We start from the raw sequence: 72,089 nt of genomic DNA, 5'->3' as shown, positions 1-72,089 counted from the left end.
GGGTGCTAGGTTTTCTCACGCGGATCCAGACTTTTACAGTCTGGGTTATTAGAATCATGGAATCATAGAATGATAGAGTTGGAAGGGACCTCAAGGGCCATCGGGACCAACCCTCTGCGAGTGCAGGCTTTCCTAAATCATCCCAGCTATATGTTTATCCAGTTTCCGCTTTAAGATTTCCATTTATGGAGAGCTCACCACCTCCCATGGTCGCCTGTTCCACTCCCTGACTGCCCTCAGTACCTCCGGGGGCCGCCTGTTCCACTCCCCTACTGCCCTCACTACCTCCGGTGGCCGCCTGTTCCACTCTCTGACTGCCCTCACTACCTCTAGTGGTCGCTTGTTCCACTCTCTGACTTCCCTCGCTGTCAGAATGTTTTTCCTAATGTCTAATCTGAATCTCCTTCCTTTTAGTTTCATCCCATTGCTTCATGTTGTTCCTTGTGCTAATGAGAATAGGGTAGTTCCCTCTGCACTATGACTACCTTTCAGATATTTGTAGACCGCTATTAAGTCTCCTCTCAGCCTTCTCTTTTTCAAACTAAACATCCCTAGTTCTTTTAGTTCGGCCATCACTACTTGTTGTGCTTTTTTCATTTTAGAGATTGGCATATTTGTAAGTCCCACAGGTGCTACCCATGACATTTCCAGGAGGGATTTTCCGGTCGTTGATTCCTATATTATTCCCAATTACCCTTACCCGGTATCAATAATATCACGGACACTGCTTGCGACTTGGTAAAAAATGGCCACAGCAGCCCTTTATTGCCTATTGTTTACACACTAACACAAGGGGGCGCCGTCCAACGGGCGTCCCCAACATTTAACAATAGGTAATACCATAATAATAATAATACAGTACGTAATACAATACGTAACCCTGGGTAGGCCCGATCCAGAAACCACCTTCCACCACCAAAACATGATCCCTGGCCGCAACACACACCGGGCCGGAGATGAGGTATGAATCACCTACGGATCAATACCCCCCACCTTGCAGGACCCATGCCTGCAAGATCCTTGTAACCGGAGCCACTATATCCTACAAGTGACTTTCCAATCAAATAACATTATCCGTTAAACCGCCTCTGGACCAGACCTACCCCCGCCATAAGTCCGGTCCAGAAGCCATACTCCACCACCAGAACACAATCCCTGGCCGCAACACACCGACCCAGAGATACGAGGCATTAATCACCTACGGATCAATACCCCAACCTTGCAGGACCCCATGCCTGCAAGATCCCTGTAACCAAAGCCACTGTATTCCGCAAGTGACTCTTTAATCACACAAACCGTCAGAAAAACACGATCCCTGGCCGCAACACACCGACCCAGAGATACGAGGCATTAATCACCTACGGATCAATACCCCAACCTTGCAGGACCCCATGCCTGCAAGATCCCTGTAACCAAAGCCACTATATCCTACAAGTGACCCTTCAATCACACAACCGTCAGAAACACGATCCCTGGCCGCAACACACTGACCCAGAGATGGGGGCATTAATCACCTACGGATTAAAACCCCCCCAAGAAGCATCAAGTATCAACCGTGTCTCAAAACCTTACATTCCTCTTTACCTCCAACTCAATATTATCCCCGGCTGCAACCTCCAGCCCAGAGATATGAGGCATCAATCACCTACGGATCAATCCCCCATGTGCATAACAGTAACTGTGACCTCAAAAACCTTAAAGCCCGTTAGCGACTTTAATCCAACAACATCCCCGAGCTGCAACCAGCCCAGAGATAAGAGGTATTAATCACCTACGGATCAAAACCCCTATGCCTTGCAGAACCACGTGCTTGCACTGCACTTGGATCCAGAACCATGACCCCAACCAGTGACTCCTCCTGCGATTACCATTTCACCAAAATGGATCACTGACCATAACAATGGTCCCATATTTAAATGAGGTAAAAGTCACCAAAGGAGTAATACCCTTACCCAAACCAAAAACACCCGTACTTTCAATTACCTATCACCTGGGGCACTATAGCCACCTGTGACTCCCTGGCAACCATCAACTCCTTAATATATAATCCTTGGCAACAACCCTGACCCATATATAAGGCATTGATCACCAACGGAGCAATACCTCCTCCCTGCAGACAACCTTGTACCTGCAGGTCACCAGTAACCGGAGCCACTGTACCTTCCCCAGTGGCTCTCCATCCAAACACCAGTAACAATTAGAGCTCCTCTGGACCAGACCTACCCCCGCTGCTGTGACAAAGGACATAATCCCCATTATTTATGCTGACCATACACATATACATCATACACATCATATACATATACATATATTCCCACATTACCCCCATCTTATTCACCCACTTCCAAGAATCCCAAATGACAATATACATCACAATCCACAAAGAAATCTCTTTTCTTTCGTTTTTTGTTTTTTTTTTCGTTTTATTTTATACACGACACTTTCTCCAATCCTTTCTTTTCTCTTTTTTTTTTTTGGTTTTTTTTGTTGTAATGGCTCTTAAAATTGAATAATTATACATGCATATAAACACACCAATAATAACAATACACAATAGAAGGGAGGGTGGGTGGGAAGCTGTCATCCAGGAAATGCAAAAGGAGGTAATTGACTCCCACCTCCTATTATATACACCATGAAGCTCTCTCCTTTACTACCACCACACGCCACCCCCTAACCAATCACCTTCTTTTCCTCATTGCTAAACGAACCAACACTGTTTAACCCCATCAACTCCCTACCCTCCGGACTGTCATGTCGCCCCTACACCCTATGGGTTCCATGGCTTTCTTGACATTTCCAGGAGGGATTTTCCGGTCGTTGATTCCTATATTATTCCCAATTACCCTTACCCGGTATCAATAATATCACGGACACTGCTTGCGACTTGGTAAAAAATGGCCACAGCAGCCCTTTATTGCCTATTGTTTACACACTAACACAAGGGGGCGCCGTCCAACGGGCGTCCCCAACATTTAACAATAGGTAATACCATAATAATAATAATACAGTACGTAATACAATACGTAACCCTGGGTAGGCCCGATCCAGAAACCACCTTCCACCACCAAAACATGATCCCTTGCCGCAACACACACCGGGCCGGAGATGAGGTATGAATCACCTACGGATCAATACCCCCCACCTTGCAGGACCCATGCCTGCAAGATCCTTGTAACCGGAGCCACTATATCCTACAAGTGACTCTCCAATCAAATAACATTATCCGTTAAACCGCCTCTGGACCAGACCTACCCCCGCCACAGAACAGGCCACGTGACACCTTGCGTGACCTGGACCCCCACACACCCAACGTTTGCTCCCCCAACTTGCAAGCCAAACCAACCATTAAAACCTTTCCATCCATCACTTAAACTCTGAGCATCCAATATATGCACCAGCCAGCGTACCCAGTCCACCTTACTGCACCACACTCCCCTGATCCTTGGTGGCAGGAGCCACCGGGTCCCTGTGACGGCCACTCAGGCCCACCATGCCACAAGCTCCCAAACTATACCGGAATCCACACCATGCCCCGCTGGCCTTATTATAACCAATTAAATGCAGTACCGACTGTACCATCGTCCTCCCCAGTACCGACCAAAGAACCACTGTACAGTCACCCTGTACAGTCAGTCCTCCTCCTGTCTCCAGCTGAATTAAACCACCACTGGGGTTGAGATACAACAACAGGATGACACTCACACTGCTTATGCTACTGGGTCACTTCGCACCCCAAACCTAGTTCTCCCAGGAAACCGCTAAAGTGAAACCCCGCTGTAAAACGACTGCAATCCATAGCCTTGAAATTTCCCCTACAGCTGACCTTGCAGCTTCCCCAGAGCCAAATATCACTACCGGCCTCCCCTGACCGATTTATTCCGCCATCACACCCTCTGACAACAACAGAGGCTCGAGTTGTCTTCCCCAGAAAATCCCAAAATCTTCCCACATACTCAACTACGACACTAATGGACCTTCTTCATCCGAAATCAGGCCCACTTAATTTCAACGAGGCCCACACAGCCTAACGGAACCATGCTCCACCCCAAAATTAACACGGCCTCAAAAAACAAAACAACCGCAACCATCGCCCTGTACCCCTTACTGAGGCGAAGATATTGAAGCATTACCTTCAATCCCAAGGTCCCCAACAACACCTCCAACCATAATGCATATTCCGCTTGCCTCCGCAAACTGGACCACGACAAGCTCCCTGTACTACAATGCCCACCGGAAAATTGCAGCCACACCACTGGCCCGGTTGACTCCATATGGAACTATGGGCATCAGGAGACACAACTTTACCAAACACCATGTCCGGGCCTTTCGATCTCAAGGAAAACCTTGTGACACGCAACCCCCTTTGAGCTCTCATATTACACCCCAAGATAAATTAAAACCTTGGCCACACCATAGTATCCGCTCAAAGCCGACCACCGAGGGGCGTACCACTATTTTCCCGTAACGCACAACTGCACCTTCAAACCAAATACCTTCGTGCCGTGAGACCGGAGCACCACGACTCCCTAAGCAAACCCTTACCCAGATGCCCATACCTACCACCGGGCCAAGCATTCCTTTTTTTTTAAATTGTATATGAATATTAAATAGACTCCACCAGCCCACAGATGCCAGGAGTCCACCCATGCAAAACACCCAATAATACCAGATGGCCCTAAGCTATCCGACTTATACTCTATGCACCACAAGTACTTAATCCTCTAGTCCAAACCATAACTCGCATAGTCCCCACCCGTAATCACGGCTGTCCGAAAAACTCCATTATTCCGTCCGCAGCCCACCATTGCTGATTAACCGAGTTCACCCACAGCAGCCCAAAGCTGCCCAGCACCTACATTGACACCAATTCAGTCACGCTGGACTCAACATTCCTCCCAGCACCAACCTCCACAATGGGATAACATGCTGACTAGCCACAAATTAACCCCATGTTACCATTGATGCGGTTGCAAACCTACAAGCCCATTACAGCAACCAACACTTCACCTTCTCCTACATTTCCGCTCTCCTTTATTCACTTATCCACAGCAACCCTCGCACCATACCGGGGCCCCGCACCTACACATCACTCACAAAAACCCCCTGAAAACTCCTCGCACACACCGTACCGCGGGACCCCTCTCCCCTTTACCTTACCCACCATAATTCATCCAATAAGAACCACCATGCATCAGAAGATTAATAATGAAACACCCCAGCAAACCTTCAATAACTGCGCCGTCTCACCCGCTCACATGTGCCGCAATCATCAGCCCCCTTAACCAAGTCTCACAAGACCTAAACTGTGGTAAACGCTGAACCTCGCCATCCCCAACCTGCAACTGTAACCACCGGACCTGACGCCACCTGCACCCTCACGGCCCCGCTGCCATGAGACCACCCCGTCCGTAACTCTGCCCCTGGCCTCCAGAACATGAACCCACACCCCCCGGGGACCACGGCACCAACCGACCTATAAACTAACCACATGCTCCAAACCCCCCCAGCTGCTACCCATATCTCCAGACACTACTCCACTACAGCGACTGTCCCCCCACCACTACAAAAAGGCTGAAACTTAAATTGATTACCGCGCCAGGCTGCCTCCAGAGGACGCCCTCAGATCAGCCGTCACCGTCCTTTTCGCCAGTCGTCCGTCGCTGATCCCGGGACAGTCCCTCAAGCTGCAGGCACCGAATGCCCGCCGGGTTCGCCCCCTGACGCCAGGAGCACCGTGTCCACATGCCCTGTTTGGGCCAATTGTCGCCTCCACAATGCTGGGCGCTCCCCTCCTGGGGGAAGCCGCTACTGATGAGAGCTGCACCCTTGTCCCAATGCCTGCTCCAGGATAGACAGCAGGCCTCCTGTCTCCTCCTCGTCGCCACCTGCTGCGCCCAGTCCTCCGGTCCCGATGATCCAGCCACACAGGGGAGGTGACCCTGCAGGCGCCTCCTGTCTCCTCCTCGCCGCCGCCTACTGCGCCCAATCTTCCGGTCCCGATAATCCAGCCACACAGGTGAGGTGACCCTGCAGGCGCCTCCTGTCTCCTCCTCGCCACCGCCTGCTGCGCCCAGTCCTCCGGTCCCGATAATCCAGCCACACAGGTGAGGTGACCCTGTAGGCAGCCGTCCTCCGCCCCCCCCCCGCGGAGGGAGGGGAGGGGTGTTGTCCATCCACCGCCGCTGGGCGCGCTCCCTGCCAGGATCGGCCGCATCGCTCAAAAAATCCAGCCTGAGGCCTCACACCGGAAGTAGGCCCCCGGCATGGACACGCCCCCTTTTCGGCCGTCGCGGCCCTGCAGGAGATTCCTCCCGACAGCCAGAGCAGGCGCTGCAAGCTACCACTGCCCACCCAGCTGTGGAGGGTCCCCACGGGAGTGGGGGCTCTCACGTTGTCCTCCTCACCCCCACCTTCCCCAAAAGACCCCGGCGAGTCCTGAAACTGCCAGCACTGCAGCAAAGGGGGGGGGGGGGAAGGTGCCGAGGAGACACCCAGGCAGCCTGGGTGTGCGACTGCACTGCCTGGGCGCCCTGCACCGCCATGCTGACCAGATCTGAGGATTCCTCAGGACATCATGATGGAGGTTCCCCAGTCCGTCAAAGTTTAATTACTGTGACATTTAGTCAAGGGAATATATATTCAAATATTCAAGGAAGAGATTATTCCCAATTTTATAAATTTATTAATGAATGAAAGAAGTGCTGTATCCAGCAATAAACATAAGGTACACCTTTTGGATCTACTATTTCCAGGATATGCTTTCCATCTGTCCCTCTTACCGGAGACAGATTGGAGAGTCCTAAGTTAGATCCAATAACAATATCAATATAAAACACCTTATTACCAAACTGATACAATACCCATAAGGTTATATTCCACCTTATTATCAGCAATATTCATTTAAGTGCAACAGAGTCCTTAGCAGATATTATAATCCAATGATGAAGGTGGTCTGCTTAAGCTGACTAATATCAGTCCTCCATGCTGTATAAGATTAAATCGCTGATATAGATGGTAAATCCGGTGTTATTATTGCCTCGACGCGTTTCCCAAAACACATTTGGTTCTTCAGGAGGCTGAAGGTAGAAAGGTAATCAAACAGAGATTGCCCCATGTATTAGAAATCACATACAAACATAAAATGAAAGCCAAGTATAAGCAAGATACAATGTTATAAATACTTGCCCTGAATTAAAGATCGATAGAAACTCAGTCAGAGATGGACATCCATGGTGAATCCAAAAAGATAATCCCTGCGTCCGGCACAGATAATACTGTAAAGATACAGCCTTCAGCAGACAGGCACCATGGATGTACAACTCCAGACTGAGCTTAAATATCCTGGCCCTAGACACCTGCAATGATTCAACAATCAATATAATTACGTCACTTCATAGACACGGCGCACACGCCGATATAAGCGTCCGTAGTAACAAGTGCTTCATGAGTGCGCATGCGTGGACTAACAACGGAACCTCATAGCGATCAAAAAGGTACCGTTGCCGTATAATACCCAACGCATGCGCAAAGCTATGAGAATTACCTTCCGATCATGTGGTCTTCCTAGGCGGCACCAAATAGTGGCTTCATCACGCCCTCACTATGGTCACATGATCGGACTGATACAAGAGGCGATATCAATCGCTACTAGGCAAAATTTATATAGGATATGTTTTAATCATACGCAGGATACATTATGGGCATTGATAAACATATTACATATAAAATTGTACAAATCTAACCAATTCAATAAGAGAACTTCAATATGAATACCCTTAAGGTATTACATAATAAACGTCAGGACAAATATCTTAAATTCATAAAAAAATTTTGATCTGATAATACAGATAATCCCTAATTAGGGAAATACTGGCCTATTTACAGAATAAGGCAGAAAAACCTAATCATTATGAAAGTCAAACAGCTATATAGGGAGGAAGCACGCAAAAGATAGTTGTTCATTTAGACCCTTTGGGGTCATTGACCCCATCCTAAAAATCCAAGCAGCCTCTTTTTGTAAGAGGACCCTATCAAAATTTCCTTTCCTATATAGGTATATAGCTGTTTGACTTTCATAATGATTAGGTTTTTCTGCCTTATTCTGTAAATAGGCCAGTATTTCCCTAATTAGGGATTATCTGTATTATCAGATCAAAATTTTTTTATGAATTTAAGATATTTGTCCTGACGTTTATTATGTAATACCTTAAGGGTATTCATATTGAAGTTCTCTTATTGAATTGGTTAGATTTGTACAATTTTATATGTAATATGTTTATCAATGCCCATAATGTATCCTGCGTATGATTAAAACATATCCTATATAAATTTTGCCTAGTAGCGATTGATATCGCCTCTTGTATCAGTCCGATCATGTGACCATAGTGAGGGCGTGATGAAGCCACTATTTGGTGCCGCCTAGGAAGACCACATGATCGGAAGGTAATTCTCATAGCTTTGCGCATGCGTTGGGTATTATACGGCAACGGTACCTTTTTGATCGCTATGAGGTTCCGTTGTTAGTCCACGCATGCGCACTCATGAAGCACTTGTTACTACGGACGCTTATATCGGCGTGTGCGCCGTGTCTATGAAGTGACGTAATTATATTGATTGTTGAATCATTGCAGGTGTCTAGGGCCAGGATATTTAAGCTCAGTCTGGAGTTGTACATCCATGGTGCCTGTCTGCTGAAGGCTGTATCTTTACAGTATTATCTGTGCCGGACGCAGGGATTATCTTTTTGGATTCACCATGGATGTCCATCTCTGACTGAGTTTCTATCGATCTTTAATTCAGGGCAAGTATTTATAACATTGTATCTTGCTTATACTTGGCTTTCATTTTATGTTTGTATGTGATTTCTAATACATGGGGCAATCTCTGTTTGATTACCTTTCTACCTTCAGCCTCCTGAAGAACCAAATGTGTTTTGGGAAACGCGTCGAGGCAATAATAACACCGGATTTACCATCTATATCAGCGATTTAATCTTATACAGCATGGAGGACTGATATTAGTCAGCTTAAGCAGACCACCTTCATCATTGGATTATAATATCTGCTAAGGACTCTGTTGCACTTAAATGAATATTGTTGATAATAAGGTGGAATATAACCTTATGGGTATTGTATCAGTTTGGTAATAAGGTGTTTTATATTGATATTGTTATTGGATCTAACTTAGGACTCTCCAATCTGTCTCCGGTAAGAGGGACAGATGGAAAGCATATCCTGGAAATAGTAGATCCAAGAGGTGTACCTTATGTTTATTGCTGGATACAGCACTTCTTTCATTCATTAATAAATTTATAAAATTGGGAATAATCTCTTCCTTGAATATCCCCAGCCCGTCAAAGCTGCAGTTCTGCGATGTCCAGATCCATCAGGCTGGATGTCATGATGGAGATTCCCCAGCCCGTCCAAGCTGTCATCCAGGAAATGCAAGAGGAGGTAATTGACTCCCACCTCCTATTATATACACCATGAAGCTCTCTCCTTTACTACCACCACACGCCACCCCCTAACCAATCACCTTCTTTTCCTCATTGCTAAACGAACCAACACTGTTTAACCCCATCAACTCCCTACCCTCTGGGCTGTCATGTCGCCCCTACACCCTATGGGTTCCATGGCTTTCTCATCTGTCAGACATTTGTTTTCTATCTTGCAGATATGCCAAAAATGTCTAAGATGGAAATAACCCTTTAATATAATAATTTTGACAAGTTGTGTTGGCACACTCTTATTTAAAAATCTGTCTTATGTTTCAGGTAAGGAGAACTTTAGAGGAGTTTCCTAAATTCTACAAGGTATCAACAATCCACAGGGATAAATACTAGATTTGGGAGGGTCCTAGTGTTGAGATCAGGGATCTTTGAGGGGCTCAGTACTGAGACCTCTAGTAGTTATCCCATATCCTAGGCAGGCGATAACTTGCAGCAACTGGCCTGCCTATTTACATTTTTTATAAATATTGAATATTACGTAACTCATTTAATTAGATAAATGTGACCCGGTGTATGATTCGTAAAGGGTTTGTCCACAACTTTTATATTAATGACCTATTCCCAGAATCGTGGGGTGTGACACCGGGATTTCAGACAATCAATTGTATATTCTTTTGTGGTGGCCCAAAGTTAATGTCAATAGTGTACAGAACACAAAGCCACAGCTCCATTCACTGTTTAGTGACCGCTGCTGGGTACTGCAGGTCAGATCTTATTAAAAAGAATAGCAGCTACTGCAGCACCCGGCAGTGGCTGCTACACGGTGTATGGGCCCATCGCCCTCCTTATCCATGGTCAGATGCATCTTAAATCACCAGTCCACGGTAGACCCCTGGTGGCTTCTCCCTGCTCCACTCCACTGGACTGTCCATTAGTGATGAGTGAGCCCTACCATACTTGGGTGCTCGGTACTTGTAACCAATAGTTGGATGCTCTGATAACCTTGACTCGTGAACCCGAATATAATGGAAGTCAAGGGGGACTCAAGCATGTTTCCCTAAGATCTCCCAGAAAAGTGGTGGAGTTTCCCATTGACTTCCATCCAAGTGTCTGACTGCTCATTCTGAGTACCGAGCACCCGAGCATGGTACTGGGTGCTCATCACTATTGCCTATATAAAAACAAGCCGCCTGACCCCGGCTTGGCATCGTGTCTGGATGTTATTTCGTATAGGTTGTACAGGATTGCCGGTCTCTAATTCATGATGCATCAATCTACTGGCATATTCCCTTTAAAGTCATTAAAAGAGGAAATATTTCCCCTTTCCGATAATAAGAATTGAATTCTTCCGATAGATATCTGCATTTATGTAACACCTGCTCCAGAAAGATATATGTTAGTTATTGTCGGGCTCGTCTCTGCTGTGTAAGATAAATATTTCCTAACGTTTATCTGAAATTACAGCTTTCTTATTGTCTGTTCAGAAGAGATTTTTTATTTTTGCTCTTTGTATTTACTTTTTCAAACTTAGAGCATGATGCAGATATCTCCTTTTATTAATATATGGATTTTCTTCAGTTTTAGACATTCAAATTAAACATTCGAATGTCTTAAATAACATGGGAAAAAAAACTTTCTATAAAGTTATATAAAGACTATTATACTGTATATTATCCTACACCCACCAGAGAAAAAGGACCAGGCCATGATCCTACGTAGTGTAAACTCTGAATATCTCCCATTGGGGTTAATCTGCAGGTTAATAGTATTCTGAACCTGTCCGGCGCCTGAACATTAAACCCCGCTGCCGGGAGGAAATTAGCTTTAATCCTCCCAGCAGCATTCTTATATCAGTCACGGGGACAGCACCGGTGCGGGTTCAGTCACCGGACTGTGTATGGAAAGTGGCAACTGAAACCACACCAGCCGCATTGTCACTGTCAGTCAGTGCGGTGGGTCATATTACAGCCGCCTCTTTCCATATCAGAGCGGTGACTGACGTCAACGCCACCCCCATTACTGAAACCGGAATGCTGCCAGGATGTCATGGGGTATGTAGCAATGGAAGCGGGGCTCTTGAGCTGACCCTAAGACTGGGGCTCCTGCGCTGTCCTTTATCTCGAAGGTATTCTCACACAGGAACACACAGACAGACAAAGAGACATACAGAGACAGAGATACAGAGACAGAGACGTACACACAGAGAAAGAGACACACACAGAGACACACACAGGGACACACAGACAGACACAGAGACAGAGATACAGAGACAGAGAGACACACACAGAGACAGAGACCCACACACAAACAGAGACACACACAGACAGAGACACACACAGGGACACACAGACAGACACAGAGACAGACACAGAGACACACACAGAGACACACACACAGAGACAGAGAGACACATACAGAGACACACACAGAGACACACACACACAAACAGAGACACACAGTGACAGAGACACAGACAGAGACACACAGACAGAGACACACATACACATAGAAACAGAGGCACAGAGAGAGAGAGAGACACACAGGGACACACACACAAAGACACACACAGAGACACACACAGAGACAGACACACACAGAGTCATAGACAAACAGAGACAGAAACACACAGAGATAGAAACACACAGACACACAGATAGACAGACAGAGAGATAGAGTGAGAGAGACTGAGAGACACTTAGTTACTATCCCAGGCAATGCCAGGTACTACAGCTAGTATGTTATATTTTCCTGTGGGCTGCAGGATCCTGTGTTCAGGGATGTGAGGGTTAACACCTAGCTAGCTAGGGAGAGGAAGGAGCATTAGAGTCAGGAGAAGAGAAAGGAGCATTAAAGGCAGGAAGAGAGGAAGGAGCATTAGAGTTGTTGCGGGCGGAGGAGGGGACGCCGCGCCTTCCCTACTGCTCGGGTCCGGCTGCCGCGGCTGCTGCGGCCTGCCGCTGCTCGGTGGCTCGAGCGATGGGCCGGATCCCGGGGACTCGAGCGCCGGATCCCGGGGACTCGAGCGGCGCTCCTCGTCCTTGAGTGAAAAGGGGATTGGGTTGTTGGGATAGTGTATTGTCGTGCTTCCACCCACGGTTGTGGTGATTTGTTAACACCACCGCTGCTCTGTATGGGGAGCCCGGGAGTGATGGTGTGGAGCAGCCAGTTGTTGATGTGCCCCTCCGTGGGTAGGAGTTGTGGTGCTCCCGGGGCCCGATGATGGGATTGGAATGGTGGACAGGCGGGTATGGGGCCTGTGGAGGTACAGGGGCGCAGGGGCAGCGCTGTGCCGCACGGCACGGAGGTACTCACTCAGCCAGTAACCACGACACAGTTCTCGGTAAACAAACGGCTGGTTGGACGGGTCCCTCGGACGGTTCACGGTGCTGCGGTTCCCTGCAGTTAGCTGTGACGGTCTCTTCCCTGCACCTCTGAAATGTCTCTTTGGTAGCGATGGGTCCCCACCGGTTACCCGCTCCCCGGCTTCAATCTGGGCCGGAGGAGCCTCTCTCTTGCCCGCAGGCGCTGGCCCTGGGAAACTGGTGCCTTGGCGGTGGCGGTGTCTCCCCTCAATTGTCGGATTGTTGCCTTCAATCGGGACTTAGTTGTTAGGAGACAGACATCCCCTTCACTGACAGATTTGGCAAATTATGGCGACTCCTAGCCTTGCCGGGATCCAAAAGGCCCCTGCCCTGGTGCTGACTGTCCTTTGTATACTGCTCCAGACCGCCAGGCCACTACCCGTCCGCGGTCCTTCCAGCAACCTCCAGACAGTCCCACTGCAGACTATAACCGCCGTCTGCTGACCTTGCTGTCACTGTCCAGGCACCCAGCCACGGACCAACTTCAGGCTTTACTACTGTTTCTTTCCTTTTCACTTCAGCTTCTCCTACAAGCTCCTCTAACACTTCACTTCCTTCACTTGACTTTACTCCTTCCACTTTCTCCTCAAAACTCTATCTTGCTTCCTCTCACTTCCTCTCCCTTTTCTTATCTGCCTGGTTCTTCCAGCCTCCAGGGCTGTGTACTCCTCGGTGGGCGGAGCCAACCGCCTGGCCCACCCCCTGGTGTGGACATCAGCCCCTGGAGGAAGGCAACAAGGATTTTAGGTTAGCTGTTGTACCTGCAGGGAATGTGGGGTGCGTGTGTTGTTGTGACCTGTGACCCCTGGCTTGCCCAGGGCGTCACAGAGTCAGGAGGAGAGAAAGGAGCATTAGAGGCAGGAGGAGAGGAAGCTCCTGGTGTAGGGGTCAGTGTGTAGAGTACTGGTGAAGGAAGGAGTTGTTCTGGTGAAGCTGGTGTGGTGTGAGACACATTGCACAGAAACAGCAAGAAACCGTTAAAAGGAACCTGTTGCAGCAACACTGGTCACATTAGCAGACAAGCTGGAAGAGAGCAAAGAAATGTAAGAAACCAAGAATGTAGTGAGTCCATTGTATACCAGTGGGGGCGCACTGGTGAAGTGAGGGTGCTGCTGTGGCGCCCTGGACTTGCCAGGTCGTCACAGGTACTAAAACACACACCCCCACCCTGACACAGGCACATCAGCCAGACACAAAATCCTTGTTGCCTCTCTCGAGGGGCTGATGTCCACACCAGGTGGGGTGGAGCCAGGCGGTTGGCCCCACCCACTGAGGAGTTCACAGTCCTGGAGGCGGGAAAGGAAGAGAGTTCAGTTAGGGAAGTGGAAGTAAATAGTGAGAAGGAGCAAACTGACCATGTCCGGGTGTGTGGCACAGGCACAAAAAGCAAGGTTGGCAGACGGTGGTGGCCGTCTGCAGGAGAGGCGAATCAACGCGTAACCGCAGGACCGGGGACGGATGGTGGCCCGCCGGTACCGAACCGGGGAGCGAAGTGAAGCCAGCACACACAGGCAGGGCCTGCGGACCCCGACCAGGCTTGGAGTCGCCATTAGAGGTCAAATCCGTCAGTGACCGGAACCCCAGGGGTTTCCTAACAGCCAAGACCCGATTGAAGGCAACCGTCCGACTAACAAAAGGAAATACAGCTACCGCCACAGCTAGAGTTCCAAGGGCCAGAGCCTGCGGGCAAAAGGGCTCCTCCAGCACATATACACGCTGGGGAGTGGGTTACCGGTGGGAATCCATCGGGACCGAACATACACAAAGATGCAGGGAAAGGCAGCCACCACCAACCGTTCGTAAGAAGTCACAGCAGCCGGCTGCGGAACCCGTCCATCCAGCCGTTTGGTTTACCAGAGACTTTGTGTACATTTGTGGCTGAGTGAGTACAACCGTGCCGTCCGGCACTGCGCTGCGCAGTCCAGGCGACCCTGCACCTTGCCAACCCTGCCTCCCCGTCACCTCACCGGGCCCCGGGACCACCAACCCCTACCCATAGAGGGGGGAAACAACATCCCAGCTGCTCCCTACCATCGCTCCCGGGATCCCCGTCACCAACAGCGGTGGTGCCCAACCTCACCACAACCCGTGGATGGCGTCACGGACCAAATCCCCAAACCAAACTACCCCCTTTCACTCACGGGTGAGGAGCGCCGCTCGAGTCCCCGGATCCGGGCCCACCGCTCGAGCCACCGAGCAGCAGCAGCGCCGGACCCGAGTGTTAGCGAGTGCGCGGCAGCGGCGTCCTCCCCGCCCGCGACAACTTGGCGTCACGAACAGGATCTTACCGTTCTGCCGGCTGGTAGAAGTGTGCCTTGTGCCCCGCCGATGGTGTCCGGCCGAAAAATTTCAGAATCTGACATCTTGGGCGCGAAGATTTTCCCGCTCAAGCGTCTTCTCGAGCAGTGGAGGCGCGAAAGCCGAAGCCCCGCCTCTGAAGAGTAGGTGCCGAGAAAAGAACAAGGGGGGGGCGGTAACAAGATGTCTGCGCCCGACGGAGCCGCTGGAGGAACGGCGGTCGCAGCCGCAGCGGCACCCGTGGATGGAAATGGGCCAGCCCATGCTCCGGTCGCACGAGCAGGGGAGGCCGTGGCCCCCGCCATTGCTCAGGTGATGCCGTTCTCCTTGCCCTATGTGCCCGGAGCTACCTGGCTGCCGCAGTACGACGGAAAACCTGATGCTTTACAGGTCTTCCGGAAGAAGCTTAACCTGGTCCTTGAACTGTATCCTCTGACCGATAAGCAACATGCAGCGGTAGTGCTGGGGCAGCTAACCGGCGCGGCTGTGCAGGAGACGGAGACCTGGACCGAGGGGGACCGGTCCACCGTGGCCACTATCTTTGAAAAGCTTCAGATTGCCTTCAAGACCCGCACCGAAGCCAAGCTGCGGATGCAGTTTTATCAATGGCGACAGCGGCCTGCAAATAGTATTAGAGACTATTCCTTGCGCCTGCAAACTTCCCTCCGTACGCTGAAGCGGGTGGATACCATTAATGATGCGGACAGCAACAAAATGTTAGTCAAGCAGTTCATGCAGGGGCTGGGATCCCCAGGGGACCGCAAGCAGCTCCGGCTGTGGGCCCTAGAACATCCTAACGTGGACTTTGCCATGCTGAAAGAACGGGCCATCAAAGCTCTTCAGCCCCCAGCGTCCGACGTCCCTGAAGCGGCCCCATGGCCAGCTGAGACGGCTCCCATCTTGGTAGCCCCTCCTCTCCCAGCTCCCTCGGCCCCTGCAGCCCCTGGCGGAATGATGGAGGAGCTGGCTGCCCAGGTCCGTCGCATGGATGGAGACCTCACCAAGATCCTCGCCGCACTCCAGCCTCCGACGAGATCCAAGCCCCCGGGGAGGATGCAGCTCACTGACAGCCCGGAGGACGTCCCCTGGATGCAGCGAAGAAGGGCCAATGACTCATGGTATGGACCTCCAATTTGTTACAGGTGCAGCAAGCCCGGCCACTACTCCCGACGGTGTCCGTTAAACGAGCAACCCCTGGGGCCAAGGGCCAATCCTCAGGAGTAGAACCCAGTGGCCCCCCAGACTGGCGGGACCGGTACATATGAGCCCGTCCCATCATCCCTCTGGCAGTAGATGGCATCCCGCTGATGGTACTCCTGGACACTGGATCCCAGGTAACCACGATACCATACACACAGTATCAGCGGTATTGGGGGGATGATGAACTTGCCCCTCCAGACGGTAGCATGACACTGATCGCAGCTAATGGACTCCCCTTGGCACAAGGGGGATACAAGCAAGTGGCCATGACCGTGGGATGGGCTGAACTGCAGCACCAGGGAATGATTGTGATAATGAATGAACCCAGCGACCATAACCCGAAGGTAGTGCTAGGGACTAATGTGATGGAGCACTGCATGAGTGAGGTGCTGACCCTCCTGCAGCAGCTGGCCGCCACCGCAGCAGGAGGCCGACAGAGGGCTGTGCAGCGTGATATCCGGGCCTTGATGTATCAGCAGAAAGTGAACTCAACAGGAGGGGAGATTGAAAGAGTGAGAGTGATGGATGCGGCCCCTTTGATTGTGCCTCCCAGGAGCGAAATGATGATTTGGTGCTGGGCAGCGGTAGGTCCCCAGGGGCGTGATTACTCAGCCATGGTAAAGCCCATGCCCTCCGAACACTGGCCCACAGTAATGGCCGCCCGAGGGGTAGTAGACGTTAAGAAGGGGAGAGTGCCCGTAAGGGTGTTAAACTGTGGGGAGGAGGAGGTCAGGCTTCCCCGGTACGCTACCCTTGCCAAGCTACTTACCCTAGATCCCCACACTATCCAGGAGGCCGTTCTCCCGACCTTTCCGCCTTCTGCCAGTTACTACACACCCCCTGAGCGGTTAGATGAGTGGTGTCAAGAGTTACATGTAGACACCGATGCTATCCCCACACATCACAAAGAAGGGGTATACCGGGTGGTACAGGAGTACGAGCAGGTTTTCAGCAAACATTCACTAGATTTTGGGCGGATTAAAGGGGTCCAACACCACATCCCCACCGGCGAGCATCCCCCCATTAAAGAGAGATACAGACCTATCCCACCCGCACACTACCAATGCGCCAAAGACATGTTGAGGAACATGAAGGAGGCGGGGGTTATTTGGGATAGCTGCAGTCCCTGGGCCGCCCCGCTGGTGCTGGTAAAGAAGAAGGATGGCACCATGAGGATGTGTGTGGATTACCGGAAGATTAACCAGATAACGCATAAGGATGCCTATCCTCTGCCCCGTATTGAAGAGTCACTGGCCGCACTGAGAACCGCTAACTACTTCTCAACCCTGGACCTCACCAGTGGGTACTAGCAGGTGGCCGTGACGACCGAGGACCGCGAGAAGACTGCCTTCGCTACACCCATGGGACTCTGTGAATTCAACAGCATGCCGTTCTGGCTGTGCAACGCCCCTGGAACCTTCCAACGGCTGATGGAATGCTGTCTGGAACATCTGAATTTTGAGACCGTCTTGCTGTACCTGGACGATGTAATTGTATACTCACAGACGTATGAAGCCCACCTGGAGCACCTAGCTGAGGTGTTCGCGTCCCTTGCTAAGTACGGAATGAAATTGAAGCACTCCAAGTGCCATCTATTGAAGCCCAGGGTGCAGTACCTCGGACATGTGGTGGGCGCCGAAGGCGTCGCCCCAGATCCCGAAAAGATCACTGCCATTCAGGACTGGCCGAGGCCGACCACGGTGAGAGAGGTGAGACAGTTCCTGGGTCTGGTGGGCTACTATCGCCGCTTCATTAAGGGGTACACGAAGATGGCCGCCCCCATGCAAGACCTCCTCGTGGGACAGACCAAGGGTGGCAGGTCCCCTGGAACCCCGTTGGCGTGGGAAGAAAAGCATGAAGAGTCCTTCCGCCAGCTGAAGACGGCCTTGACCGGGGAAGAAATCCTGGCGTACCCCGACTACAGTCTCCCGTTCATCTTCTACACCGATGCCAGTAATGTAGGCTTGGGAGCAGTCTTATCCCAGCTACAGGACGGAAGGGAGAAGGTGATCGCTTATGCTAGCCGGAAACGCCGAACTATGGAAAGGAACCCTGAGAACTACAGCTCTTTCAAGCTTGAGCTCTTAGCACTGGTGTGGGCCATCACCGAGCGATTCCGCCATTACCTAGCGGCAGCCAAGTTCACTGCTTATACGGACAATAACCCGCTAACCCATCTGGATACAGCTAAGCTGGGTGCATTGGAGCAGCGGTGGGTGGCCAGGTTGGCAAACTATGACTTCACCATCAAGTACCGAGCCGGCCGTAAAAATGCTAACGCAGACGCACTCTCCTGGATGCCCCACCTGTTAGGAGAGGGACCGGACGATGATGACCTCGAAGAGATCGAGTTGCCTGCGTTCCACCGGCCGCCAGCCGAGAAGTTGCATGTCCAGCAACAACAAGTGAACTTAGATCCGCTGCCCAGCCAAGGGTGGCAAGAAGCCCAGGACCAGGCACCCTCTGTCCGCTTGGTCAAGACTAGAGTTGATCGTGGTTCGCGGTTCGTGGTTCTCCAGTTCGCGGTTCGAGTGATTTTGGGGGCTGTTCTAGGTCGAACTAGAACTCGAGCTTTTTACTAAAGCTCGATAGTTCTAGTCACATTCGAGAACGGTTCTAGCAGCAAAAAGCCAAGCTAATTACTAGCTGGCTTTCCTCTGTAATAGTGTAAGTCACTCTGTGACTCACACTATTATGAAATTTCAGCGTATAGTGTGCGGGAACAGCGCATTCAGATCACTGCTGCTGTGATAATGGCGATCGCCATTTTTTTTTTTTTTCCTTGTCTTCCTTCCCTAAGCGCGCGCGTGTAGTGGGGCGGGCGAGCATGTCAGCCAATCCCAGACACACACACAGCTAAGTGGACTTTTAGCCAGAGAAGCAACGGCATGTGTGATAGGATGTCCATCTCACATGTCCCTGCATTATAAAAACGAGTATCTGCCCGTCCGGACGCCATTATCTCTTCTGCGTCCTTGGTGTCAGTCATGGGTACGGGATTGAAATAGACCAGGTGAGTGCTGCTGAGAGCAGTTCTACTATTCATATGTGAGGCCGTATGGCACATTTTATAAAAATATTTTAGTGTAGGACTGCCTCAAATGAGATTTGCCGTGACGTGGCGAGGCAGCTGAAGAAATTGCAATTTTTTGGCAAAAATCTCAAAAATTTTTATAATACAGTTTGGAATGTTTAGTGCTGAAGTGCACATTTGGTGCTGGCTTTTTGTTTTTTCTTCATTGAATTGGTCGGTGGTTGACCTCCACCTTGCTATGCACCCCAATTTGGGATGTATTCCATCTGTCTAGATTTTGGCGGTTGGTGACTGTTCACATTAAGTCATCAGGCTTTGTCCACAGGCTATATACTTCATGCAGCATTTGCATGGACCTGTCCCGCCCACAACCATGACTCAGTCATGGGTACGGGATTGAAATAGACCAGGTGAGTGCTGCTGAGAGCAGTTCTACTATTCATATGTGAGGCCGTATGGCACATTTTATAAAAATATTTTAGTGTAGGACTGCCTCAAATGAGATTTGCCGTGACGTGGCGAGGCAGCTCAAGAAATTGCAATTTTTTGCCAAAAATCTCAAAAATTTTTATAATACAGTTTGGAATGTTTAGTGCTGAAGTGCACATTTGGTGCTGGCTTTTTGTTTTTTCTTCATTGAATTGGTCGGTGGTTGACCTCCACCTTGCTATGCACCCCAATTTGGGATGTATTCCATCTGTCTAGATTTTGGCGGTTGGTGACTGTTCACATTAAGTCATCAGGCTTTGTCCACAGGCTATATACTTCATGCAGCATTTGCTTGGACCTGTCCCGCCCACAACCATGACTCAGTCATGGGTACGGGATTGAAATAGACCAGGTGAGTGCTGCTGAGAGCAGTTCTACTATTCATATGTGAGGCCGTATGGCACATTTTATAAAAATATTTTAGTGTAGGACTGCCTCAAATGAGATTTGCCGTGACGTGGCGAGGCAGCTCAAGAAATTGCAATTTTTTGCCAAAAATCTCAAAAATTTTTATAATACAGTGTGGAATGTTTAGTGCTGAAGTGCACATTTGGTGCTGGCTTTTTTTTTTTTTTTTTTTACACACACAGATAAGTAGACTTTTAGCCAGAGAAGTGTGAAGCCCCACAGGTGTTGGATCGGTACATACCTTCAGGGACTCCACGTAGCTGGTGCTGGTCACAGGTAGGAATCTTCGGTTTTGATCGTGACGCCACTCTCAGATTTGCGGTCAGAGGGGACCGCCACTGCAGGTTAGAGGACGCCTGGGGCTGATGGTGGGTGCAGTCGGGTGTAGTAGCCTCCTGAGAGTGAGGCAAGCCCCAGGGCCCTTTGCAAAGCTGTAGTACCACAAGTCGCAGAATGACCACACAGGCAGAGTGTCTTTCAGGGTTTTTACTCACTTCAGGTGGCAGGGTGAGTAACCCGGGCGTAACTGGGATGAACCAGGTGGGAACCAGGTATCCTTCCGGCTGACTGTATGAGGGTGACTACAAACTCGCCTTCCTTAGCCCTTGGTGGTTTGGGGTGACCCCGACTTTTAGTCCCTATGGGGGTCACCCAGGGAAGATGCTCCAAGCCTCTCTCCCCTTCTTGTTTTGCCGTGTGCTTGTTCCCCGGGCCAGGCCACTCCAGCCTCTTGCCTCCTGTGACCTATGGGCCCTACTTGCGGTTACGTGGCTGCGGCTTTTGTGGTGTTGGGGTGTGGGCTTTGAGAGCCCCACACCGGCAGGTTTAGCTGGGAAAGGTAAATCTATCCTCGCTTCGGGATCTGCCGCCCGGTTGGGCCTGGTGCTCTCTAGAAGTCTCCTTACTTCCCACTCCGTGCACTCTCTAGCTGAAGCTGGCTTTCAGGCAGCACTCCTAGTTGACCGTTCTCCCCCGTCTGTAGTCACTGCGCGGGCGCTGTTAGATTGCACAGCTCCCAGGTTCTGCTCCTCACTCGAGCTCCCTGGACTCTACACTGAACTGGCTCACTGCCCCTCCTCTCCTGTTCTTGCCTACGCCACCTAGCAACCAGACTCTCTTACCACACCCCTTGAGAGGAGATGGAGGCTCTCGCCCCCTCCACTATTCCAGTGAAGGTGTAGGCTCTACCCCCCCCTGGGTTCCCCAGGGGTCCTCTCAAAGGTACATGTGTGAGGCCTGATCACTATGCGCCTGTGTTCCACACCCCTGTCAGCCATCTGGATTACCTGTATTGTACTGTCCCCAGCATGGGTGCAGTACTCAGTGGTGCCTGACCAGGTCAGGGGCGCCACATTCCCCCTTAGTTATCACCAGCACGTCCTCGGGCTGCAAGACAACATTTTTAAAATGCATAAAACATTAAAACATGGTAAAACATTTTAAAAGCACCAGGTGTTAGACATCACCACCCTCCACCCACAAGTCCGTTAACCCACCCAAAACCCTTTCACGTTGGCCGCGGCTTCAGCCACTTCTGGCAGGATGTAGAGGCGGCTTTCCTGGGCTGGTGGTTTCAGGGTATACCTGGCCTGGTGGATCCGTGCCTTCAGCCTCTTCTGGCAGGATGTCGAGACGGCCTCCACAGTTGGTGCTGACCAGGTACCCTCTTTGTGGTGGTGAGCAAAGGCCCCATAAACAGGCGTGCTCTCTGGTTGCAGGTGAGCCAAGGCCCTTTTCTACGGACGGGCCCACCTGGTTGCAGACGAGCCAAGCCCCTAAACAGGCTAGCTCTGGTGGCGGTGCCACTGGTGTAACTATTTACACTGCGAGAGTTTGTGGCTATAGCAAGTTCATAGCCTTAAAGTTTATGGTTTTCTCACAATAGTTTTTGTGGGCACATGCTTAAACTTGAGAACGTTGCAAACAAACTGGTCAAAACTTCAAACTGGTAACTTCTTTCTTTACTTTACTCCTCTATTTCACCAGGGCGTGGGCATGTAGGGCACCGGCACCTGTGACTTTCTTGGTCTCTTTCTTCATCCGTTTCTTTATCTGTGGTTGTTTCATCTGTAGGATCTTTATCTTTCCTTTCTTGGTCTTCGTCTGTTTCTACGTCTGGTTCTTTATCTCTGTCTTTTCTTTCTTGTCTTTCTTGTCTTTCCTGTAGCATGGGATGGCTGTAAGGTTTGCTGGGACATAGCGCTACGTCCAGGGCATACAATCCTCTTTCGCCTTGATGCAGGGTGAACTGAACGGAGTCTCCCATCTTTAGATTTCTGCAAGGGTGTCCTCTTGGCAGATGAGCGTTCACATCTCTGCGGTTTACAAATATCCCTTCTTTTATTCCTGGTGCTACAATGAAGCCATAACCACTTTTCAAGTTGAAATCTTCCACTACGCCATAACATAGGGGTCCTCTGGCCTGGGCTTTGGACTCTCTCAACAAACGCTTCTCCTTTAGGTCTCTGGCGGTGACTGCTCTCTGTTCAGGAGACTGTGGTACTGGAGCAAACTGTGTTCTTCTGCGCCGTGTCTTGCGGGCTGGATCCATGCCTGTGGGCTCCCAGGTGAGGCTCTTAGGCAGCTCTTCTTCTGCAGAGGGGGTCAGGTCCTCCTCGTCCCAGCGGGAATAGGGTAACATCTCCGGCTCTGGGTAGGGGTCTGCTGCGGTTGGCGTCGGAGTCAGCCCTTCTGCTTCCTGGCCTCCTCTCCCCCTTAGTTCTTCCTGGCACTCCTCTGGTGGCAGGACTGGGGATGGACTTTCTTCTGCTGGCCCAGGCGGGGGACTCTCCGGCGCGGCTGCAGGGGTTGCCTGAATCTCCTCAGGGGTGCATGGGGGGCGCAGGTACAGATCCACCAACCACTGGGGAAACTTGGCCTCCATGTCAGCCCTCATCTGCCAGTATTCTTCCTCCAGCGTGGGCTTCCTGTCAGGGACCTCTGTGGACTGGGGAGCAGTGTCAGCTCTGGCCTCGCAGGCCGGGGTAAATGATGAGGTAATCTTTTCTTGGCGGGCCGCGCCTGGCATGGCGGCGGCCTGGTCTTGGCGGGCCGCGCCTGGCATGGCGGCGGCCTGGTCTTGGCGGGCCGCGCCTGGCATGGCGGCGGCCTGGTCTTGGCGGGCCGCGCCTGGCATGGCGGCGGCCTGGTCTTGGCGGGCCGCGCCTGGCATGGCGGCGGCCTGGATCAGTGTCGCTGTGGCAGGGGGCTCTGTGCAGGTTGAGCTGGGCGTCGCTGCAGTGATCGGGGCTTGGCGGGCCGCACCTGGCGTGGCTGCGGCCTGGTTCAGCATCTCACTTGCGGCGCGGACGAGCGTTGCTGCTGCGGTGGGGTCTCGGCTGGCCGGGCCTAGCACGGCGGCGGCCTGTGTTAGCGTCACGCCTGCAGCGCGGATGAGGGTCGCGGTAGCAGCCGGTTCTTTGCGGGCCGGGCAGGGCATCGCTGCAGGGACCGGGTCTTGGTGGGCCGAGCAGAGCATCGCTGCGGCCGCTGGGGCTTGGAGGGCCGCACCTGGCGTGGCTGCGGCCTGCTTCAGCGTCGCCGCACCGGACGCCTCTTCAGGGACCGCGGACGTGGCAGCAGGGGTCGGGGCACTTGCGCTGGCCGGGGCATCATTCGACTCACCCATTGTTGGTAGCACTGGGGTCTGCGTCGTCGCCGTCCTGCCTGACACTCGGCGCGCGGCTCTCCCTTCATAGGCCCGAACCGCCGCGGTCATCTCCTGCAGTTCCATCCGTTCCTCCCAAATCTGCTCCACGACCCGGGTCTCCAGCCGGTTGCAAAACTGGGCCAGCTCCCGATACCACCAGGCAGCGGAGCCTGGTTCTGGGTTCCTGCGGTCAGACGCCATTTCTTCTGCGCCGTCTTCTGCACGATCTCCCAGCAGTGGACTCGTCGCTGCCTCCAGTAGCAAGCTGTTCAGTTTCTGCTCTGCCTCTTGCAGCAGCTCCTCTCCCAGCAGCAGGCTTGTGGCTCCCTTTCTGCTCCGCCGTTTCTGGACGCTTCCACTCTCATCGCTGGCAAGGTCAGAACTCTGCAGGGGATCTCTGGGTAGCCACACCTCTTCGTGGGCGGTAACTTCTTCCAGCGCGGGCTGCTGTTGTTTTTCAGCGCGCTTTTCATGGTGGCAATATGGCGGCGCTTCCAATTTTTCAAGCGGACCGCCCAGGCACATGGTCACCTGTCTGAACAGGTCTAGTCCTTATCCTGTTCGTGACGCCAGATGTGAAGCCCCACAGGTGTTGGATCGGTACATACCTTCAGGGACTCCACGTAGCTGGTGCTGGTCACAGGTAGGAATCTTCGGTTTTGATCGTGACGCCACTCTCAGATTTGCGGTCAGAGGGGACCGCCACTGCAGGTTAGAGGACGCCTGGGGCTGATGGTGGGTGCAGTCGGGTGTAGTAGCCTCCTGAGAGTGAGGCAAGCCCCAGGGCCCTTTGCAAAGCTGTAGTACCACAAGTCGCAGAATGACCACACAGGCAGAGTGTCTTTCAGGGTTTTTACTCACTTCAGGTGGCAGGGTGAGTAACCCGGGCGTAACTGGGATGAACCAGGTGGGAACCAGGTATCCTTCCGGCTGACTGTATGAGGGTGACTACAAACTCGCCTTCCTTAGCCCTTGGTGGTTTGGGGTGACCCCGACTTTTAGTCCCTATGGGGGTCACCCAGGGAAGATGCTCCAAGCCTCTCTCCCCTTCTTGTTTTGCCGTGTGCTTGTTCCCCGGGCCAGGCCACTCCAGCCTCTTGCCTCCTGTGACCTATGGGCCCTACTTGCGGTTACGTGGCTGCGGCTTTTGTGGTGTTGGGGTGTGGGCTTTGAGAGCCCCACACCGGCAGGTTTAGCTGGGAAAGGTAAATCTATCCTCGCTTCGGGATCTGCCGCCCGGTTGGGCCTGGTGCTCTCTAGAAGTCTCCTTACTTCCCACTCCGTGCACTCTCTAGCTGAAGCTGGCTTTCAGGCAGCACTCCTAGTTGACCGTTCTCCCCCGTCTGTAGTCACTGCGCGGGCGCTGTTAGATTGCACAGCTCCCAGGTTCTGCTCCTCACTCGAGCTCCCTGGACTCTACACTGAACTGGCTCACTGCCCCTCCTCTCCTGTTCTTGCCTACGCCACCTAGCAACCAGACTCTCTTACCACACCCCTTGAGAGGAGATGGAGGCTCTCGCCCCCTCCACTATTCCAGTGAAGGTGTAGGCTCTACCCCCCCCTGGGTTCCCCAGGGGTCCTCTCAAAGGTACATGTGTGAGGCCTGATCACTATGCGCCTGTGTTCCACACCCCTGTCAGCCATCTGGATTACCTGTATTGTACTGTCCCCAGCATGGGTGCAGTACTCAGTGGTGCCTGACCAGGTCAGGGGCGCCACAGAAGCAACGGCATGTGTGATAGGATGTCCTTGTCACATGTCCCTGCATTATAAATACGGGCATCTGCCCGTCTGGACGCCATTATCTGCCTTCTGCATCTGGGTGTCAGTCACCGCTGGCGTAGCTCCTGTCTCCGATACTGCTGTGTACGCTCTACACACAGTGCTATACAGAATAGGGATAGAAGTTTCTATTAGCCCTTGTAAGGGCTAATACCAGCAGGCACAGAGCCATAGGTGACAGTCAGGTCCATGAAAACAGATTTTAACAGCTACACAAGATAACAGCGTCTGTGTAGCTAAGGTCAGGGATTTCCTCGCTGCATTTCCCCATTAGGAGGGATAGAAAGTGAGGCTTCCTTTCCTCTACCCAGACCCACAACCCTGCCACTGTACCCTCCTGCCCTTTGCACACTCAAACTCATTGTTACTAAGCCATTATACTAGCAAGCACTGAGTAAACTTAGTGGCATCCTAAGAGTGGCTGTTGGACTTCCATTAGTGTCCCACTAGTGCAAATCTATTTGCAGAACCTCTGCATTGCACACTCAAACTCATTGTTACTAAGCCATTATACTAGCAAACACTGAGTAAACTTAGTGGCATCCTAAGAGTGGCTGTTGGACTTCCATTAGTGTCCCACTAGTGCAAATCTATTTGCAGAACCTCTGCATTGCACACTCAAACTCATTGTTACTAAGCCATTATACTAGCAAACACTGAGTAAACTTAGTGGCATCCTAAAAGTGGCTGTTGGACTTCCATTAGTGTCCCACTAGTGCAAATCTATTTGCAGAACCTCTGCATTGCACACTCAAACTCATTGTTACTAAGCCATTATACTAGCAAACACTGAGTAAACTTAGTGGCATCCTAAAAGTAGCTGTTGGACTTCCATTAGTGTCCCACTAGTGCAAATCTATTTGCAGAACCTCTGCATTGCACACTCAAACTCATTGTTACTAAGCCATTATACTAGCAAACACTGAGTAAACTTAGTGGCATCCTAAAAGTAGCTGTTGGACTTCCATTAGTGTCCCACTGGTGCAAAGCTATTTGCAGCACCACTGCATTGCACACTCCTGCTCTGTTTTTAATAAGCTATAATAATAGCAAAAAATGCTGCCAGTTAGTGGCATCCAAAAAGTGGCTGTTGTACTCCATTTGTGCCCCAATGGTGCCAAACTATTTCTAACCCCTCTGCATGACACCCTCCTGCTCTGTTTTTAATAAGCTATAATAATAGCAAAAAATGCTGATAGTTAGTGGCATCCAAAAAGTGGCTGTTGTACTCCATTTGTGCCCCACTGGTGCCAAGCTATTTCTAGTACCTCTGCATGACACCCTCCTGCTCTGTTTTTAATAAGCTATAATAATAGCAAAAAATGCTGATAGTTAGTGGCATCCAAAAAGTGGCTGTTGTACTCCATTTGTGCCCCAATGGTGCCAAGCTATTTCTAACACCTCTGCATGACACCCTCCTGCACATTTTGCAACGCTATTTTTATAGCAAACTCATGGAATTCCTTGCTGCATTTCACCATTATGAGGGATAGAAAGTGAGGCTTCCTTTACTGTCCTGGTACACACAGAACACGGCCACTGTACCCACCTGCCCACTTTTGCCACGATATTTAATTTGCCCAAAGAGCTGACACTTTTTCTGCCATCCTAAAATTGTCTGGAATACTAAGTTAGTGTTCCTTTGCTGCCAAGCAAGGTACAACACATGTGCGTTCTACACTCCTTTCCATGTGTGGAACACAATAATTAACTGCAGGTAGTCCAGCCAATGTTTCACGAAGGTGCAGGCGTGGATATAATGTTGCCTTCATCCAATGGTGGTTCTCTCGATGTCTGACAGTTCAACAATACCATCTGTTTCCACTTCCAAAACAAGTGACGACCTGGCAATCACACTCCCGCTTACGGGTAAAGGGGTGGAAGTTCATCGTGAAAAAGCATGTGTGACTGCTGTCCCCACAGTCACAGAAGATGAAGAGCACGCAGATGCACTTGATGGGGCAGGCGGTGGTTGCACAGCCCCGCTAGGCCGCATTGTAGCACAGTGAAATTCCCTTTGCGACTTATGCTTCATTTTAAGTCTTGTATTTGGTGGGATCGACAGTATGCAGCAAAACCACGTAACATGAAAAGCACTGTTTGCAGTTGGGTTCACAAATGATTCTTTCACTTTCCCAAAACAAACAATAAGAACCATGCATTAAATTGAAATAATAGAACAATCTAATCAGTGGCCTACTGCTTGCTAAGCCCTCTGGGTAGCAGCAGTAATTGTGTGTTTGTGCGTGTGTGTGTGTGCGAAGACAACTAACTAGTGGCGCATCACAAGAGCTTCCCAGTTATCTACCTATACATAGACAAAACACATCACCCACCCTGAATACCCTTGTTAGCTGAAGCCTCACAGATAAGGCAGATGATAACAGTGTGAATGCAAACCACACAGCTCTGCAACACAGTCATGTAAATTTTGAAAAGCAACATTCAATGCAAACATGTGTCGCTGTCCCTCTATGATTTAAACTGTACGTGACAATTTGACAGTGCAGAGGCAGCAAGTATGATTGTCTATATAGTCGTCCTACCCAGAACAGATATGTGTTTTCATAATAAAACAAAGTGTTGCGTGAACGCATTACTGTCTGGGCACAGCCTACCGTACCCGGGTAATGTGATGTCCAGTTGCCATAAATACAGACTTTACGCTCCTATAATGGTTAACAGTATAGACAGCACCGGAAGAATGTTGGTCTGTGGCACAGGATGCTGCTCACTGGCGTTACGGTACTCCTCACAAAACTCCAAAATGACTCCCCTCACAATTGAACGAAGTATTTCCGCGGTTGCTCCTTCCTGTGTGCCGATTTACCCCAGCCGCAGCCTAACTCCAGTGTTTCGCCAACTGAGTATGCTCTGCCTGACTGTGTCATTCCTGAGGCAAGGTCTTAATTTTGGGCTACAGCGCATGCTCGTTTGGACTGTGCCTGAGTCATTCTGCGACCTGCGGCTCAACACACTTACACAGGGCCCTGGTGCTTGACTCACTCTCGGGAGGCCACTAAAACTAACTGCACCCAACATCAGGCCCAGGTGTCCCCTTACACTGCAGTGGCGGTCCCCACTGACCGCAATACCGAGAGTGGCGTCACAAAAATACATATAAAGAAGCAACCTAAGTGTGACCAGACTCTTCCTCCACGTGGAGTCCCTGAAGGTAATGCACCAACACAACACCCGTGGGACTTCACACTGACTGAGAAAAGCCTCTTTGCACAGGTACTTGCACTACGTGCCGGGTCTAAGTCCTGTGTTGTGCCTAGACAGCATGCTGAAGCGGAAAGTCTTTTTTTCAGAAACTGTATTTCATGCTACTGAGCATGCTCAGGCACTTACTGCATCAGAGGCTAGGTCGGGTAATGAACTCTTTGGCCCTGCCCCTGATGTGGGGAGCCCATATAGACCACAGGGCATCAGGTGTCCTGACAATTTGGCCAGGCCACTCCCAACAGGCTTGCAGGGGGCCGCCCCTATGACTTGTCACCTCATTGTTGTTGGTCAGACGATGACTGTTGAGGTGTTTTGGTTGTGGCAGCCATGAGGTCATCATTCAAGTGGCCATTCAAAATAGGACGCTAGTTATGCCACTCATGACGTGTCACTCTGCTTTTGTGTCCAGGAGGTGCATTGTGGTCCACCCTGGCTTCGGGCGGACCCAGGTTATAAAAGTGGCTGGAGCCAAGAATAAGGTGCCAAGTCTTCTATTATGCTCCGAAAGAGCACACCTCCATGTGTTGAACCCACTGCGGCTTTAGGCCAGAGGTAGGCAGGGATAGGTCATCGATGCAGGCCGCCACCACAGTTGGTAACGCAGAACGTTTAAGAACAGCTCCTGTCCTACCAGTCCTGCTAGTGCAGCCCAGTGGCATAAACAGGCCTGCTGCTGCTGATGCACCTGCTGTCCACAGGTGTGTCCCCTACGCACACGGACTGCGTAACCAATGGCCCCTGTGTTGTTAACAGGGAATTCCTGGGCTGGGTGGTCGTGTGGACCCTGTCACGCTAACAGGGCTCCAAGTCTCCAGATCCGAGTTGCGTCTAACTCGGTTCAGGCTACTATTTGTTTGAGAGTCAACCTGCTCTGTATCCTCCACCTAACCTTCCAGTTGCCAACCTCTCCTTTTCCATCTGTGAGCACGGTGGACACCGAATGGCGATTGGGATATCTACCTTTCTCTTTCTTTTCTTCTTAATATTTTTGATATAGCGGTAACATAGTATATACCACCTTATCCAAATCTGCCAGTCCCACCATACCAGATGTTGTTTCTTCAGCAAATGTTAATGTTGCTTAACCACCAAACCCACGGACACAAACTTTTTTACCCTTTCCAACACACCTGTTCCCCTTTCCACCAGCATCTGTCCTTTTTCAACTCAGTTTGTATATGAAAAAAATGCAACTCTGCAGAGACACCGTACTCAACGCTGTCTCAGCACAGCAGCCAGCCCTCGGTCCCTCAGATGTGGACAACTAAGACCATTTCCTCCTATCGATGAAAAAGCGTTGAGATTCCCTCTGTGCACCACTGGTGTTTAGTGGAAAAGCAGATGTAAGATTGTGTACCAACTTCTGCTGATACTCCTGCATACGTGCATCCCTTTCTATGTCAGGAGTTATTTCGCAAAATTTTGTGTTGTATCGGGGATCTAACAGTGTGGCAACCCAGTAGTCAGCATGACTTGGAATTCGTACAATCCGAGGGTCATGTTGTAGGTAGTGCAGCAAGAAGGCGCTCATGTGTCTTGAGCATCCAGGAGGACCAAGTCCTTGGTGTGTTGGTGGCGGAGAGGTGAGAATCGTGCCTCCTTCCTCTGCCCTCTCCCCACAACCTCGCACAACCAAAATGTGAGCAAGCTCTCACTAATCTGCTGAGTCTTCCATGCCCATCGCCAGTTCGTCCTCCATTTCTTCCTGGGCTCCTGCACCTTCCTCAACTGTTTGCTGATACTATGCTCCCTTGATAATCCCTCTCCCCCACCGTACCATGACTGCCGCCAAGATGCCGCTGACCATCTGGACCTTGTAGATCTTGTTATCCCTTCCGCATATGACTCCTCCAGTACTTCCTCCCTTCCTCTTGGACCAACACCTGACTCCGAATAATACTTACAGTGTGTTCCATCATGTAGATGACCAAAATTGTACGCTGAGAATGTCATCGCCAGTGTTAAACATCTGCGTCGACATTTGTAAACTGTGTAGAACGGTGCATATGTCATTGATCTGACACCACTCCAGCAGCGTGATCTGCACCACCTCTGGATCAAGTTAGCCATGGGTATACGTCATTTCAGCTGGGCTCTGCGGTGCTGACACAGACGCTGCAACATGTGCAGATTAAAATTCCTGCGTGTCGGAACATCGCATTTCTGACGTTTCACCGCCAGACCTTAAGACTTCAGGAGCGATGAAAGTTGTTGAGCTACTGGGTGCGAACGATGGAAGTGAGCACATAGTGAGCGTGCCTGCTGTACAAGGCCATGTAGGCCGGGATGTTGTTTTAAAAATTGCTGGAGAATCAGATTAAACACGTGAGCCATACAAGTCACGTGTGTCACATGGGCCTGAGGAAGGCACGCTGCCATGTTTGCATCATTGTGCACATGGCTGTTAAGTCACCACCGTAGTCCGCTACGTCAATTTGTACTCCGGTCGCAAGGTGACAACGTGTTCCTTTCATGCATAGTGCTGATGATGGGAGAGGAGTCGACGCCAGCGGCGCAGGTGGACGCAGGTTATGCTCACCCACTGGGATGCGTTACCTTGACAGATGCAGAACCACAGGCTGAATGCAGGTGGTGGGTATCTCACAGATGAAGTAGCATCATTCAGCTACAACCAATGGGAAGACACAACACCCTTTTTTAGGCCCCTCCTGTCTGAAGACCACTGCCAGACATAGCTATGAACCTCTGGTTACTGTTACCCCCAGTTTAGCTTTATGAGTTTGTGTGCTTCTTACCTGACTACTTTTCCTGCTTGCTGTTTAGGTACCTCGTTGGCCGATTTGCATTTCACCTCTGCTTGTTTTCTGATTAAGTCCTGTCCCTCCCATTCTGTTCCTCTTCCTCAATTAATGTTTTGACCCTGCATGACTACTATTCTCTGGAACTGCTGCTTTCCACAGGTATTGATCAACTTGGGCCCTGTGTCATTCAACATCACTGTATAGGGATTAAAGGGTTTCAGGGTTCTGGGGGTCCAGCTTGGTGAGTGGGTTCCCTCTAGCCTATCCTTTACAGCTTGTCTGAGTGTGTTGATCTAGGCAGGCGTTACACCGTGCCCTCGACAGAAGGACATGTAGGCCGGGATAGTATTTAAAAATTGCTGGAGATTCAGATTCAACACGTGAGCCATACAAGGTACGTGTGTCACATTGCCCTGAAGAAGGTCCGCAGACTGTTTAGCATCATTGTCGCACCCGGCATTCCCTGGCTGCTGGTTGAGTGGAGACAACCATTGATGAAACTCGGTCTCACTCTACAGAGCTAACCGTCCACAACTCCTCAGCGGTGTCTCACATTTCCCCTACATTTCAAAGTAAACATTTGACCGCCTGATGGCCTTGAGCTCTGCTGCCAGCATAGTAAGGAGGTGTGTGGGATTCCTTGGGCGCAGTTACAAGGAAGGCAAGCCTGACCACACAAGGTTTGGGCTGAGGTGCAGGAATAACACGAGGTTGATGAGGCAGAAGCAGTGGAGGAACTTGTACATACAGAGGAAGGATTGAAACACACAACTCGTGGGGACGGAAAGACTTGTACAGCAGACACTTCTCCATCTATCACCATAGTTACCCAGTGCCCAGTCAGTGACATGTAACTCCCCTGTCCATGCTTACTGTTCCAAGTATCTGTGGTGAAATGCACCCTGTCACACACTAATAATAATATTAATAATAATCTTTATTTCTATAGCGGCAACATATTCCGCAGCGCTTTACAATTCACACACAGAGTTTCTCAAGGAAGCGGTGATGTTGTGTGCGACCTGCTGTGTTAGCGCGGGCACCCCTTTCTTGGAAAAGGAGTGAAAATGGCCATCGGCTCTTGGGGCACTGCAATGGGCATAAGGTCTTGAAAATCCTCAGTGACAAAAGGGTGTAAAGGCAGCCTATCTGTAGCCAACAAGTTGGAGATGCCGAAACTAAACCTCTTAGGCATGTCATGCACTTCGAAAATCATGTAAAAAACAGCGAGGGGACTCCAACCACAGTCTCCCTCGTTGCCACTAATTGGGCCACACACACCCCACTTGACTGTCATCAGTTGATCCCCCTTTTCAAAATGAAAAAGATGCTTTACATGAAGCACTCTCAAAAATACGTGTGCCTTTCGCGTCCCCTGGCTGACCCAGGGGAAGAAAAGTCCTCTGAGAGCCATGACTTGTTCATCTTGGTTCTTTTAGAAACACAGCGAGGGGACTCCAACCACAGTCTCCATCGTTGCCACTAATTGGGCCACACACACCCCACTTGACTGGCATCAGTTGATCACCCATTTCAAAATGAAAAAGATGCTTTGCATGAAGCACTCTCAAAAATACGCGTGCCTTTCGCCTCCACTGGCTGACCCAGGGGAAGAAAAGTCCTCTGAGAGCCATGACTTGTTCATCTTGGTTCTTTTAGAAACACAGCGAGGGGACTCCAACCACAGTCTCCCTCGTTTCCACTAATTGGGCCACACACACCCCACTTGACTGTCATCAGTTGATCCCCCTTTTCAAAATGAAAAAGATGCTTTGCATGAAGCACTCTCAAAAATACGTGTGCCTTTCGTGTCCCCTGGCTGACCCAGGGGAAGAAAAGTCCTCTGAGAGCCATGACTTGTTCATCTTGGTTCTTTTAGAAACACAGCGAGGGGACTCCAACCACAGTCTCCCTCGTTTCCACTAATTGGGCCACACACACCCCACTTGACTGGCATCAGTTGATCCCCCTTTTCAAAATGAAAAAGATGCTTTGCATGAAGCACTCTCAAAAATACGTGTGCCTTTCGCCTCCCCTGGATGACCCAGGGGAAGAAAAGTCCTCTGAGAGCCATGTCCACAATGTCAGTGGACAGACGCGTGTGCTTATCTGCCAGCAGACCCCCAGCAGCACTGAAGACAGGTTATGAGAGAACGCTGGCTGCAGGACACGACAAGATCCCCAAGGCGTATGTGGCAAGCTCAGGCAATTTATCCAGATTGGAAGCCTAAAATGAGCAGGGCTCATGTTGCACAGTAATGGCATCGATGTTTCCTTGCATATACTCATATATCTGTGTCTCCTCCTCTTTTTCCTTGTCCAGCTCTTTTGTTTTCACATGAGTATATGTCCTTGTCACTTTCCCATGTGTTTGTGTTGTGTTGTGAGTTGTTTGTCACCTTTTGGACACCTTTGAGGGTGTTTTCTAGGTGTTTTTATGTGTTTGTGATTGCCTGCCATTGTTTTCTATGGGGTTCGAGTGGTTCGCCGAACTGGTTCGCCGAACCGAACTGGAACGAGACCTCCGTTCGGCGAACCGAACTCGAGCCGAACCGCGACCGGTTCGCTCATCTCTAGTCAAGTCCCTGGTGAAACAAGGCTCTGCTGGAATAGACCCTGCTGCCCCCGCCGAGGCCCAACGACTGTGGAGGGAACGAGCCCGGCTGTACCTGCACCAGGGGAAGCTGTATCGGGAATTTATCAACCCGAAGACCCATGAGAAGGTTCGCCAGCTGGTGATTCCCCAGACTAACGTGCCCACTGTTCTGCAGGCATACCATGACGGTGCCGGGCACTTTGGGTGGAAGAAGCTGGAGATGCTGTTGAGGGAGCGATTCTATTGGAGTGGGATGCGGGAGTCTGTGGAGGCCTGGTGCCGAGAATGTGGTCCCTGTGCACTGAGAAGAAGGGATGAGGCCAGCCAAAAGGCCCCTTTGCGCCCAATCATTACGCATCAGCCGCTGGAGCTGGTCGCCCTCGACCACGTGAAGCTCACCCCTAGCTGAAGTGGGTACACCTATGCTCTGACCATTGTAGACCACTATTCGAGATTCATGGTGGTTGTCCCAGTTAAAGATCTGACCGGGCGTACTGCAGCCAGAGCCTTCCAGGCCTACTTTTGTCGACAACATGGGTACCCGGAGAGGGTGCTGACCGACCAGGGTCCAGCTTTTGAAGCAGAAGTGTTTCAGGAATTCTGCCAGTTATACGGCTGTAAAAAGATCCGGACCACCCAGTACCATGCACAGACTAACGGCATGTGTGAAAAGATGAACCATCTGGTCTTGGACCTCCTTAAGACCCTGCCGTTGGAAGAGCGGAACTTATGGCCGGAAAAGCTGTCCGATCTGGTAGACATGGACAATAACATTCCTAGCAGCTCCACCAAGTGCACGCCCACGTACCTAATGAGAGCCCGACCAGGCCGGTTGCCGGTGGACCTAGAAATGGATTTGGAGGCTCCAGAGGCCCTTCCTTCCACTGCTGACTGGGACGCCCGGCGGAGGGCGCAGTACCGACAGGTCCAAGAATACGTAGAAAAGAACTTGTGTCGGAGTCGGGGACAGCAAGAACAGTGCCTCAACAGGAAGGCTCCTGCAGGTCCGTTTCAGCCTGGGGATGTAGTACTGAAGCGAAAGAGAAGAACCCATAAGCTGGATGACCAATAGGAGAAGACCCCGTATGTTATACAACCCACTGAGTGGGAGAATGTGAAGGCCTACCAGATCAGTCGTGACCAGGGGAAGACTTCGGCCATGGTTTCCAGAGACCACCTGAAGAGGTGCCCACCACCGTTGAGGGTGGCAACTGAAGTTCCGGCCCCCAGACCGGCTGGAGAGAAAGAAAAAGAGGTAATCCACACCATGATGGGCGATTTTCCGGCAGATTGGCCTTTGCAGAATGGCGCAGTGATTCTTCCTGTGATACTGTTCCCACAACCTGTGGAGGAAAAAGAGATGGAAGTCGCCGCCAATGAACCAGTGCCCAGGGATGCACCTATACCCAGACCCCCTGCGTCTCCGCCTGACCCACATAATAGACGGGAAGGGGAACCAGTTTTTTCCTCCGCCCCACTGCCTGTCACCACTAACATTGGGCCCCGAAGGTCCACACGCCCCAACCTAGGCCGACCCCCGCTTAGGTACAGGGAAACTACCATTTAGGGGTGTTACACGTTGAGTGTGTAAATAAGTAAATGAATGAATCAACCGAGCAAATAACCTGATTGACACCGTGATTGACCCGGCCGTTGCCGGCAAGTTGTCCCCGCAGGGACCCTTTGTACCGTTGGCATGAGGAACTCTTCATGGACATGCCTGAGAACTTGCAGGGCACCCACGAACTGGTGGGATTGTAAATAAGTTGGGGCATGTTTTCCGTTGCCGCCTCCGGAGAGGCAGATTTGGAGGATGGGCCTGGAGGAAAGTGATGGCCCAGGCCCGCCACTACCACAACCGGTGGCGATCCTCCGGGGGTCAGGGGTCCCCCATGGACGTGGGGTCCCCTGAAGTGACAGCCGGGTGCGAGTCACCGTACCCGTTCCCGCTCGGGCAGCCTGGATCTGGACTGGGGTCAAGGGGTGCTGCCCACTTCTTAGGGGCAGCATCAGGGCTAGGTTGCTTGGGTGGGAGAGCGGAAGCTGTCCGTCCATTATTATTAAAAGTGTGTGTATATGTGGTTTGTAACATTTAAGTGACCTGCCTCCCGTAAGGGAAGATTTAAAATGCTTAAACTGTTGATGGTTTTTATATTTTTTACAGTTAAAAAAAAAAAAGAAAAATAAAACCGGTGATGGACGGGCAGCCCGCAGACGGTCTGCATTTAAATAAGGGGGAATGTGGCGCCCTGGACTAGCCAGGTCGTCACAGGTACTACAACACACACCCCCACCCTGAGACAGGCACATCAGCCAGACGCAAAATCCTTGTTGCCTCCCTCCAGGGGCTGATGTCCACACCAGGTGGGGTGGAGCCAGGCGGTTGCCCCCACCCACTGAGGAGTTCACAGTCCTAGAGGCGGGAAAGGAAGAGAGTTCAGTTAGGGAAGTGGAAGTGAGGAGTGAGAAGGAGCAAACTGACCGTGTCCGGGTGTGTGGCCCGGGCACTAAGCGCAAGGTTGGCAGACGGTGGTGGCCGTCTGCAGGAGAGGCGAATCAACGCGGAACCGTAAGACCGGGGACGGATGGTGGCCCGCTGGTACCGAACCGGGGAGCGAAGTGAAGCCAGCACACACAGGTAGGGCCTGCGGACCCCGACCAGGCTTGGAGTCGCCGTTAGAAGTCAAATCCGTCAGTGACCAGAACCCCAGGGGTTTCCTAACAGGCAAGACCCGATTGAAGGCAACCGTCCGACCAGCAAAAGGAAATACAGCTACCACCACAGCTAGAGTTCCAAGGTCCCGAGCCTGCGGGCAAAAGGGCTCCTCCGGCACATATACACGCTGGGGAGCGGGTTACCAGTGGGAATCCATCAGGACCGAACATACACAAAGATGCAGGGAAAGGCAGCCACCACCAACCGTCCGGGAAAAGTCACAGCAGCCAGCTGCGGGACCCGTCCATCCAGCCGTTTGGTTTTCCAGAGACTTTGTGTACATTTGTGGCTGAGTAAGTACAACCGTGCCGTCCGGCACCACGCTGCGCAGTCCAGACGACCCTGCACTTTGCCAACCCTGCCTCCCCGTCACCTCACCGGGCCCCGGGACCACCCCTACCCATGGAGGGAGGGAACAACATCCCAGCTGCTCCCTACCATCGCTCCCGGGATCCCCGCCACCAGCAGCGGTGGTGCCCAACCTCACCACAACCCGTGGGTGGCATCATGGACCAAATCCCCAAACCAAACTACCCCCTTTCACTCACGGGCGAGGAGCGCCGCTCGAGTCCCCGGATCCGGGCCCACTGCTCAAGCCACCGAGCAACAGCAGCGCCGGACCCGAGCGTTAGCGAGCGCGCGGCGGCGTCCTCCCCGCCCACGACACTGCCCCACTAAGAAGACAAGGAACAGGAAGCGGCTCTAAGAACAGTTCTCGTAAGGGATCACTGCCTATGGCTGTGGGTGCAGGATACTCAGCGAAACATATTGACCCTTGGACTCCAGGGCCATAGAGATGAAGGGCTTATTTAACTTTCCTGGCTAAAAGAATGTTCACAAGTAATATGCCGTCATTGGAAACTGCAATGATTGTGTGTCTGAGTTATACAGAAGATACCATGAAGTTTGCTGCCTGCTGTATTATGTGACCAAGTGTTGTGCCAAGTAAAGACTACTTTGTTGTTATGAATTTGTTTGTCGTCCTTATCTGGAAGTCCTATTGACCTGATGAAGAGTGTAACAGCATTGCTCCAAGTAACACTATCAGCACACACAGACCCAGAACTCTCATTTAAAACCCGTGTCTCGGGGTGCTGAACTTTACACTCTTGCCCACACAGACCCAGAACTCTCATTTAAAACCCGTGTGTCGGGAGGCTGAACTTTACACTCTCCCCCATGGCTACTGCCCCGGGCACCATTGCTTCAGCCATGCGCTGCAATCTCCTGACATTTGAAAAAGAGATCACTCTCCGTCATGGTACTCCCATGACATCTCTGCATTACAACTATATTTTCTAATTCCACTAAGTAATGTTCATGAACATGGATATTTATATATAGATTGCGTTTGTTGCCCTGGAACAAGCACTCTGCCCTCAATTGGATGCATTTTATACCACAGTCACGGTATTGGCATGGGCTATCTACTAGTAAGAATTAAATGTGTAAGCAATGGAAGTTCCCATATTTAGGATCCACACCAAACCCATCAGGTAGATAATAAGTGGCCAATTTACTATCTATTTGCTGCTAACCTACATGACCATCTATGATCAGACATAATTACTACCCTTGTATTTCAGTTTGATTTATTGCAGAAGCCATAAGTCCTAAAATTAATAACTAATTTATACAAATAATTAAGTATTACATATTATAAAAAAATGAGAAGACAAATCATTCAGTTTTGAACTCTTTATTAAATACAGTCTCTACCTATACCTAAAGCCATTGATCCAGAAGAAGGCAAAAAACCTGGACACATTCAGCCAATTTGTGCCACAGGGAAAAAATTCCTTCTCGACCCCAAGAAAAGGCGATCAGTTCAAGAACCCTGGACCAAGGCTATACTACAACTAACTGAGCTATAGGACGGTTATATCATATAAGAACCCTTATGTGGAATTCATAAACTGGCCAACAGAAGAACTGGAATTAGGCCGGTGGTAGTATGGTACTTGTTTAGGCCTGTTGTTTGAAGACCAGAAATAGCCTTCGCTATTGCCCCAGACTAGGACAGATTTTGTATTTTATTACCTTTCAGAGCATCGCATCCCTGAAGAATGAAATCATTAGGGATGATCGAATACCACAAATATCCGACTTCGCGAATATCCGACCAATAGGTCACTGCTATGTGAATATTCGATGCGCAATGTAAGTCTATGGGAAGCCCAAACAATTGTTATTCGGGTTATCCATGGACTTACATTGCATATCAAATATTCGCAAATAGTCAAATAGCGGCGACCTGTTTGCGAATTTTCGCAAAGTCAGATATTTGTGGTATTTGATCATCCCTAGAAATCATCCTTAGTGACTAAGTGAGTAAATTAAACGAAAAAAGTGCACGTTTGTTATGATGCTCAAGATGGGGACCAGAATGTGGACTAATAATAAAATAGGGAACATGATAGGAGACATATCTACAATACATACATTATTCTTATCTATCTAATATGATGACAACAGCTCTCCAGACCCGCAACCCACCACAAGGACCACTCCTGTCTAATCCCTGAAGAATGAAATCATCCTCAGTAACAATGTGAGGGGGCTAAGCGCCTCCTTTGATCTCAGAGTATAGACTCCCGGGAAAGAGTGCTGCTCAAACTGTTGGGGTGCAGATGTGGGACCCTATACCAGAGATGATGTCCTCCACCCAACTTTCAGAAAGCTGTAAGGGTCTTCAGTAGAGATGGGTAGTCGAGCTGGGCTATCAGACGGTCACCTCTGTAGCTGTAGTGTCATTATTCATATGGTCCCAATGTGTAAATTAAAAAAAAGTGCACATTTGTTATAATGTACAAGATGGCGACCATAATGTGGATAAAATAACAAAATAAGGAACATGATAGGGGACATTTCTAAAATACATACATTATTCTTATCTATATAATAGGATGACAACAGCTCTCCAGACCTGCATCCCACCACAAAGACCACTCCAGCCCTGAAGAATGAAATCATCCTTAGTGACGAAGTGAGGGACTTCGTGCCAACCTGTGGTCTCAAGGCATTGACTCTTATAAGAGTCCTGCTCAAGGTGATGGCGTGCAACTGTGGGACCCTATACCAGAGATGATGTCCTCCACCCAACTTTCAAAAAGCTGTAAGGGTCTTCAGTAGAGATGGGTAGTCGAGCTAGGCTATCGGACGGTCACCTCTGTAGCTGTAGTGTCATTATTCGTATGGTCCCAATGTGTATATTAAAAAAAAGTGCACCTTTGTTATAATGTACAAGATGGGGACCATAATGTGGACAAAAAAAACAAAATAGGGAACATGATAGGGGACATTTCTACAATACATACATTATTCTTATCTATATAATAGGATGACAACAGCTCTCCAGACCTGCATCCCACCACAGAGACCACTCCAGCCCTGAAGAATGAAATCATCCTTAGTGACGAAGTGAGGGACTTCGTGCCAACCTGTGGTCTCAAGGCATTGTCTCTTATAAGAGTCCTGCTCAAGGTGATGGGGTGCAACTGTGGGACCCTATACCAGAGATGATGTCCTCCACCCAACTTTCAAAAAGCTGTAAGGGTCTTCAGTAGAGATGGGTAGTCGAGCTGGGCTATCAGACGGTCACCTCTGTAGCTGTAGTGTCATTATTCGTATGGTCCCAATGTGTATATTAAAAAAAAGTGCACCTTTGTTATAATGTACAAGATGGGTACCATAATGTGGACAAAAAAAACAAAATAAGGAACATGATAGGGGACATTTCTACAATACATACATTATTCTTATCTATATAATAGGATGACAACAGCTCTCCAGACCTGCATCCCACCACAAAGACCACTCCAGCCCTGAAGAATGAAATCATCCTTAGTGACGAAGTGAGGGACTTAGTGCCAACCTGTGGTCTCAAGGCATTGTCTCTTATAAGAGTTCTGCTCAAGGTGATGGGGTGCAACTGTGGGACCCTATACCAGAGCTGATGTCCTCCACCCAACTTTCAAAAGCTGTAAGGGTCTTCAGTAGAGATGAGTAGTCGAGCTGGGCTATCAGACGGTCACCTCTGTAGCTGTAGTGTCATTATTCGTATGGTCCCAATGTGTAAATTAAAAATAAGTGCACATTTGTTATAATGTACAAGATGGGGACCATAATGTGGACAAAATAACAAAATAGGGAACATGATAGGGGACATTTCTACAATACATACATTATTCTTATCTATATAATAGGATGACAACAGCTCTCCAGACCTCCATCCCACCACAAAGACCATCCCAGCCCTGAAGAATGAAATTATCCTTAGTAACGAAGTGAGGGACTTCGTGCCAACCTGTGGTCTCAAGGCATTGACTCTTATAAGAGTCCTGCTCAAGGTGATGGGGTGCAACTGTGGGACCCTATACCAGAGATGATGTCCTCCACCCAACTTTCAAAAAGCTGTAAGGGTCTTCAGTAGAGATGGGTAGTCGAGCTGGGCTATCAGACAGTCACCTCTGTAGCTGTAGTGTCATTATTCGTATGGTCCCAATGTGTATATTAAAAAAAAGTGCACCTTTGTTATAATGTACAAGATGGGGACCATAATGTGGACAAAAAAAACAAAATAGGGAACATGATAGGGGACATTTCTACAATACATACATTATTCTTATCTATATAATAGGATGACAACAGCTCTCCAGACCTGCATCCCACCACAAGGACCACTCCAGCCCTGAAGAATGAAATCATCCTTAGTGACGAAGTGAGGGACTTCGTGCCAACCTGTGGTCTCAAGGCATTGTCTCTTATAAGAGTCCTGCTCAAGGTGATGGGGTGCAACTGTGGGACCCTATACCAGAGATGATGTCCTCCACCCAACTTTCAAAAGCTGTAAGGGTCTTCAGTAGAGATGAGTAGTTGAGCTGGGCTATCAGACGGTCACCTCTGTAGCTGTAGTGTCATTATTCGTATGGTCCCAATGTGTAAATTAAAAAAAAGTGCACATTTGTTATAATGTACAAGATGGGGACCATAATGTGGACAAAATAACAAAATAGGGAACATGATAGGGGACATTTCTAAAATACATACATTATTCTTATCTATATAATAGGATGACAACAGCTCTCCAGACCTGCATCCCACCACAAAGACCATCCCAGCCCTGAAGAATGAAATTATCCTTAGTAACGAAGTGAGGGACTTCGTGCCAACCTTTGGTCTCAAGGCATTGACTCTTATAAGAGTCCTGCTCAAGGTGATGGGGTGCAACTGTGGGACCCTATACCAGAGATGATGTCCTCCACCCAACTTTCAAAAAGCTGTAAGGGTCTTCAGTAGAGATGGGTAGTCGAGCTGGGCTATCAGACGGTCACCTCTGTAGCTGTAGTGTCATTATTCGTATGGTCCCAATGTGTATATTAAAAAAAAGTGCACCTTTGTTATAATGTACAAGATGGGGACCATAATGTGGACAAAAAAAACAAAATAGGGAACATGATAGGGGACATTTCTACAATACATACATTATTCTTATCTATATAATAGGATGACAACAGCTCTCCAGACCTGCATCCCACCACAAAGACCACTCCAGCCCTGAAGAATGAAATCATCCTTAGTGACGAAGTGAGGGACTTCGTGCCAACCTGTGGTCTCAAGGCATTGTCTCTTATAAGAGTCCTGCTCAAGGTGATGGAGTGCAACTGTGGGACCCTATACCAGAGATGATGTCCTCCACCCAACTTTCAAAAAGCTGTAAGGGTCTTCAGTAGAGATGGGTAGTCGAGCTGGGCTATCAGACGGTCACCTCTGTAGCTGTAGTGTCATTATTCGTATGGTCCCAATGTGTATATTAAAAAAAAGTGCACCTTTGTTATAATGTACAAGATGGGGACCATAATGTGGACAAAATAACAAAATAGGGAACATGATAGGGGACATTTCTACAATACATACATTATTTTTATCTATATAATAGGATGACAACAGCTCTCCAGACCTGCATCCCACGACAAAGACCACTCCATCCCTGAAGAATGAAATCATCCTAAGTGACGAAGTGAGGGACTTCGTGCCAACCTGTGGTCTCAAGGCATTGACTCTTATAAGAGTCCTGCTCAAGGTGATGGGGTGCAACTGTGGGACCCCATACCAGAGATGATGTCCTCCACCCAACTTTCAAAAGCTGTAAGGGTCTTCAGTAGAGATGGGTAGTCGAGCTGGGCTATCAGACGGTCACCTCTGTAGCTGTAGTGTCATTATTCGTATGGTCCCAATGTGTATATTAAAAAAAAGTGCACCTTTGTTATAATGTACAAGATGGGGACCATAATGTGGACAAAAAATACAAAATAGGGAACATGATAGGGGACATTTCTACAATACATACATTATTCTTATTTATATAATAGGATGACAACAGCTCTCCAGACCTGCATCCCACCACAAAGACCACTCCAGCCCTGAAGAATGAAATCATCCTTAGTGACGAAGTGAGGGACTTCGTGCCAACCTGTGGTCTCAAGGCATTGTCTCTTATAAGAGTCCTGCTTAAGGTGATGGGGTGCAACTGTGGGACCCTATACCAGAGATGATGTCCTCCACCTAACTTTCAAAAAGCTGTAAGGGTCTTCAGTAGAGATGGGTAGTCGAGCTGGGCTATCAGACGGTCACCTCTGTAGCTGTAGTGTCATTATTCGTATGGTCCCAATGTGTATATTAAAAAAAAGTGCACCTTTGTTATAATGTACAAGATGGGGACCATAATGTGGACAAAATAACAAAATAGGGAACATGATAGGGGACATTTCTACAATACATACATTATTTTTATCTATATAATAGGATGACAACAGCTCTCCAGACCTGCATCCCACGACAAAGACCACTCCATCCCTGAAGAATGAAATCATCCTAAGTGACGAAGTGAGGGACTTCGTGCCAACCTGTGGTCTCAAGGCATTGACTCTTATAAGAGTCCTGCTCAAGGTGATGGGGTGCAACTGTGGGACCCCATACCAGAGATGATGTCCTCCACCCAACTTTCAAAAGCTGTAAGGGTCTTCAGTAGAGATGGGTAGTCGAGCTGGGCTATCAGACGGTCACCTCTGTAGCTGTAGTGTCATTATTCGTATGGTCCCAATGTGTATATTAAAAAAAAGTGCACCTTTGTTATAATGTACAAGATGGGGACCATAATGTGGACAAAAAATACAAAATAGGGAACATGATAGGGGACATTTCTACAATACATACATTATTCTTATTTATATAATAGGATGACAACAGCTCTCCAGACCTGCATCCCACCACAAAGACCACTCCAGCCCTGAAGAATGAAATCATCCTTAGTGACGAAGTGAGGGACTTCGTGCCAACCTGTGGTCTCAAGGCATTGTCTCTTATAAGAGTCCTGCTTAAGGTGATGGGGTGCAACTGTGGGACCCTATACCAGAGATGATGTCCTCCACCTAACTTTCAAAAAGCTGTAAGGGTCTTCAGTAGAGATGGGTAGTCGAGCTGGGCTATCAGACGGTCACCTCTGTAGCTGTAGTGTCATTATTCGTATGGTCCCAATGTGTATATTAAAAAAAAGTGCACCTTTGTTATAATGTACAAGATGGGGACCATAATGTGGACAAAATAACAAAATAGGGAACATGATAGGGGACATTTCTACAATACATACATTATTCTTATCTATATAATAGGATGACAACAGCTCTCCAGACCTGCATCCCACCACAAAGACCATCCCAGCCCTGAAGAATAAAATTATCCTTAGTAACGAAGTGAGGGACTTCGTGCCATCCTGTGGTCTCAAGGCATTGACTCTTATAAGAGTCCTGCTCAAGGTGATGGGGTGCAACTGTGGGACCCTATACCAGAGATGATGTCCTCCACCCAACTTTCAAAAAGCTGTAAGGGTCTTCAGTAGAGATGGGTAGTCGAGCTGTGCTATCAGTCGGTCACCTCTGTAGCTGTAGTGTCATTATTCGTATGGTCCCAATGTGTATATTAAAAAAAGTGCACCTTTGTTATAATGTACAAGATGGGGACCATAATGTGGACAAAAAAAACAAAATATGGAACATGATAGGGGACATTTCTACAATACATACATTATTCTTATCTATATAATAGGATGACAACAGCTCTCCAGACCTGCATCCCACCACAAAGACCACTCCATCCCTGAAGAATGAAATCATCCTAAGTGACGAAGTGAGGGACTTCGTGCCAACCTGTGGTCTCAAGGCATTGACTCTTATAAGAGTCCTGCTCAAGGTGATGGGGTGCAACTGTGGGACCCCATACCAGAGATGATGTCCTCCACCCAACTTTCAAAAGCTGTAAGGGTCTTCAGTAGAGATGGGTAGTCGAGCTGGGCTATCAGACGGTCACCTCTGTAGCTGTAGTGTCATTATTCGTATGGTTCCAATGTGTAAGTTATTTTGTTCTGTATAGTCAGTGTGTGATGACACATAAGGCACCAAATATAATAAACCGATAGTCCTATAATCTCACACTAATCTATATCCTGGCCCTTTCTACATTCCTCAGCCTTCCTTTCTGGATCCAGATATACTTTCTAGAAAGAAAAAAAAAAAAAGGGTCAGGCAAAGGCCTAGAAATCTGAAGACTAATGTAAAAATTGAAGATGGACTTCAGTTGGTTGTGTTTATATCTTATCTGACGTCCTTAAATGAGATTGTGACTAGATGCCCCATATGTGCACATATGTGAGAACAAATAATCTATTACAATCCACCATCTACCAATTTTTCAGATTATAATCACATATTTCAATGCATACGTTACAACATTCCAAATGTAATGGTCCCAGTGATCCAAAATGGTGGAATTTGCTCCACATTTTTCAGTATCACTCACTACAAAATCTGTCAATCCGTATTATTTCAATTTTGCACCTTAATGATAAATGTGGGGCAGATTATGCCAGTGCAAGCATGGTAATACACTGCCCAATGTTAAATGAGATCAATGTTTCACATTTTTCAAGTCAAGTAAAAAATTTTTTTTGGAGAAAACTGGTATTTGTTAATCATGTTAAGAATGGTTGCAACCAACAGAAACTTAATTGATGTATTTTTAACACAGGTATTACCTGTCTACATTATGTGTTACCTTTATGTAGAAGTGCAGTATTAACCTCTTCACGACACATGACATATTGGATATGTCATGGATCGTGACAGGTTAATCACCGCCAGCTGCTGTGGGCAGCCGGTGGAGATCTCCACACATGTCAGCTGATTTGAACAGCTGACACGTGTGTCTTGGAGGCTGGAGTGGATCCGCAATCCACCTTTGCCTGTTAACCCCTTAGATCGTACTTTCAAAATGTGAGCGCAATGTAAATGCCCGGCACGGTAAGCTTGTACTCACCCGCTGCCATCGGAAGTCACGTGGCATGATCACGTTCTGCCAATGGTTTCCATGGTAGCAAAGGGTCATGTAATGACTCCTGTAGGTATCATGAGTCACTTCCTCTTACTGCCAGCAGAGCACCATGTGTGAGAGGAGAGCAGCAGATTAAAACTGTGCATCTGCGATCTACAAAAATGAACCAGCAATCAGACTGCTGATCCTTATAGCCCTCTATGGGAACTAGTAAAATAAAAAAAAGTTAAAAAAGTTTTAAAAATTAAAAAAACAAAAAAACCCATAATAGTTCAAATCACCCCCCATTCGCCCCATTAAAGATTAAAAGGTTAAAAAAATAAATATACCCATATTCGGTATTGCCGAGTTCAGAAATGCCCAATCTGTCAAAATACAAAATCAATCTAATCGGTAAACGGTGTAGCGGCATAAAAATTCTAAATGCCAAAATTACGGTTTTTGGTTGCTGCAAATTTTGCGCAAAATGCAATAACAGGCGATCAAATGTAGCATCTGCGCAAATATGGTAGCGTTAAAAATGTCAGCTCGAGACGCAAAAAAATCCCCCATCACTGCGCCATAGAGCCCAAAAAATTAGAACGCTTAGGGTTTTGGAAAATGGTGCAAAAATTGTGCCACTTTTTTTGGGAAATACTTGAGAATTTTTTTTAACCCCTTAGATAATAATAAACCTATACATGTTTGCTATGTACGAACTTGTACCAACCTGAGGCATCACACCCACTCATCAGTTTTACCATATAGTGAACACTGTGAATAAAATATTCAAAAAACAATTGTGCAATCGCACTTTTTTATTTTGCAATTTTTCCACATTTGGAATTTTTTTGCTGTTTTCCAGTACATGGTAAAATTTATAATTTCATTTAAAAGTACAACTCGTCCCGCAAAAAATAAGCCCTTATATGGCAAGATTGACGGAAAAATTAAAAAGTTACGACTCTTGGAAGAAGGGGAGGAAAAAAAAATCACACTGGAAAAACGGAATATTGCCCCTGGGTAAAGGGTTTAAAAATGTCATATTTTCTGTCAAAAAGTTACCTATGTCCTTTCTTTTATATTTAAATTTTAGAATAGGTGTTTAAAAATGGTGTAATAAATGGCTTACAGCAGTGGAAAATTATTTATAACAATGAAATGTTGCAATTTGCAAAAACATAAATAAAATGAAGCAAATGGTACTATATATAGTATGGTCCCAAATGTGAGAATACAAACCCCTCTTACATATATATGATGGAATAATGAAAAATTTTTTGTCCCAAAAAATCTGAAATTAGGTAACAGAATCACTAACAATCTTCGCCAACCACAGTCACCACTTGTAGAGTCACTGACTGAAGTCCCCACTATGATGTCTCCATCCCAGGCGCCATCTTTGCTCTTACATCTCCATGTGGATGTCTCCATGTTTGCTGCATGGAACTCTCGGTGTCCAACATTCCGCCTTGTGACCTCACATAGAACCTTCATCACCAGAGTCTACAGATTCTAACCGCAAAGACTGACACAATATAGTACTGTACAGCCACAATCAGGACATTTGGAGGGTCAGTTTATGTTCACACAGGTTGATTTTGGTGTGGGGTTTTTTGTATTTTTTTATTGGTTTTCTGCAAATACATGTAAATAAAAAACTGCTTTTTACCATACCAGCAAAATCTATCAGATTCCAGAAATCTTATGTACGCACAGACACATACAACTACTTTTTTTTTCCTTTCTGAACTTGTAAAATGCTGCAGGTTTTTTTCCTGCATTTGTTTTTACTGCTTTTTTCCCCCAATGAAAGCCATGAGAGTGAAAAAAAAACCCAGCAGTGCATTTTTGTTGCGTTTTTGCTGTTTTTTTTTTTTTGGTGAACGAACATGTACTGTAAACAAATGACAGAACAAAAATCCAGTAAAAAACGCGGCAAACTCTCAGCACAAAAACACAACTTTTTTTACTGCCAAGAGATCAGGTTTTGCTGCTAACCCCCCCCCCCCCCCAAAAAATGTAGCAAAAACGCCCTGCGTGAACATAGCCTAAGCATACATGTTGGCACAAGTTTAACTGATTGAAAACCCTGTGAAGTTCCACATTTACCTGTGTGGTTGATCCCGGATCCTCCGTTCTCCTTGTCTTGACCGTCAGAGATGATGGAGTCATCAATCCTGGATCCACCGCTCTCTTTGTCTTCACCTCTTTACTTGAACCTCTCAGTTCATGATCCTTGATCCTCCACTCTTGTCTTCACCTCCAGACATGAGAATGTATTTATAATCCTGGATCCTCTGCTCTCTTTATCTTCTGAGATGATCATCTGAGACCTCGATCCATGGTCCTCTGCTCTTCTCTTCACCTTCTGAGATGACCATCTGTGTCCTCGATCCTTCTCTCTCCTCTTCATCTTCTGGATTGAGTATTTGTCCCCTGTACACCAAGTTCTATAGATTCTCAGTCATTGTGACATCACGCGGTGAGGTAACAATGGCCGCCTGTATCAGGTGATGTCACATATGTGACCATGAAGGACATCTCCTGTTGTTAACATTGATAACAAGTAGTAATTATATGGCAGACCATATTGGTGAGGATCAAGGCTGTGAGGAGCAGGTGATTGAGTTCACAAAAGGAAAAATATGTTTATTTTTTCTGAAAAATCTAAATTCCTTATAAATATGTACTTCTGCAACAGATTACGAGCACCTGAAATTTTATACCAATTTCCTTCCTTATACAAAAGTCACCATTATAGAAATAGAGGTCTCGTTTATTATTAATAAAAATGTAACTGTTGCCGATAGCAACCTGCCCGATTCAACACTATGCTATTTTTTTATGCTAATATTTGTATTTTATTTTTTTATTTTTTTTTTTCAGCAAAAACACTATAGCAATATGTTTGAGTTAAACAATGCATTTTCACGCCATTTTCTTGCTTTCTTAGGGGGTTCTGACAGTTGTTTCTAAACTCAGCTTTCTTTAGTGTTAGCTTTGTCTTCATGCGTAATAAAGTTTTCCAATTACAACTTTTTACAAACAGCGGCTGCTAATAGCATAAAATCATGCAATAAGTAAGAGCCGCCTCACCTATCCCCCTGTGCCAATGCTGCCCGAACCCCTGGTAATGTTTGTACACTTCAGTTCAGGCTGCGTGATGGGGTTCTTGCTATCAGTGACTGTAGCCATGAAGTCATGTATTGTAGCCATGTGCTCATGGTTATGGAAGACATTCTCATAATACTGTTAGTGGTTTTCAAGATGGTGGCATGGTCACTGTTTGTTCCTTGGTTAAAGGAAACCTGTCACCAGATTTGGGGCCTATAAGCTGCGGCCACCACCAGTGAGCTCTTATATACAACATTCCAGAATACTGTATATAAGGCCGCTGTGTAGAACGTAAAAATCACTTTATAATACTCACCTAAATGGTCGGTGCGGTGCAGACTGGTTGGATGAGTGTCTACATTCTCCGCTGCTGGCGCCTCCTCTTTCGGCCATCTTTGTCCTCCTTCTTCTGAAGCCTGGGTGCATGACGCATTCTACGTCATTCACACTAGCCAGCATTGAGGTCCTGCGCAGGTGCACTTTGATCTGTCCTGAGCAGGGCAGATCATAGTATTGTAGTGCACCTGCGCAGGACCTCTGTGGTCTGTGGTCTCGTTCCTGAGAACTCTGCTGAACTTCTACCTGAATCATCTAATGATAAGTAGTTCATGCTTTTACCCCTTGTGTCGTCTATAGTGGTTAGTGGGGTTAACGGAGAACTCATCCCATCCGTTTCCTTTTTAGGACCCAGCACTAGGGATACCTAGGCTCAGGTATCCGGCTCGGCGCATAGGTGCGAAACCTATCTAGGGTGGTGAGGGACCCCAGGGACCAGCAGTTTTGGTCAGGGGTCACCATCTTCCCTTTCTCTAGACGCAGGGTTTCCTTTCCCTTGCGCCATGTGCTTGGTACTTCCCTGTACCTAGCGTGACACAGTGACCCTGCTTTCAGTGATGTGTCACTTCGTTTTTTCATTTACTGAATGCAGCAGTTGTGATAAAATCCCTGTTTTCTCTGCTGCAGATCCAGCAGAGCTGGGAATGCTGAGCTGTGTATAACCCTGCACGAATAACTTATTAGCAGCTTTCTGTGTACACTGTATATTGAGAGAAAACTACCAATCAGTGGTGGAGGTGTGTTTTGACCAGGAGGCACGAGACACCTAGTCCTCTAGTGATAAAATAAAAACAGTATGATACATCACTGGACTCAGGATCATTGCCTCTACATCATGCTGTTCTCAGATTACATATAATAAACCCAGTGACATATTCTCGTTAGGTCGGGGTCAGAGGAGCGGATGAATCGGACAAGTGCAATATGAGAAAATTTTGCATTGCGCTCTGACTAATGTTACTCAATAAGGCAGAGTAGATCTGCATTTTTTTTCTCATCACGAATCGGCATGAGAAAGAAGTTGCAGCATGCTTTGATTGGCAGTGAGTCTCGGCTCACTCACACCTATACAAATCTATGGGTGTGTGTGAAACTTCAGACTGCATCGGATGCTATACGCTCGTCTGACCCCGGCATTAAAGGGATTATCCAGAAATTTATTTTTCAGCTGGTGTCCCGGCATTGGCAAAATACTCATTTGCCTATGCTCTCCATACAGCTGCCAGGGTCCCCTGATGGTCTCCGAGCCTTTTCTATTGACAGTCACATCAAGTGACTGCTGCAGTCAATTAATGGCCACAGCAATGAAGACCAATGATTGGATGCAGCAGTCACATGTCTGTATGACTGGAATAGGCTGTAGCTGTGCTGCCGCAGAGGATATGGGCAGTGAGTATGAGGGAGATTGGCAGGTGAGTATATTTTCTATATTTTACTGTTGACTGATTCCTTTTAAATGGTATAATAGCCAAGTGCTCTAAAAGTTCCATGATTTATCAGATCTTGTTACCTGCAATAAATGTGAAGCCCCCACAGTTATTATAACCATGAAACTTCCAAAAGACAAGGAAAACGAAAAGTCTGTGTATAACTTTGACATGGAAAAATGATTTTACATATGTTAGTGGTTGTTTCAGTTTTCAATCTTCATTCCTTCATTCACTTTAGTCCCTCTACAGTTTGTCTGATCAAAGTTTTAGATATTTTAGTGGGAGTGACTCTCCCTGTAATACAGGCTGGATGTGAGCTCAGAGTTTCTCTCCCTGTAATACAGGCTGGATGTGAGCTCAGAGTTTCTCTCCCTGTAATACAGGCTGGAATTGAGCTCTGTGTGTAGATAGGATGCTGCTGTTTTGATTTCATATATCAGCACATATTCTAACCTGTGCTTATTTATATTTCATGTGCTTTCCTTTTTATCTATAGGTTGTCGGCTCTGCGTCAAACTTTAGATACTTTCTCCCCTCTCCTTTGCAGGGCTGAGTACAACCGCTCCTCCTGCTACTTCTAACTCAGAGCGAAGGGAAAGGATAACAGCCAACTATCAGGAGCTCATTTGACTGATTTGAAATATTTTTGCAAAAGCACTGAGCGACATAAAGATCTTATAGGCTTTGCATCAGGAAAATGATCGAATTTTATATTTTAATGAATACTTTTAGGAAATAAATGAACAATATTTTTTTTTAGACAAACTGCATTTAAAGGGAAGCTCTGGTGAACAAAAACAAAACTTTTCCATTTTAATTATTTTTTAAAAAATATCCTTTAGAATTTCAAATAATTTTAATTCGTTTTTAAAAATATCCTTCAGAATTTTCTAACCTTGCTGTTCGCTAATCTGCCCAAATCTATCAGCAAAGAGAAAATATTCCCGGGAATGTAAGTACCACAAGATAAAGTGAAATAGTAATAAAGAAGGGCTTGATCTACATCTTAGGCCTCTGTCACACGTACGTTAAAATCACGCATGTGCCGCGAGACACGTATTTCCCCTGCGTGTTGCGTGTGGTAAGTACGTGTCTCCGGTACATGCGGCCCACATGTGTTCTCTGTGTGCTATCCGCGATAACACACGGAGAACTGGTAATTTGAATACTCACGTGGTCCTTGCTGCTGTCCCGGGTACTGATCTTCGGCTCCAGCCCCGCCCACTCCCCGCTGATGCTGCTTCCGGCCGAGCGGAGGGGCGGAGATTAGCGCCCATTACAGCACGCCCACCTCGTTAACACGCTCATAATGAGCGGCGGCCGGCAGCAACTGTTTGCAGCGGAAGATTCTGCAGGGCTGGTGGAGGTGAGTATGTGTTTTTTTATTTTAAAATAATGACACATTTTTCTCCGGCGCGTGTCACACGGGACCGCATCCACACTACATCCGTGTGGTACGGGTGCGGGCCGTGTGACACCCGTGCTGCCGGAGAGAAACGGACATGTCGGCATGAGGAACCCACGGACACACGTAAGTACGGAATGGGCACACGTTCCGATCCAAAATACTTACATGTGTCCAAACCATTAGGAATCCATAGGTCCACGTGTGTACGTGTCTCCGGTATGTGAGAAAACTGCAAAACACGTACCGGAGGCACGTACATGTGACAGAGGCCTTAGAGGAAAAGCTGATTTTTACATGGGATTGGAATATCTGAACTGAAACGTCTACCCATGAAAGACGAGTATAATTCACTTTAATCCTTCCGTTAAGACATTCACTCGTTTAATCTTGGGACAACTGATTCTTTAACACTCTACATTTTTTTCATAGTATGTTATTTTTATTTCTTTTTGATATGTGACGCCCTGGGCAAGCCAGGGGTCACAGGACACAACAACACCCGCACCCCACACCTCAGGTAGTGACACCAAAGCTAACCTACAAATCCTTGTTGCCTTCCTCCAGAGACTGATGATGCACACCAGGGGGTGGGCCAGGCGGTTGGCTCCGCCCACCGAGGAGATCACAGCTCTGGAGGCGGGAAAACCAGGCAGATAAGGAAAGGGAGAGGAAGTGTGAGGAGCTAAGTGAAGGAGTAAACAGCGAAGTGAAAGTAGAAGGAAGGAAAGTGGTAAGGGAGGAAAGCGAGAGTGGTGACAAGAAGGAAGACAAGCCTGAAGGGTCCAGCTTTGTGTAGGGCCAGATCAGCAAGGTCAGCGACGGCGGTGACCGTCTGGAGTGGGACCGTTCGGAAGTTCCTGGAAGGACCCCGTTGGCTGTGTGCCCGGTGGTCTGGAGCAGTGTTCCGAAGGACAGTCAGCACCAGGACAGGGGCCTTTCGGACCCCGGCAGGGCTAGGAGTCGTCAGATCTGCTAAATCCGTTAATGAAGGGGACGTAGATCCCCCAACAACCAAGTCCCGATTGAAGGCAACAGCTCAACCGTTACCGAGGAGACACCGCCACCGCCAAGGCACCAGTTTCCTCAGGGCCAGCGCCTGCGTGCAAAGTGTGGAGCTCCTCCGGCCCAGATTGTAGTCGGGGAGCGGGTAACCGGTGGGAATCCACCGCTACCAATGGACTTAACATAGGTGCAGGGAAGAGTGACCATCACCGCCAACTACCGGGGAGAGCAAGTGCAGCCGTCTGTGGGACCGTCCTACCAGCCGTTTGGTTTACCGTACAAACTGTGTCCGTGTCTCAGGCTGAGTGAGTACCACCGTGCCGCAAGGCACCGCGCTGCCCCCCCGCGCCCCTGCGCCCATCTGGCCCTGCAGTCCCCATCTCATCACCGGGCCCCGGGAGCACCAACCCCTGCCCACGGAGGGGCAATCCAACAACTAGCTGCTCCCCCACCATCACTCCCGGGCTCCCCGCATCGAGCAGCGGTGGTGAAATCACCACAACCGTGGGTGGCGTCACGAACTGTAACAATCCCCATCACCCCCAACAACATCCCCTTTCACTCACGGGCGAGGAGTGCCGCTCGAGATAGCCCCCGGGATCCGGCTCACAGCTCGAGCCACCACTGAGCAGCAGCCGCCGGACCCGAGCAGAAGGGGTGAGCGTAGTGTGCTGACACCCTCCTCCCCGCCCGCGACAACTTGGCGTCACGAACAGGATCCTACCGCTCTGCCGTTTGGTAGAGGTGCGCCTTGTGACCGCCGGAGGTGTCCGGCTGAAAATTTCCAGAAGCCGCCATATTGGGCGCGAAAAGTTCCCGCTCGAGCGTCTTCTCGAGCAGTAGAGGCGCGAAGGCCAAAACTCCGCCCCAAAAGAGGAGTGGCCGGAAAGAGCTAAGGGGGACGGAAGCAAGATGTCTGCGCCCGACGAAGCCGCTGGAGGAGCGGCGGTCGCAGCTGCAGTGGCACCCGCAGATGGGAATGGGCCTGCCCAGGTCCCGGCCGCAGTGGCGGGAGGTGCCGCGGTCCCCGCGCTCGCTCAGGTCATGCCGTTCTCCTTGCCCTATGCACCCGGAGCTGCCTGGCTACCGCAGTATGACGGGAAACCGGATGCCTTGCAGGCCTTCCGGAAGAAGCTTGGCCCGTTGCTGGAGCTGTACCCCCTGAATGATAAGCAACGTGCAGCGATAGTGCTGGGCCAGCTAACCGGTGCGGCTGAGCAGGAGGCGGAGACCTGGGCCGAGGGGGATCAGCTCTCTGTAGCCACCATCTTTAAGAAGCTACAGACTGCCTTTGAGACCCGGACTGAAGCTGAGCTGAGGATGCAGTTTTACCAGTGCCGACAACGGGCTACGGATAGCATTCGGGACTATGCTTTACGGTTGCAAACCGCCCTCCGCACGCTAAAGCGGGTGAATCCTATTAATGAGGCGGATAGCAATAAGATGTTAACAGAGCAATTTGCGCAGGGGATGAGGTCCCCTGAGGATCGTAAACAACTCCGGCTGTGGGCCCTGGAACACCCTGATGTGGACTTTGCCGTATTAAAGGAGAGGGCCATTAAAGCATTACAGCCCCCGGCCCCAGAAGCCCTGGAGCCAACCCCGTGGCCCATTGAGACTGCTCCTGTGGTGGTGACTCCTGCTCTACCAACCTCTTCCACATCCACCGCCTCAAGCAGCACTATGGAGGAGCTGGCAGCCCAGGTCCGTCGCATGGACGGAGACCTCGCCAAGATCCTTGCTGCACTCCAACCGTTGACCAAATCTCAGCCTTCAGCACCGATACAGCTTGCTGACAGCCCTGAAGATGTCCCCTGGATGCAGCGGAGAAGTGCTAACCAACCGCGGAGCAGGCCTCCAATCTGCTACAAGTGCCGTAAGCCTGGGCATTACTTTCGAGAGTGCCCGTTAAACGAGCAACCCCTGGGGCCCCGGGCCAATCCTCAGGAGTAGAACCCCATGGCCCCTTGGACTGGCGAGATCGATATGTCGGGGCTCGACCCATCATCCCCGTGGTTGTGGACGGCATACCGGTGATGGCTCTCTTGGACACTGGATCCCAGGTAACCACCATACCATATACATTGTACCAGCGGTATTGGGGAGCAGACGAGCTGGCTCCTCCAGACACTAGTATAACGCTGATTGCTGCCAATGGACTCCCACTAACCCAAGTGGGGTACAAACAGGTGGCCATGACAGTGGGGCAAGCTGAACTGCAACACCAGGGTATGATTGTGATCATGAATGAGCCCAGTGATCATAACCCGAAGATAGTGCTGGGAACCAATGTGATGGAGCACTGTATGGGTGATGTGTTGGCCCTACTGCAACAGCTGGCCGCCACGGCGGCGGGGAGCCGACAGAGAGCTGTGCAGCGTGAGATCCGAGCCTTGATGTACCGCCAGCATGTAAATTCAACCGGAGGAGAGATTGGTGGAGTGAGAGTGATGGATGTGGCCCCGTTGCTCGTGCCCCCTAGAAGTGAGATGATGATTTGGTGTAGGGCAGCAGTAGGCCCTCAGGGGCGTGACTACCCTGCCATGATGGAGCCCATACCCTCCGAGCATTGGCCCACTGTGGTGGCCGCCCGAGGGGTGGTAGATGTAAAAAAGGGGAGGGTGCCCATGAGGGTGCTGAATTGCGGGGAGGAAGAAGTCAGGCTGCCCCGGTACGCTACCATTGCCAAACTGCTCACACTAGATCCTCACACCATCCACGAAACCAGCTCCTCGGTCCCTTCACCTACTACCAGCACTGCCCCGTCACCGGGGGAGGTAAAAGAGTGGCACCAACAGCTACATGTGGGCACTGATGACACCCCTACACATCACAAAGCGGGAGTATACAGGGTGGTGCAGGAGTATGAACAGGTTTTTAGTAAACACCCACTAGACTTCGGGCAGATCAAAGGGGTCCAACACCACATCCCCACTGGCGAACACCCCCCTATCAAAGAGAGGTACCGGCCTATTCCCCCTGCACATTACCAGTGTGCCAAGGATATGTTGAGAAATATGAAGGAGGCAGGGGTTATTCGGGATAGCTGTAGTCCCTGGGCCGCTCCGTTGGTACTGGTCAAGAAGAAGGATGGTACCATGCGGATGTGTGTGCACTACCGGAAGATTAACCAGATAACCCATAAAGATGCCTACCCGCTGCCCCGTATTGAAGAGTCGTTGGCCGCGCTGCGGACTGCAAATTACTTCTCCACCCTGGACCTCACCAGTGGATACTGGCAGGTGGCCGTGGCCCCGGAAGACCGGGAGAAAACCGCCTTCACCACTCCGATGGGGCTCTGTGAATTTAATAGTATGCCGTTCGGGCTGTGCAATGCCCCAGGAACCTTCCAACGGCTGATGGAGTGCTGTCTGGGGCACCTAAACTTCGAGACCGTCCTATTGTATTTGGATGATGTGATTGTTTACTCCCAGACGTACGAAGCCCATCTGGAGCACCTGGCCGAGGTGTTCGTGTCCCTTGCCAAATATGGGATGAAGTTGAAGCCCTCCAAGTGTCACCTGCTGAAACCCCGGGTGCAGTACCTGGGGCATGTGGTGAGTGCAGAAGGTGTTGCCCCCGACCCTGAGAAGATCACTGCCATCCAGGACTGGCCAAGGCCAACCACCGTAAGGGAGGTCCGGCAGTTTTTGGGTCTGGTGGGGTACTACCGGCGCTTTATCAAGGGGTACACGAAGATGGCTGCCTCCATGCAAGACCTCCTCGTGGGACAGACCAAAGGTGGAAGGCCAGCCCCACTGGTGTGGGAGGACAGGCATGAGGAATCCTTCCGTCAGCTGAAGGCGGCTTTGACCGGAGAGGAGGTCCTGGCGTATCCGGACTACGGCTGCCCATTCATCCTCCACACTGATGCCAGTAATGTGGGCTTGGGAGCAGTCCTGTCCCAGGTCCAGGAAGGCAAGGAAAAAGTGATTGCCTACGCTAGTCGAAAACTCCGGCCGACCGAAAGGAACCCCGAGAACTACAGCTCTTTCAAGCTCGAGCTCCTGGCACTGGTGTGGGCTATCACCGAGCGGTTCCGCCACTACCTGGCCGCTGCAAAGTTCACCGCTTTTACGGATAACAATCTGTTGACTCACCTGGATACAGCCAAACTGGGTGCGCTAGAACAACGGTGGGTAGCCAGACTAGCCAACTACGACTTTACCATCAAGTATAGGGCTGGTCGTGTCAACATCAATGCTGATGCTCTCTCTCGAATGCCCCACTCGTCGGAAGGTGGGTGCGAAGATGATGACCTCGAGGAGATCGAGTTGCCTGCATTCCACCGGCCCTCGGTTGAGAAGATCCATGTCCATCAACAACGGGTGAACCTGGACCCGCTACCCAGCCAGAAGTGGCAAGAAGCTCAAAATCAGGCGCCTGCTGTCCACCTAGTCAAGACCCTAGTGGAGCAAGGCGCTGCTGGGATGGACCCTACCGCTCCAGCGGAAGCCCAACGCTTGTGGAAAGAACGGGCCCGGTTGTACCTGCATCAGGGGAGGCTGTACCGGGAGCTGATCAACCCGAAGACCCATGAGAAGACCCGCCAGCTGGTCATTCCCCAAGCTGATGTACCCACCGTTCTGCAGGCGTACCATGATAGTGCCGGCCACTTCGGATGGAAAAAGCTGGAGATGCTGTTGAGGGAGCGGTTCTATTGGAGTGGAATGCGGGAATCGGTGGAGGCCTGGTGTCGGGAATGTGGTCCTTGTACGCTGAGAAGGAAGGATGAAGCCAGCCAGAAAGCCCCCCTCCATCCCATCGTGACACACCAACCGTTGGAGCTGGTCGCCTTGGACCATGTAAAGCTCACCCCCAGCCGAAGTGGGTACACCTACGCTCTGACCATAGTAGACCATTATTCCCGGTTCGTGGTGGTTGTCCCGGTCAAGGACTTAACCGGCCGTACCGCTGCGAGAGCGTTTCAGGCTTACTTCTGTCGGCCCCATGGATACCCTGAGAAGGTGCTCACCGACCAAGGCCCAGCCTTCGAGGCGGAGGTATTCCGCGAGTTCTGTCAGCTGTATGGTTGCAAGAAGATCCGGACCACCCCTTACCATGCCCAGACCAACGGTATGTGTGAGAAGATGAACCATCTGGTTCTGGGTCTCCTCAAAACGTTGCCATTGGAGGAGCGGAATCTGTGGCCGGAGAAGCTGCCCGACTTGGTCGATATGTACAATAATATCCCGTCCAGCTCAACGAAGTGCACCCCAGCGTATCTGATGAGGGCTCGGCCTGGCCGGCTGCCAGTGGACCTGGAAATAGGTCTGGAAGCCCCAGAGACACTCCCTGCAACGGCTGACTGGGACGCCCGGCGGAGGGTGCAGTACCGACAGATTCAAGAGTATGTGGAGAAGAACCTGAGTCGGAGTCGAGAGCAGCAAGAGCGGCACTTCAATCAGAAAGCAGCTGCCGTCCCTTTCCAGCCTGGAGATGTGGTGTTGAAGCGGAAGAGAAAAACCCACAAGCTGGATGATCAATGGGAACAAGCCCCTTACATCATCCAACCCACAGGATGGGAAGATGGAAAGGCTTACCAGATCAGTCGTGACCAAGGGGGCACTTTGGCCACGGTTTCCCGGGACCATCTGAAAAGGTGCCCACCAGCCTTGAGAACCATGACGGAGGTGCCAACTCTTCCACCAGCGGAAAAGGCAAAAGAGGTGATTCACACTGTGATGGGTGACTTCCCAGCAGACTGGCCTATGCAGAACGGCGCGGTGATTCTTCCAGTGATACTGTTCCCACAACCCGTGGATGAAGAAGTGGTGGAAGCGGTCAACCGTGAGCCAGAACCGGTGCCAGTGCCCAGGGATGAACCTATGCCCAGCTCCCCTATGCCTCCGCCTGCCCCACACGATAGCCGGGAGGTGGAACCAATTGTTTCCTCTGCCCCACTGCCTAGTCCCACTGATACCGGTCCCCGGAGGTCCACCCGTCCCAACCTAGGTAGACCCCATCTTAGGTACAGGGAAACCGTCCTTTAGAAAGGGGATCAGGAAGGCAGATATGTAAGTGTTGTGTTTGTTTGAAAAGTTGAAAAGTTTTGAAAATGAAAATGATGATTGAACCGAGTACTTAACCTGATTGTCTGCAGCTTGATTGAACCGGCCGGAGCCGGCACCGTTGTCCCCGTGGGGACTGTTTAAAGTTGCATGGAGGACTTTCCATGGACAAGCCCGTGAACTCTGCAGGGCAACCACAAACGTTAGTGGCTTGTAAATATGTTGGTTACCGTTACCGTTTTCCGCAATGCCGCCTCCGGAGAGGCAGGTTGGAGGGAGGGCCCTCAGCAGAGCAGGCTGAGGCCCAGCCACCAAAGGAACCGGTGGCTACCCTCTGGAGGGAAGGACAGATCTCGCTCGGGTAATGTGTGCTGGACTGTGGGTCAAGGGGTGCTGCCTGGGTTTTAGGGGCAGCATCAGGGCCAGGTTGCTTGGGTGGGAGAGAGCGGAAACCGTGACCGTAAACCATTGTAACATTGAAAGTAAATGTGCCTCCCGTCTTGGGAAGAGTTATTGAAAATGTATATATGTTAATTCAAATGTTATCTTTTTCAGAAAATAAAACCGGTGTAGGACGGCAGCCCGCGGACGGTCTGCATTTTGCTAAGGGGGAATGTGACGCCCTGGGCAAGCCAGGGGTCACAGGACACAACAACACCCGCACCCCACACCTCAGGTAGTGACACCAAAGCTAACCTACAAATCCTTGTTGCCTTCCTCCAGAGACTGATGATGCACACCAGGGGGTGGGCCAGGCGGTTGGCTCCGCCCACCGAGGAGATCACAGCTCTGGAGGCGGGAAAACCAGTCAGATAAGGAAAGGGAGAGGAAGTGTGAGGAGCTAAGTGAAGGAGTAAACAGCGAAGTGAAAGTAGAAGGAAGGAAAGTGGTAAGGGAGGAAAGCGAGAGTGGTGACAAGAAGGAAGACAAGCCTGAAGGGTCCAGCTTTGTGTAGGGCCAGATCAGCAAGGTCAGCGACGGCGGTGACCGTCTGGAGTGGGACCGTTCGGAAGTTCCTGGAAGGACCCCGTTGGCTGTGTGCCCGGTGGTCTGGAGCAGTGTTCCGAAGGACAGTCAGCACCAGGACAGGGGCCTTTCGGACCCCGGCAGGGCTAGGAGTCGTCAGATCTGCTAAATCCGTTAGTGAAGGGGACGTAGATCCCCCAACAACCAAGTCCCGATTGAAGGCAACAGCTCAACCGTTACCGAGGAGACACCGCCACCGCCAAGGCACCAGTTTCCTCAGGGCCAGCGCCTGCGGGCAAAGTGTGGAGCTCCTCCGGCCCAGATTGTAGTCGGGGAGCGGGTAACCGGTGGGAATCCACCGCTACCAATGGACTTAACATAGGTGCAGGGAAGAGTGACCATCACCGCCAACTACCGGGGAGAGCAAGTGCAGCCGTCTGTGGGACCGTCCTACCAGCCGTTTGGTTTACCGTACAAACTGTGTCCGTGTCTCAGGCTGAGTGAGTACCACCGTGCCGCAAGGCACCGCGCTGCCCCCGCGTCCCTGCGCCCACTAGGCCCTGCATCCCCCACCTCATCACCGGGCCCCGGGACCACCAACCCCTGCCCACGGAGGGGCAATCCAACAACTAGCTGCTCCCCCACCATCACTCCCGGGCTCCCCGCATCGAGCAGCGGTGGGGAAATCACCACAACCGTGGGTGGCGTCACGAACTGTAACAATCCCCATCACCCCCAACAACATCCCCTTTCACTCACGGGCGAGGAGTGCCGCTCGAGATAGCCCCCGGGATCCGGCTCACCGCTCGAGCCACCACTGAGCAGCAGCCGCCGGACCCGAGCAGAAGGGGTGAGCGTAGTGTGCTGACACCCTCCTCCCCGCCCGCGACAGATACGTAACGTTTTTTATTTTTTTTATTTAGGGGGGAGTGATGTATTAAAACCAGATTTTAAGACATACAATAAATCAATGTATATTTCTATTTAAATAGTTTAAAGCTTAAAAACAGTGTAAAAATACCATACATATGCAGGAAACAGGCTTGATTGTAAACCAGAACAAGGCTGTCACGAGTGTGTCACGAGTGACAGACAGACATGTGCTTTCTGGAAATAGAAGGTCACAGCGTTTGGCTACGCAGAATGCTCCCTAACTTTCTATTGTTCCTGCTGTCAGTATTCATTATTATAGATAGCTTTCCTGCTGGATTTTCATCTCACCGCCTTTTGGACCCAGCAGGAGCTCACCTTCCACCCATCTGCTAATCATCAGTATTCTCTTGGTGCTTAAATACTCCCTTCTTCTTTGTGGTGACTGGTGCTGGTGATATTATTCAGTTAATTCTAGCTCTGGTTGCAAGCAGGTGGCTTGTACTCGTCTGTAGTATCATTGCTGAAGCTTTGCTGAACTCGTTACATACTGTAGATAGATATTTACATAGGTTGAAAAAAGACCTAGGTCCATCTACTTCAACCTTCCTCCACCAATTCTACATTTTGTCCCTAAGTCACTTATAACTGACAATGTTGTGTGTACTGAGGAAATCATCCAGCCTTTTTTAAAGGCTGTTATAGTATCTGCCATTACTACCTCTTGTGGTAGGGTATTCCACAATCTGAGTGCTCTAAAGGCCGATCGCACCCACCCCCGACTTTTGTGCATCACGGCAAATCGCTGCCCGTGGCGGACAAAATCGCTAGGCCCCGTCACACAGACTTACCTGCCTAGCGACGTCGCTGTGGTCGGTGAACAGCCTCTTTTCTAAGGGGGAGGTTCGTGCGGCGTCACAGCGACGTCACACGGCAGGCGTCCAATAGAAGCGTAGGGGTGGATAGCAGCCGCAGGAAAGTCACGCCCACCTTCTTGCCGGAGGACGCAGGTACGGTGTTGTTCGTTGTTTCTGGTGTCTCAAACATAGCGATGTGTGCAGCCTCAGGAACGACGAACAACCTGCGTCCTGAACCAGCAACGATTTTATGGAAATGAACTACGTGTCAACGATCAACGATAAGGTGAGTATTTTTGATCGATAGCGGTCGCTTGTACGTGTCACACGCAACGACGTCGCTAACGAGGCCGGATGTGCGTCATGAATTCCGTGACCCCCAACGACATCTCGTTAGTGATGTCATTGCGTGTAAACCAGCCTTAACTGTAAAGAACCCTTTCCTATTTAGCTGCTGGAATCACTTTTCTTCCAGCAGCTAAATAGGAAAGGGTTCTTTACAGTTAGAGCAGTCTGAGTCATCTGCGGATAAGTCTCCTGTGTGTCCCTCTTGTGTCTTACTTTAACATTTAGTGGTATTGATGAAGAGCTCATCCCACCCGTTCCCTATTTAGGGTCCAGTACTAGGGTCAGGTACCCGGCTCGGCTCATAGGTGCGGAACCTATCTAGGGTGGTGAGGGACCCCAGGAACCAGCTGTAGGTTTAGTCAGGGGTCACCATCTCCCCCTTTCCTAGATGCAGGTGTCCTCTTCCCTTTCCTGTCGCCGCTCGCTTCGTACTTCCTCGTACCTAGCGTGACAAAGGCTGGGAAGATAAAACATGAAGGATTTGCTTCAATGTGTAACTGGATCTTGCAAATACCTGGTGATGTGCTCAGTTTTGCTCTGCTCCAATGAGTGGATCAGTAATCTATGGCTCACAGATGGGACTCCTCTGGTCTGGCTCCTCTTTTGATTAGCCGGCATGGCACAATGTCATCATTGTGACTTGAACACACAACGACAGACAACATCGGCTAAGCAAATGAGGAGCCACAGATGCTGGCAGGTAGGAGCTACTTCTTGGGGCTCCCATCTAGTGGCCATGGATATCTGACCTGGCCACTGGGCCAGAGTCCTGCACATTTATTGGTTCATCTGTAGTAGATAGATGTCGGTCCTGACATATTCTTGGGCATGTTGGAAGGTTTGATAAAGGGTTGGACAGTTACTTAGCGCTATCTCCAAAAAGTAGCACTAGGTGGTTTTCTGTTCTTTACAAATGGTTTTCCAATGGAACATAGCCAGTAAGTCTCCATACAAAGCTGGTCTCCTTCAGATAAGCCAGTAGCCTCAAAGATGGAAATATGTTGGCCTCTTGACATAGATACAGATAAGGATTTGTTCATTTCTACATTGTGGTTTCATTTATTACATAAGTTACATCCCTATGCTGGATCCATCATCAGACAAAGATCAGTTGCGACTGATGACCACATTGACTGTCACCGCCCTCTCTCTGCATCTAGAGACTTGTGACAGAATCTGGGCCAGAGTCTCTCTGTGCTGTCTGATCTGAGACCCATCACATTAAATGTATTCCCATTCCTTTGGTGCTAAAAGGGTTAATGTCTGTTTTACTTTCCAGCAGCTTCTGACTCCTGGCCTCAGGTGTTTCCGGTTGGTGACCACTCCTTTCCCTTATATATGGTCACATCTCCCAGTAGAGGGGCCGGTTATTCTGATTCATTCTGAAATTAGGTTTCAAGGTGGAAGGAGCTGCTGGAACCCTTGTTGTGTGAAGTGGTGTAGGTTGCAGTCCTGGTGTCTGACTGCAACAGTAAAGTTGGGATTTCTCCTTTGTTATTTCCTCTGTCTGTTTTACCTTCCCTTCATGTTGTTTTAGTGCAGAGTTGGGACTAGCGATCCTCACCTGCCAGCTCACTAGCCACGGTTATTGCAGGGCTTCTTAGAATTTTAGGTATCTTGCTCAGCGACAGGTGTAGAACCTTTATAGGGCTTGCTAGGAGTGCAGGTTGCAGCTGCATGTGAGTGCAGGAGGTGTCCCATCATCTCCCTCCCTAGTGCCAGAGCCCACCATTGTTAAAGTGTCAACTGTGTACCCCTTGTTTGTTGTGGTGAAACCCCTGTTTGTTGTGTATCTGTCACGCTCCCCGTGTCCCAGCACCACTCCTTACCCACTGATCCAGCCCATGTGTTCACCAGTCATGGCTGCCGCTCCCGCTCTTGCTCCCCTGAGTCCTGTTCCTGGTCTCAGGAGTCTGACTCTGAGTATTAGCCTCATGGTTCTGTATAGGACCAGGCCGCGCCCACTCTCCTGGTCTTATAGGCCCAGCACACCTGAAGCAGGTAATGACATGGGGCTGTGCTGGGTATATAAGACTTGCCTTTCCATGTGGGCGGGGCCTGATCAACATGTCTTGTAGCTAGTCTTATGAGCTAGGTGCTCAGGTCCCCTGGTGCCGTGTCCTGCTGACTTCTTGTCATTGCTCCTTGGTACCTATGCCTGTTTACATTACTGTCCTAAAGAACTCTGTGACTCTGGTGACCTGTTTATACTTGTCCCTGCCACGTCAGCGCTCCGGCTGCCGTGTACCCTGCCCTCCGGTGGGGTGCAAGGTCCAGTGGATCCACCTCCTGGGCCTACCAGTCTTCCCGGCCCTGACAGTATCTCGACCTTCCCCAAGTCCATACGTGACATTGACTTATCATAGGTTTATTTAGGTTCTGTTGAAATTTCTGTCGTTTTGACAAGAAAATTAGCGCAAACTCTTTTTTTTTTTTAAGGGAAAATATGAAAAAATGTGATTTTCTGATGTTGAGTATTCTGCTGATCTGAGCCGTCTTGATTTGTTGACTGCTAGTCGTCTGACATTTGACCACCTATGTTAGGACCACTTGAGCTGTCAGACACCACAGTCTGGGTTTTATAATGACATTAGGCTGATTATATTTAGTTCATTGATAAATATTTTACAAGATGATAATATAGAGCTTATGCAATAAAATATGTGTATATTTCCACCATAGTGTATACACCAGATTATGCTACCAATATCTGCTGAGTGAGGATCTGACCTCTGGGATATCAAAGGATACAGACCTAGCTTTGTATTTGGGAATTATAGCACTGTTCTTCAGTTAATAAAAGAAAGCCTTTGTTCTAGGCGCCATTGGTCGGACTGTCAATATCAGTCAACGACGGCATAGCATAGGGTTCTAGGTACAGATCCAACCAAAAGCAACAACCCAAAGTCCTTTTTGGGACAGGGGCTCTTTTTGGCAACAATCTGAACTGCAGAATATGTTGACTTGTTATTTCCAATATCAGACTCTACAGCGGGTCCCAAACCTGTAGCTCAAGAGCCACTTGTGGCGCGTGGGCTCATGTTATGTGGCAGGTTTAGCAAACAGCTATGAAGAGCTGATGGAGAATTTTGTGAATAGCCCCACACAGAAGAGCACATCGGGATGTGTGTATACAATAATGGTGGGGAGAGGGAATAAGTATAGTAACCTGGAGACAGGACGATACCGCCAGTTAGAGGATACATGAAGCTGGGTGCAATAATGTGTGGAGGGTGCTTGATGCAAGATTACATAGGGTAGAGTGGGAACCCTTTGATGTAAGTATCCTGCCAATGCAACAAGGTTTCTGTGTGCTTTCTGGGGGAAGCTTTGCCCATCATTTCATTGGGACTGTGGGGCTCTTGGTGTCACTATTGTGTAAATTGGAGGTTTCCCATCTATTAGAGCTGAATATGGTGCTCAAGTTTAGAAAGGTTGGGGACTGTTGATCTACTGTCATCTCGATGACCACCAGTGATCCCAGTCTACTGCACTGCCCTCCACGCATAAGTGAGTCACGTCCCATTCAAGTACATTTATACCAGGGATTGGAGATTTTGTCTTTTAAGGTGGCTTTACACGCTACGAGATCGCTAAAGCGATCTCATTGGGGTTACGGAATTTGTGACGCACATCCGGCCACGTTAGCGTAGTCATCTTTGCGTGTGACACCTATTAGCGATTTTGAATTGTTGCAAAAACGTTCAAAATCGCTAATCGGTGACATGCCCCCCTCTTCCCAATTATCGTTGCTTCTGCAGTAACGATGTTGTTCCTCGTTTCTGCGGCAGCACACATCGCTACGTGTGACACCGCAGGAACGAGGAACCTCTCCTTACCTGCGTGCCGCCAGCAATGAGGAAGGAAAGAGGTAGGCGGGATGTTTGTCCCGCTCATCTCCGCCCCTCCGCTTTGATTGGGCGGCCGCTTAGTGACGACGCTGTGACGCTGAACGAACCGCCCCCTTAGAAAGGAGGCGGTTCGCCGGTCACAGCGACGTCGCAGAGCGGGTAAGTACGTGTGACGCTGCCGTAGTGATAATGTTCGCTACAGCAGCGATCAGCACATATCGGCCGTACGATGGGGGCGTGTGCTATCACGCTCGACATCGCTAGCATCGGCTAGCGATGTCGCAGCATGTAAAGCCCGCTTTACTGTCACTTTCCCAGCTCCTTGAGAGTAGCTATTAAGATGTGATTTATTTTCCTCTGTCAGAGATTGCTCTCATCATGATTATGTCAACTACATGATGACTTCATTCAGATCACTTAGGAAATGCATTATTCACACCTTCTATTGTTGTGTGGAGATGTAATGATGACAATTTGACAAATATGTAACCTAACGTGTTCTCTAATTTAAAGAAGTTGGTCACTACTTGTTTATCGATAGGCAATGTTTAGGTAGGTCATCAATATCTGATCGGGAAGGAGGTGCACCATTCGGCACTATACATATGCAGACAGCATGTATGATTCCAAGCAGTCAGGCACGCTGTCAAACAGGATGGGGGCGCGGTCTGCCTGTAACCAATCACAGATGCCGGTACTGCCGGTGGATGGGGGAAGCAGTGCATATTCATGTGGTTAATGAGCAGCCCAGAAGTAGTGTTACAGTTGTGCGGAGACTGGTAAGCATAACGCTCCTGCAATATTCTTATTTTCTTTCTTTTTCCATTATTTTATATTTGAATTACCCGAGTGGCAGGATCTGGATAGTTACCCACAGTTCTCTGAGAACTACGGGCTTCAGATTGGTTCATGGGTGCTAGGTTTTCTCACGCGGATCCAGACTTTTACAGTCTGGGTTATTAGAATCATGGAATCATAGAATGATAGAGTTGGAAGGGACCTCAAGGGCCATCGGGACCAACCCTCTGCGAGTGCAGGCTTTCCTAAATCATCCCAGCTATATGTTTATCCAGTTTCCGCTTTAAGATTTCCATTTATGGAGAGCTCACCACCTCCCAGGGTCGCCTGTTCCACTCCCTGACTGCCCTCAGTACCTCCGGGGGCCGCCTGTTCCACTCCCTTACTGCCCTCACTACCTCCGGTGGCCGCCTGTTCCACTCTCTGACTGCCCTCACTACCTCTAGTGGTCGCTTGTTCCACTCTCTGACTTCCCTCGCTGTCAGAATGTTTTTCCTAATGTCTAATCTGAATCTCCTTCCTTTTAGTTTCATCCCATTGCTTCATGTTGTTCCTTGTGCTAATGAGAATAGGGTAGTTCCCTCTGCACTATGACTACCTTTCAGATATTTGTAGACCGCTATTAAGTCTCCTCTCAGCCTTCTCTTTTTCAAACTAAACATCCCTAGTTCTTTTAGTTCGGCCATCACTACTTGTTGTGCTTTTTTCATTTTAGAGATTGGCATATTTGTAAGTCCCACAGGTGCTACCCATGACATTTCCAGGAGGGATTTTCCGGTTGTTGATTCCTATATTATTCCCAATTACCCTTACCCGGTATCAATAATATCACGGACACTGCTTGCGACTTGGTAAAAAATGGCCACAGCAGCCCTTTATTGCCTATTGTTTACACACTAACACAAGGGGGCGCCGTCCAACGGGCGTCCCCAACATTTAACAATAGGTAATACCATAATAATAATAATACAGTACGTAATACAATACGTAACCCTGGGTAGGCCCGATCCAGAAACCACCTTCCACCACCAAAACATGATCCCTTGCCGCAACACACACCCTTACCCAAACCAAAAACACCCGTACTTTCAATTACCTATCACCTGGGGCACTATAGCCACCTGTGACTCCCTGGCAACCATCAACTCCTTAATATATAATCCTTGGCAACAACCCTGACCCATATATAAGGCATTGATCACCAACGGAGCAATACCTCCTCCCTGCAGACAACCTTGTACCTGCAGGTCACCAGTAACCGGAGCCACTGTACCTTCCCCAGTGGCTCTCCATCCAAACACCAGTAACAATTAGAGCTCCTCTGGACCAAACCTACCCCCGCTGCTGTGACAAAGGACATAATCCCCATTATTTATGCTGACCATACACATATACATCATACACATCATATACATATACATATATTCCCACATTACCCCCATCTTATTCACCCACTTCCAAGAATCCCAAATGACAATATACATCACAATCCACAAAGAAATCTCTTTTCTTTCGTTTTTTTTTTTTTTTTTTTTTCGTTTTATTTTATACACGACACTTTCTCCAATCCTTTCTTTTCTCATTTTTTTTTTTTTGTAATGGCTCTTAAAATTGAATAATTATACATGCATATAAACACACCAATAATAACAATACACAATAGAAGGGAGGGTGGGTGGGAAGCTGTCATCCAGGAAATGCAAAAGGAGGTAATTGACTCCCACCTCCTATTATATACACCATGAAGCTCTCTCCTTTACTACCACCACACGCCACCCCCTAACCAATCACCTTCTTTTCCTCATTGCTAAATGAACCAACACTGTTTAACCCCATCAACTCCCTACCCTCCGGACTGTCATGTCGCCCCTACACCCTATGGGTTCCATGGCTTTCTTGACATTTCCAGGAGGGATTTTCCGGTCGTTGATTCCTATATTATTCCCAATTACCCTTACCCGGTATCAATAATATCACGGACACTGCTTGCGACTTGGTAAAAAATGGCCACAGCAGCCCTTTATTGCCTATTGTTTACACACTAACACAAGGGGGCGCCGTCCAACGGGCGTCCCCAACATTTAACAATAGGTAATACCATAATAATAATAATACAGTACGTAATACAATACGTAACCCTGGGTAGGCCCGATCCAGAAACCACCTTCCACCACCAAAACATGATCCCTTGCCGCAACACACACCGGGCCGGAGATGAGGTATGAATCACCTACGGATCAATACCCCCCACCTTGCAGGACCCATGCCTGCAAGATCCTTGTAACCGGAGCCACTATATCCTACAAGTGACTCTCCAATCAAATAACATTATCCGTTAAACCGCCTCTGGACCAGACCTACCCCCGCCACAGAACAGGCCACGTGACACCTTGCGTGACCTGGACCCCCACACACCCAACGTTTGCTCCCCCAACTTGCAAGCCAAACCAACCATTAAAACCTTTCCATCCATCACTTAAACTCTGAGCATCCAATATATGCACCAGCCAGCGTACCCAGTCCACCTTACTGCACCGCACTCCCCTGATCCTTGGTGGCAGGAGCCACCGGGTCCCTGTGACGGCCACTCAGGCCCACCATGCCACAAGCTCCCAAACTATACCGGAATCCACACCATGCCCCGCTGGCCTTATTATAACCAATTAAATGCAGTACCGACTGTACCATCGTCCTCCCCAGTACCGACCAAAGAACCACTATACAGTCACCCTGTACAGTCAGTCCTCCTCCTGTCTCCAGCTGAATTAAACCACCACTGGGGTTGAGATACAACAACAGGATGACACTCACACTGCTTATGCTACTGGGTCACTTCGCACCCCAAACCTAGTTCTCCCAGGAAACCGCTAAAGTGAAACCCCGCTGTAAAACGACTGCAATCCATAGCCTTGAAATTTCCCCTACAGCTGACCTTGCAGCTTCCCCAGAGCCAAATATCACTACCGGCCTCCCCTGACCGATTTATTCCGCCATCACACCCTCTGACAACAACAGAGGCTCGAGTTGTCTTCCCCAGAAAATCCCAAAATCTTCCCACATACTCAACTACCACACTAATGGACCTTCTTCATCCGAAATCAGGCCCACTTAATTTCAACGAGGCCCACACAGCCTAACGGAACCATGCTCCACCCCAAAATTAACACGGCCTCAAAAAACAAAACAACCGCAACCATCGCCCTGTACCCCTTACTGAGGCGAAGATATTGAAGCATTACCTTCAATCCCAAGGTCCCCAACAACACCTCCAACCATAATGCATATTCCGCTTGCCTCCGCAAACTGGACCACGACAAGCTCCCTGTACTACAATGCCCACCGGAAAATTGCAGCCACACCACTGGCCCGGTTGACTCCATATGCAACTATGGGCATCAGGAGACACAACTTTACCAAACACCATGTCCGGGCCTTTCGATCTCAAGGAAAACCTTGTGACACGCAACCCCCTTTGAGCTCTCATATTACACCCCAAGATAAATTAAAACCTTGGCCACACCATAGTATCCGCTCAAAGCCGACCACCGAGGGGCGTACCACTATTTTCCCGTAACGCACAACTGCACCTTCAAACCAAATACCTTCGTGCCGTGAGACCGGAGCACCACGACTCCCTAAGCAAACCCTTACCCAGATGCCCATACCTACCACCGGGCCAAGCATTCCTTTTTTTTTTAAATTGTATATGAATATTAAATAGACTCCACCAGCCCACAGATGCCAGGAGTCCACCCATGCAAAACACCCAATAATACCAGATGGCCCTAAGCTATCCGACTTACACTCTATGCACCACAAGTACTTAATCCTCTAGTCCAAACCATAACTCGCATAGTCCCCACCCGTAATCACGGCTGTCCGAAAAACTCCATTATTCCGTCCGCAGCCCACCATTGCTGATTAACCGAGTTCACCCACAGCAGCCCAAAGCTGCCCAGCACCTACATTGACACCAATTCAGTCACGCTGGACTCAACATTCCTCCCAGCACCAACCTCCACAATGGGATAACATGCTGACTAGCCACAAATTAACCCCATGTTACCATTGATGCGGTTGCAAACCTACAAGCCCATTACAGCAACCAACACTTCACCTTCTCCTACATTTCCGCTCTCCTTTATTCACTTATCCACAGCAACCCTCGCACCATACCGGGGCCCCGCACCTACACATCACTCACAAAAACCCCCTGAAAACTCCTCGCACACACCGTACCGCGGGACCCCTCTCCCCTTTACCTTACCCACCATAATTCATCCAATAAGAACCACCATGCATCAGAAGATTAATAATGAAACACCCCAGCAAACCTTCAATAACTGCGCCGTCTCACCCGCTCACATGTGCCGCAATCATCAGCCCCCTTAACCAAGTCTCACAAGACCTAAACTGCGGTAAACGCCGAACCTCGCCATCCCCAACCTGCAACTGTAACCACCGGACCTGACGCCACCTGCACCCTCACGGCCCCGCTGCCATGAGACCACCCCGTCCGTAACTCTGCCCCTGGCCTCCAGAACATGAACCCACACCCCCCGGGGACCACGGCACCAACCGACCTATAAACTAACCACATGCTCCAAACCCCCCCAGCTGCTACCCATATCTCCAGACACTACTCCACTACAGCGACTGTCCCCCCACCACTACAAAAAGGCTGAAACTTAAATTGATTACCGCGCCAGGCTGCCTCCAGAGGACGCCCTCAGATCAGCCGTCACCGTCCTTTTCGC

This window comes from Anomaloglossus baeobatrachus, chromosome 7 (genome assembly GCF_048569485.1).
Source record: "Anomaloglossus baeobatrachus isolate aAnoBae1 chromosome 7, aAnoBae1.hap1, whole genome shotgun sequence".
In the NCBI taxonomy this organism is placed as follows: domain Eukaryota; kingdom Metazoa; phylum Chordata; class Amphibia; order Anura; family Aromobatidae; genus Anomaloglossus; species Anomaloglossus baeobatrachus.
Note: the sequence above shows the minus strand (reverse complement) of the source record.